Below are 72,089 nucleotides of genomic sequence, written 5' to 3'. Positions count from 1 at the left end.
AACATTATATACTATAAATCTTTATATTCTAAATAATATTCTATAAATTTTAAATGTATATAATTTTTTGACAATGAGAATAATTATTTAAAAAAAATATAAAAAATGTAAATTTAATATATCTATACTGCTGTTAATTAAAATATGTGCGACACTGAAATACATATATATATAATTTCAAAAGTAATTTACTTTAGGCAACTAACATTATATACTATAAATCTTTATATTCTAAATAATATTCTATAAATTTTAAATGTATATAATTTTTTGACAATAAGAATAATTATTTTAAAAAAATATAAAAAATGTAAATTTAATATATCTATACTGCTGTTAATTAAAATATGTGCAACACTGAAATACATATATATATATAATTTCATTTTAAAAAATTGTGCAAATTGAAATTTGCACATTGTTTCCTCACCATATAATATTTCATTAATTAGAATGGTTTTTTAATTAATAATTTTAATTTTTTGTATTTATTTTGTTGTTCATATACAAGAACAATATATATTTAAAGAAGACATCTAAGTTATATTTAATTTCTTTATTTATCTTTTGTCCACAGTGTTTTGCAGATCTAAAATAAATATTCCTTTTCTTCGACATGATGATATTTCTAAAACTATTATTAAGTAGCGGTTTAATTTTTATTGCTGTGACGACTTTCATTCGTAATGAATCTTTGTGCTATCGACCATCAAATAATATAAAACCAATGCATTACGATATCAAGCTTACATTATGTATTGAAAGAAATTGTTATAGTCCGAATGACTATAACTATATTATATTAAATATAGTTTTAATAATAAATTAGTAAGTCGGCTATTATGCAATCATTTGAAAAACGTTCTCATGCTCTCGCAAAGCGCTTATCGCGAAAAGACGCAAACGCGATGAAATATAAGTGTTACACCGAAAACCGCGGATCGCAAGCGAAGAATCAACTTACTTCGCTTGCATCTAGATAAAAGCGTGTGAATAAAAATTAGCCAATGAAAGAGCTTTTCTACATCTTCCCCCAAAAAATGTAGAAGGGCAGGAGACCACCGCGAACGGAGAGCGAGGCGATGAAGTCAGTCGCTAACGAAAATCCGAAAAGTCAAGTCGCTAATTAGAACCTAACTAAGAGTCGAAGACAAGCCGCAGAATATAAACTATCACCTGTAATCTAACTATCGAGTGCGAGCATACTTAACTAACTACCCAGGTGGGATTAGACATAATTAAACCAACTCGAGAAATAAGTGAAATAAAAGATTTATTCAGATAAACAAGTGAATTAGTTAAAGTGGAGACGCCCGCCGATCCTAGGATCCTCATCCTTCAGTCGACTGAGACCCCAAAATTTTCCGTGCCTTCCCGGAGGCACAACAATTTGGTGGCAGCGGTGGGATCTCAGCCGCAGGGCTGACGTCGTCTCGAAAATCCTTACAGTGGCGAAGACCTGTAAAAACACATAAAATTATAACAAGTGTTAGACGGGCACGTCAGTAACTCTGACGGAAACAAGCAGAAGCCACGACTAGGAGAGAAGAGAGAACGGACAACATAAACAGTGCAACGAGTGATAAGCAGCGGAGAATCGAAAAGGATCGCCGACGTCCAAGGACAACGCCGACCTACGACAACCTTACGGGCAGCGCATCATCATGAGCGACGACCCGCCGTATCTATCACCAACACGGAGCAGCCGTTATCAGCCCACGAGTGATCGAGTTGCAGCAGCAGAAGCCGACCCGTATAGAGCGTAACAATGCGAGCCGTAATGCTGTAAGTCCGAATTTATTTGCTTGCGTGAATGTCGAAAGATGACGAAACACCCCGACAGGCAATTAAAAACCAATCGTGGTTACATAGTACACCTGTACGGTTAACGACGCGAGTATTGCCTTTAACTGCGCAAAATCTCGAAAGCGTTCGTAGAAATTTAGACAGCGACTTGTCAAACGAAAATAATACCGAGTTACCTCCAAACGTAATAAACGAACGAGAATTTCCGTTTACTAGTTTTGACGCGAGTATATTCGCAAATAATCCGAGCGACTCCGTTCAAGTAACTCAAAACGAACCGCGTCGATTGCGACCGTATATCAGCCGAACTCCGAGTAGAGTATCTTCGCGGAGAGAATTTTTATTAACGTCATACGACAGCGAAATATTCGATCCCGAAGAAATTTATAGCGAAATAAATATGGCAGAAAATACAAACGCGAACGCAATTATTCCGCCAACCGCGATGGATGCCGAAATAAGCATACTCCGACAAACCCTTGCACAAATGGGACAGAATTTAGACGTCACGTCACAACAACCCTCCGTCGTAGCGCACGGAAAAACTTCACAAATGCTTAGTATAATACAAGCTATACATGCAGAGCTACATACACTAAACACACGTATGAATAGGATAGAAGCCGCACAGGCATACACACACAGACGAACAACGGGAGTCCGATTACGAGCCTCGTATGACTTACGGACGGACTGAGCGCGACGTACGAAATCAACGGAGTACTGCACGACAATATATGTCCCTAAAAGAAGCGCGAATGATGATACCCAAATTCGACGGTACATCGCGACACCGCCTTCAGGAATTTCTGAACGGCATGCACATATACAATGCAAAACATACACCTCGAAGACGAAGAGTCTCTGATATAAGGCATGCTATTTACTAAATTAAAGGGTAAAGCCATGCAAGTTTTCGAAACGCGAGACATACAAACGTTTGAAGAATTAAGGGGATGCCGGAGGTCTACTTTTACCGGCCGAACGATTATATTTTTCCAACACCAAGAAGTTTTTATTGCGTTAATAGAATAACAAATGCTTTTCCACGATTAAAGTTAATACAATAATAAAGTACGCAGCTGTCTCAATTTGTGATAAAAAGACAAAAAATTTTTAAATACGAGTTTTTTTCTGGCTTCTCGCGTCACGTCATAACAATATTTGCTTGTATAAAAGTTTCACAATTTATACGTACAAAATAAGACCGCTTCGTCCAAAAGATTGCATAAAGGAATATTAGTAAGCTTGCAGAAATAAGTTTAGAAGTCTAATAAAAAAGATCTTGGTGTTGGAATATTTCATTCACATGTGTATGTGCGAAATGACATTTGGGAATAATACAAAGCAGAAAATTAGTTGCGCGATGTCGCGATAGATGGAGCTGCAATCGTGCAGTTAGACAAGGACAGACAGTCATATTATCTTCGTCTCTCTCATGCTGTCTTGTCTTCTGACCACGGTGTGTATACGACCGTGCTTCTGACTCTCTCTCTCTCTCTCTCTCTCTCTCTCTCTCTCTTTTTCTCTCTCTCTCTTTCAAATTGTTCGTTCATAATTGTATGCGAGTGATTTGAGAGAGAGAAAATATGCTTTCTAAAAATTAAAGTATGTAGATATAATATGCCAATATTATATATATGTGTATATATATATATATATATATATATATATATATATATATATACCTATAAACGAATTACACATATAAACTTTTTAAAATACACATAAACTATAATTATGAAAAAAAAGAAATCTTTATATGTCGTACGAAGTACACAAAGTGACAATGCTATAATTGATCGATGATAATATATTATCATAAACTCTTGTAAATATAAGTTTTGTAACTAAATAATAGTAACTGCTCAGATCTCAAAGTAATAATTAACATTATTTTTTATTATTTATCAGTTTAAACATCTCCTATCTCATCAGGTACGTTTTCCTTATTATTTTTTGTTTTTCTGTGATATCGTTGCTTCGCAAAACGAAGCCATTCCGCCACAATATTTTCTGTTTTTGTTTCCGTGAATGTTGGGTAGCGTGAAACAACTTCTCCCTAAAGAAAAATAATAAAACAATTTTGATAAATATTTTGTAATATCTATTTAAAATTTATATTTAAAAATTAAAATTTTTTTTAATAGTTTATATTTTGAAACTTACTTATTATTGTTTTCATTAACTGCAAATTACAAATTTTAAAATTATCTTTTTTCCCTTTCCAGGAACAATCTTTGGCACATTTATTTGTGAAAATATTCTTTAAAATTCGATGAATATTGTCTTTAGGATTATTCCCACCAATTTTCAATAAAAATCTTTTCTGCAAAATAATATTTTTTGTTTGTTAATATTTTTGCTTATCATAAAGTTTTTATATTAAAAAAATCAATATATATTTATATATGACTGTTCGAAAGTTTGGAAACATTCACGATTATTTTACATCTTATAAAAAATTAAAAAAATTTCTAAAAAGTTTTTCTACGCATCAAAATCTACTTGTAAAAAAGTTTCAAAAAAATCAGTGAGAAGAACCGCTCATCTTTACCTTTACCAAAATCACAGGTGTTGCCGAATTATATAATAATATTAACGATAATAAAAACACACATTGCAAAAAAATATAAAAACTTACGAGTAGCGTTTCTGCTTCTTTATTTGTTTTCAATATATCTTCTATATTTCTTATATCTTCAATTTGGTTGAGAGGAAAAAACTCCACAATATAATTATTGCTTTCCATAGATTGTTGTACTGGATAGCCCCGCCTCATTACATCTTCCATTTTTTTCAATCGTTCAGTGTTATCTCTTAACGTTACATTGCTTGTTGCCACCAAACGTTCTATCTTTTTAAGCTTTCTGTAATGTTATAGATAATATTGTACGTATATATAAGACAAAGATATTATAAAATTAAATTAAAATTGTTTTGAAAAATAACGTACCTTGCATTATATTAAAGTTTTCTTGCATTTGAAGAGGAGTTAATTGAGAAGCATCTAAAATATTTTTATATATACCCAGCAAACACAATATATAAATGTTATATACTCAAGCATGTTACATGTAACGTATATGTTAGTTGTAATTTCCCACTCATAGATGTAACATTTTTTAATATTACATATATTACATTGTAGTTATATTGTCATTATATCCCAAGATAGCACTGACTTATCAATACATCAATGTGCTATTTGGTATATAATTACAATATAACTACAATGTAATATATGTTATATTAAAATGTTACATCTATGAGTGGGAAATTACAATTAACATGGATGTTACATGTAACGTACACGTTATATTACCTGTTATATTCCGTTTTATTATAGCAATGTAACAATTATATATCGGTGTTTGCTGGGTATATTGCTACTGCCAAAATTAATTTTTGATTTAAAGAAAACATGTACACTCATAATCAGTAACAGAAATGCCTTAACACGTGAAATTATTCGTGTTAACGCCTATTCGGACCACATTTGGACGATGTGCTTTCGAATATGGTTCTTATGTACCTTAATTAACACAAATAATTTCATATGTTAAGGCATTTATGTTGCTGAGTATACATACCTTGTATTAATACAGGTACATCTTGCAACGATACAGATAACTTGCGCACGTGCAGATGAAGTACCGCCGCTTGTTGAATTTGTTTCTGAAAAAGCAACATTAATTTATATCATCATTATTATATATAGTTACAATCAAAATTATTAAACATCCTTAATTTTTTGTACTATTAAATAAGAAAAATTTGAGAGTATTTAATAATTTTGGTCATATGACTGTATATGTATATGGGTAAAATATTAATTACATACCAGATTGTGAAGTTGCAGCTTCGTCTCTGTTTCCGCTAAATCCTGCGTCTTGAAAGTTTTGTACATAATTGTAAAATTCAAAGTTTTCAGGACATGATGGCATGGATTCAGAAATATTTGGTTGGATTCGGTTTTCTGTATAAAAAGTGCATAAATTATACTCTAAGGTTATAATGATTTACTGAATTAAATATAATCAATAAAAGAGAACTAATTAAAAATTATAATTGGATTCTTAACATTATATACATATAATAGTTATAAAAAATAAAGAACACATACACATTGGCACTGTGTAACACAATATCCACTAGTGTGAGAGAGAACATATCAGTGTGTTTCACTCTCACCAGTGGACACTGTGTTACACAGTGTTTTGCTGGAAAGCACCAATAGTCCAATATTATACTGAAGACCGTTTTAAGCATAGTCTTAATATTGTAAACTAATCACAAATTGATATTGGCATCTTAAGACATTAAAATGGTCTTAAAATAAGATCGAACTATAAATATCAGTTATATATGTACGTACTCTTTCTTCCACATGTATTTTTTTCGAGTTCATCATCAGAATTGAAAGGCCTGTAAAGAATACGAGGTCTTTTTCCTCTACCAAGTCGTTCCTCATCCGTCGTACTATAATTTGAATCCGCTGCACTTTTTTCGTGCCGATTCAAGTGACGCTGTAATAAACACAAAGAATAAATTTTTAGAATTGTAACAAAGCATTATAAAAAAGATAATTTTTTCCACGGTTTTTAATTATATTGTAAATGCCCTATTTACTTAATCGCTCTCACGAAAAATAATTAAAAAAGTAGTTTTAAAAACAACAATAAAATAAAAATAGTTAAATAGACTTTAATAATGTTTTAAAATAAATTATGAAAATGAGTATTTTAATCAATCTAACTTATACTTCGAAAAAAAATTTTTAAGCAAATATATTGTATTAACAAAATATAGATAGTACAACTTACTACAATATTTTATTAAGTCCACCTTAAAATTGTTCCACAATATATAGTTTGACTTGTGCGCTTCGTAATTAATGTTGCAGTATTTGATGATCGTGGTAGCCACTAACAATAAAAAGTGTCACCATTTTTTGTAAGCCAATTTGTTGGCACTTCTGAGAATGTGGAATCAGATAAAAATTGAATCACCGCGTAACTACTGTCCGTTTCTGAACAAGACATTTTTTCTTTTTTGCACGACAAATCTAAAAAATATAAATAAATTAAATTGTTTTAACTTTTAATGTAAAAGTATGTCAATTTTTATATATAGTGTGTAATAAATATTGGTTAAATAAAATTGTTTTTCCATCATATTTATCAGATTATTATAATAATAATGGAATATATGTATAAAAAAGTATGTATTAAAATTAAATTTAAATAGTTTAAATTCATATAGTTGCAATAAAAAAATATTTAAATTAGAAAAATAAATAAAAAACATAAAAAACGTAACTTAAAAAAAAGTAATAACAGAAAATTACATTTTTCTCACCTTTTAAAAATTGTTGTCCTTATAAATTCCAATAAATACAATATTTATCATTAAAACAATATAATGTCATTAATTAAGAGCATAAATATAATGTTAGTAATCGGAAATATAAAATTATTATGTATATGTCATCTAATTGTTACTTGTAAGTAGCGGTATTATTATATACGAATCAATGCCATTGACAGTACTCTTGATTTTCAAACACTTTTTTTTAATTTGTGTTATTGGAACTTGAATACATTCTGAAGTGGTATTGTTTGATATTAAAAAATGCAAAGTCTTTCCGAAGAGCATGGAATTGTAAACAGAGATTCCGGATTTAAAAAACGTCGTGCACTAATAACTAACATGTTGTCATTTTCAAATATATCTAAAATAAAAGCTGCAGATCTATCTTAAAGCAAAACACAATTGTCAATTTTGTTAATAGAAATTTTAAAGCTTTTAAATTGCAGATAAGAAATATCATTAATCGTTGATCGTGGTTTGTGAATTACAATCGGATTTTGTTCTATACGGCATGATTTAATTGGAATTTGTAATTCTTCGGAAACGCGACTAGACAATTCCTGTAAGGGTTTTCCGGACTTATGTAATGTTTTTTTAATTTTTTGCATGTGATTTTCAAATTTAAAACAGCTGAAATTTTCCAAACAACCAAATGTTTTTACATCATTAGCGAGATGAATGAGATTGTGAACATTGTACGACAGATATTCACCACCATAAATATCTCCATAGTTAGACACAAACCATAATAGCAAAGAATTTGCATAATCATTAAATGTTATGCATAATTGTGGATCAGTTAATATTTTAATTGCAATACTCAGAGAAAGAAAATGATCATAAAACATAGGTGCTATTACAGATTTTAAAACGACCATGCCACTATAAAGTAAAAATTGGCGAAATTCTGTAGCTTTCCATCTGTCGACATCATGTAAACTTCTAGGTTTTCTTGCAAATTCCGATGGTATGCAAGGCTTGATTTCAATTAAGCGTTGCGAAATTGTGTTGACATTTTCTGGTAATAATCTTACATTTTTGCTATCTCTAACCTAAAATTGTATCAATCGTTTCATTACACCTAAACATACAAGATGCATGTAATCCAACGGAATTTGCGAAACCATACCAATAGAAAGTTTCTCTAGTATAGAATTACCAGTTATGATGTTCAATTTGAGTTCTATTTTTGAATGAATCATCTGAACGTAAAGCGGAATCAATTTCTGGAAAAGTTACTCTATTACGTACCAATTCACCTTCTTGTATACATTTTGTACATGCAAAATATCCGGTATGACCTTTTGTACATATTATGAATGATCTGGCTGGAGTATCACAGACTATTGCGTTAATACTAACAGTATATTTTTTACTTGAAACAACTAAACCTTGAGAAAGACTGAGAAATTCATCAATAAAGTCAGCTAAAAATTCATTTGCATCATGAGATTTACACATACCATGATATACACCAATTATGAATGGTAATGTGTAAACATCAATGTTTTCAAGCGATGCTATAATAGGCCAAAATTGACTGCCGGAACTTTTTGACAGAGGTAAACCGTCTATGTTTATATTTATTTTTAAATTATTACCTTTTATAAATTCAGTATATATTCTTATAGATCGCTCCAAACCAGAGAAAATGCCAAAATGTACATATTGACCTTTGACCAAAGATTTTATATTTGCGGATGCATTTCGTGGTGTTCCCATCAAAAGCCGAACATCACTAGGTAATTCCAAATGACCGTATTTTCTTAAAATTTTAAGTAATTCGTTTACAGTATTGTGTGCAATGTTGTGTTTAATAACTAACGTTTGTAAATCTTTTTCAAAATTGTTTTCATGAGTATTATCGATATCCATCAATTCAACGGCATTTTCTTGTAATTGAAAAATATGCTGGTTTTTGTCGTTTTCTGTTTCAGATGTATCAAATTCTGTTTCAGAATCTGAACCAGAATCTGATATAAAATTTGTAACTTCTTGCATTTGTACTTGAGTTGCATCTCTTTCGCTTTTATCAGAAAATGCATTTAATGTTTCCAAAGTAATTGTCGTTTTTTCTATAGTAGATGGATTTGACACTGTTGATTGCAGTGGAAAAAAATCGGTACAAGCAGCATTTAATTCATTTTTAATCAATTGATTATATCGTCTTTTAGATAAATATCATAATTCTTTAGGTATGATGAACAAGTTTTTCTTATATAAATGCTGAAAGAATATATATATATGTATATATATATTTATATGTATATACATACATATTATACATACACACATTTATACATATATATAAAATATTTTTATGCACATATCCATTATACATATATAATCTTTCCACGATTATCTCCCGAACCTCAAAAATTGAAGATAAAAAATAAAAGATAAAAAAAAGATATATTAGATTTTAATTTTCAGTTAAATAACAGTTTTGATAAATTATAAAAAGAAACAAATTTACAAAAATCTATTTTTTATTAATTTTATATGATGTAATAAATTCTATATAATTAGATAGATAAAATAAAGATAAAATATAATAAACTTTAAATCCATTATGAATATAAAATTAATAAGAATTCTGAATTTATATAAATCTTTATTTATTATATTTAAGTAAATAGATTTTTTTCTGTACAATCTCATCTATATAAAAGAAGAATAATAAATCAACTTATTATCAACACATATCAATAATAGACAATTGTAAAATATTTTTTTTAAAGTATTAAAAAATAATTTATTAAAAGCTGTTCTAATTGAAATAAAAATGATTTGAAATCTATATATACCATATATTGATCTTATGCAATAAAGTAGCTTAATTCTAAAGATTTGTTCTATAGTTTTACTAGTTAGAAATAAAAAATATTAAAGTACATTTTACGTCTCTATGACAGAATGCTGCAATAATGTAATTATTACAGCATTCTGTCATAGAGACGTAAAATGTACTTGCAAAATGATTGATAATATTTGATGCTATATTTGATGTAAATGATATTTTAATTTGTCTAGTACAATATACAAAATGAATATATTTGACCAAAAAGCTCAATTTTTCACTTAGCTATGATAATGTATAAAAATATACATTATCTTATTATTAGAAACTTACCTAATATAATTGCTGCCTAATATAATTATATTACTGCGTCTCTATTGGAACCAAACTGTATTGGTGTTATCTGCTGCAAATCTTTATCTTTCACAAACAGATACTATGTTAATAGTAATGCGCATATATATAATCCTAAAAAAATCATAAAAATGAAAAGGTCAGGCCATGTTCAAAAGAAGGTACTCAAAAATTTAAACCTTTAAAAATTTAAACGATCTAATAATAAATTATCACGAAAAGTAACTGATATGTTATTCAAGGTGCCAGTTCAAAGTGAACATAAGTAAAGTGTATATTATCTAAATTTAGTAATAATATATTACCATGAAAAGTAACTGATATTTTATTCAAGGTGCAAGTTCACATTGAACATACATACATATAAGTAAAACTGATTACAATTTGATTCTAGAAAATAAGTGCGATATGTTATTCTTAGTGCACAAAATATAATAGTCGTTTATAGAGATTTGATTTGAAATTCATACTAGCCCGTACAATGAAAAATAATTGCTCGTAATTCCAGAGTACCAATTTGTTAATGACTCAGAAAAATAACATGGCGGCCTGCTCTCAAAAAACTTTCGATGGATAGAATAAATAATTGAAATAAGAATTGTGAAAATTGTATAAATTAAAAATCTCCAATCTTTCTTTAGTAAAATTTCCCGTTAATGACCATCATTAACCTAGGCAAGGTGGCATATGTGATTGGGATTTAACATTATCAGTAATTTATTGAATAGACAAAGAAAAGTTTTGTTGTATGTATCGGTTCAGTGTTTGAAATAACCATGTACTATCCATATACTGTAAAGCACAAATTCTTTATTTCTATCATAAATAATATCTATTTATTAAAATTTTAGCAGACGTCTTTTAAATAGAAAATAGTGTCTTGCGATCATGAAGAATAGGTTTTGAATAGCAAGGTTTCATTTGACTTACAATTTTCTTCAGAAACACAGAAGAAAAAGGTATTTGTATATAGTTTTGTATATTCACTTCGTTGTGTGTAGAGCTTTTAAAAATATGTTGAATCCTTATTCTAATCTAATCTTCTTCTAATGTAATGCTTTTCGTACTTCAAATGTTGTAGTAATTATTCTGTAAGAGCTCCGACATTATTTCTAAATGGACATCGAAAAACATCATAGTTTTTTGAGAGCAGGCCGCCATGTTTTTTTTCTGAGTCATTAACAAATTGGTACTCTGGAATTACGAGCAATTATTTTTCATTGTACGGGCTAGTATGAATTTCAAATCAAATCTCTATAAACGACTATTATATTTTGTGCACTAAGAATAACATATCGCACTTATTTTCTAGAATCAAATTGTAATCAGTTTTACTTATATGTATGTATGTTCAATGTGAACTTGCACCTTGAATAAAATATCAGTTACTTTTCATGGTAATATATTATTACTAAATTTAGATAATATACACTTTACATATGTTCACTTTGAACTGGCACCTTGAATAACATATCAGTTACTTTTCGTGATAATTTATTATTAGATCGTTTAAATTTTTAAAAGTTTGTTGGGCGAGTGATATATATTTGAAATAAAATACTCTTCATGCGTTGAGAACTGTTTATTACTCGGAGAAGAATCAATAATGAGAGCGCGTCTCTCGACCGGCGGTCGTCTTATATACCGCCGTCAAAATAACCGACGCTTCGAATCGCGCCAATCACGCGAGGACACGAATTCGACAAAAATCTCAGACGACGAACGGATAAACATGTACGGAAGACATACAATACAAAAGAATGTAAATACCGGGACAATGCCTTATAATAATACATGCCCGCAATAACAAGACGGACGACGGATATTAAATAAGTCGAGCCCAACGAATAAATGCCAACAGTTCGGCCATTCTGACATTTAGGCCGTCCCGGCCTAACACAATCAAATATCGCCTATCGGTCAAACGCATACTCGCAAACACAATTATAATTTTACATATGGTCGCATCTGATCGGGCGCAACTACACCGCTATATGGCCGTTGTATCACCTGGAAACCGTCGATATTGCTTACAATATATCGGTCATAATCGAGCGCTTTCCTTATCACATACAATCCTTTAAATTTTGGTATCAAATTTTTTTTTTTTTTTTTTTTTTTTTTTTTTTATTCCGACCGTATTCTCTGACTTTGTCCCGCCTCCGCGGGAACCAATAAACTTTCCCATTTTTGTCCTTTCGATAGGCCAATCCGTCGCGCAATTCATAATATTTTATTTCGTTCTTTTCGGGTTCGTCACGAATTTTCACAAACACCATATGTATAAAACGCTGAAACACACGCGGCGCGTTCGTCAGTCCGAACGGCATACGTAGCCATTCAAACTGCCCCAGCGGCGTCACAAATGACGCATATTTTATCGACGCGGGATGCATCCTGACGTGATGGAATCCATCCTTTAAACCCGAAATCGAGAAATATTTTTTGCTTCTCAAGCGATCAATATTATCGTCGATCAATTCCGTGGGGAAATTATCTCGCACCGTGATTTTGTTTAGTTCGCGATAATCGATACACAAACGAATACTTCCGTCTTTTTTCCTAACGAGCACGATGGGACTCGCATACGGGAAATCGCTGTGTCGTATGGTTCCATCACTCAAGCGCCTGTCTAAAATACCGCACAAAGCCTCCTTGTCAGCGAATGACAACCTCCGCGGGCGCGACGCTATCGGTTGTTCGTGCTTCAACGCGATGGTCATCTCAAAATCGGGCGCGCCGCTCTCCGCCCGCAAGCAACCGAGGTAACATGCCTCGTGCGCCTCGCTGATCTCTCTAACGCTCTTTTCGCCAATACCTTCGTCGATTCGGAGTTCGCCACACATATTGACCGAAACGTCACCACTCTCAATCATCATAATTTCTCCAAAAGTACTCGGCTCCTCGATCGCTACTATTTTTACTGTTTCTCCGAGCGTAACTCGTATCGACGGACACATCAAAAAATCTCTTCCGAGAAGAACATTATACATCATTGCGTCGTCCGGTACTGTATAAAACTTTATTTTGATTTGGACGCCACAGACTTTTACAATACTATAAAAAATACTATTTACGCGGAGTAAAGAACCGTTAATACCGTGAAATTGATTTGCGCTTTGATCGACCAGTAAACATAATTTTTCTGGGACGTTACTACTTCTTATTAGGCTGATCGGTGATCCCGAATCAACCACCGCGTCGTCGGTATAATTAAAATCTGCGCCCTCATCTGCCGCTAAAATATTCACACTTACCATGTACGGTCCAGGAAACGCGGCGGGCCGAACCGCGTCCGCCAACACGATCTCCGTCGATCCCGCCGTCGGACCCGCCACCGCTGGCCGTCCACGCCCAGGGCACTCCGCCGCCAAGTGTCCCGACGCCCCGCAAACATAACACGCACGACCCGTCGGCGGCCGCCCGCAACGTGCCGCGATATGGCCTACCTCACCGCAGCGGAAACACCGCGTCCGCTCTAACCCTGGTCGCCCGGCTCCACCATCCGCATCTGGCCTCACCCTGCCTCCCCGGCTCTCCGCCCGTCCCGGGCCCAACGCCGCTCCTAGTCCCTCGCCGACAGCGGGTCTCGCTCCTCCGGGCGGCCCCATCATCCCGTCTCTGCGCTCGAACACGATGCTCTCGAAGGCCTCCAGCAATTCCGCTCCCGACCGGAACCTCATCAGACGCGCCTGGTTCCGCAATTGCACGTTCGTAATGCCCTCAATCACATGATCAAGAAGCTCGTCCTCAGCCACCGGGACACGATTAGCAAGAATCACCTTTTCGTGATAATAATTGCTAAATGGCTCGTCGCCCCTCCACATGCGAGCCTCAAATTTTCTCCGGAGCGTGATCCTCGCCGGACGCAAGTCGAACATTCGCGCCATTTCTTCTAGCAGCTCCTCCATTCCCAATGCAAGGTATTCGGTTTTGGAGTAGAACCAGGTCAATGCCCGTCCCTTCAAACGAGAGCCGATCAGGATCCTGGTAGCGCCTTTGTCAAGACGATAGGTGTCCCTGAGAAGTCCGAGCTGACTCCTCTACCTCCAAAACGTATTCTCACTTCCGTCGAATTCCGGCAACAACTCCTTGACACCCCTAAAACTTTCACCACCGGACGATCCCGCTGATGCCACCGAAGAGCCGCGAAACAGCTCTCTCTCCCTTTGAAAAAATGATCTCTCTCTCTCCCACAGATCCTTCTCTCTCCGCAAAAGATTTAACTCGGCGCGTTCTAAATTTCCGAGGAAAGCGGACGAGGCGCCCTCGTGCCCTTGCACCGCCGCATCCCGTCTCGCCGCAGTCCTCTCCAACGCGGTCTCCTCCGCAGCAAACTCCTCTAGAAGGTCGTCCTCCGCCAGGGTCTCTCCCATCTTACTCTCCATCTCCGGACGCGAGGCACCCGCTGAACGCCGCCCCTCTGGCTGCTTGTTCAATTCGGCCCACACGCCCGGATCGCCGATCTTCTCGAGCCTCCGGATCAACTCCGCTCTCGCTCCTCCCGACGGCAGCCCTCTCGCCCGCAAAGCCGATTTCAATTCCACCACCGTGAAATTATTACCTGGCGTACTCATTATGCACTCTTCTCCCCTTTTCTTCAAGTAATTGACACATGAACTTCGAATCCCACTTCTGATAAACTGTTGGGCGAGTGATATATATTTGAAATAAAATACTCTTGATGCGTTGAGAACTGTTTATTACTCGGAGAAGAATCAATAATGAGAGCGCGTCTCTCGACCGGCGGTCGTCTTATATACCGCCGTCAAAATAACCGACGCTTCGAATCGCGCCAATCACGCGAGGACACGAATTCGACAAAAATCTCAGACGACGAACGGATAAACATGTACGGAAGACATACAATACAAAAGAATGTAAATACCGAGACAATGCCTTATAATAATACATGCCCGCAATAACAAGACGGACGACGGATACTAAATAAGTCGAGCCCAACGAATAAATGCCAACAGGTTTAAATTTTTGAGTACCTTCTTTTGAACATGGCCTGACCTTTTCATTTTTATGATTTTTTTAGGATAAATTTTTCTATATATCTTTTTATATTTCTAATAAATATCTTCCCTTCATAGATATTTCATCTAATATTATTCAAAATTGTTTTACTTTGCTGCTGACTCTTTCCTTGTTCTTGATCACCTTCCATTCTTCTTGTTATTTAAAGGTATTATTTATTTATAAGGTAAACAATAATTTTATTTGAAATATTTAAATTTTAATTATTTTTTTATATATGTATTTCAAATGTCTTATATATGTTTTATATATTGTGACGTGGTCTTTTGGAGCCCGTCACAAGGGCGGACGCGCCGGCCGGGAAGCGTCGGAGAGCGTTTTGAATTTTGCGTATCGTGCGGGTGAGCAGCGACCTTTTTGATGGCTCGCCCTTACTCGGTAGCGGGAGTCGAGATGGTGGGCCAGGAGAATTTACATTGTTTTAGAGAGAAAAGAACCCAGGCGAATTGAGGAGGGACGACTCCGGAAAGAGAGGAGCGGAGACTGAGCAACCGGCCCGGTAAGTAGTAAAGAGAAATCAAGTATACGCGGTACCGAGTGTATAAGAACGAGATACTGTTAAGTGAAATCCTTACAGCCCCGGGGTAGACGAACATAAGCAGTCCGGAACAGGGACGGAAAAGGCCTGCATCCCTCCACGAGGATGATCATCCCTGAGGGGCCCGCCGACACACGTCGAAGGGAACGCGGACATCATCCGGGACTGATCACTCCGGGACGATCTCCCCCAGCGGAGTAAGGCTGTCAAGAACACCCGCATGCAGCCGTACGAGGTGTGGACGAGGCCGCCAAGAACGGACCTGTGACGTCGTCACTCCCGAGGGCTGATATTTGAACTTGGCGGCAGGAAGTCCGCGACCAGCCGCGACAGACGGAGATCGATACAAGGATCGATTTCGGGCCTGGAGCGGGGCGCAACGCTGCCGCGAAACTTGGCAACCGAGCCGGGTCGGCACGCAGTGTCTCCCCCTCCCCCAGCGTACCTCCCGAGGTCCTGCCGGCCCGAAGCGAGTTCACTGTTCGGCGAGCCGGTGTCCTGAGCGTACGAGGAAACAACGACCCGCATCACGCGACGACTACGCAGCAGTATTGTAAAGCCACCTCCTCGATCTTCCGGTAAGCGCGAATTCGGCCGAGACCCGTGTGTTATTAGAATCTTTTCGCGATACCGAGCATTGGTGCTCGTAGTAATTCATTGAAGAGAATACCGAGAATTTGTTGGAAGACGCACGGGACACGCGTCGATTTCCGCGTAATTACGTATTTAAGCATCTCTTTGCCTTCTTCGCCTCTCCGAGGGGCACCGAAAACGAGTCAACAGTCATTTTGTTATCGTATCGTTATTGTAAAATTGTATCGAGGCATTTATTACCGAGTTTTGAGAATAACTTTCGCTGGATTAATGTATGGCGTTCACGATTCCGCACGGACCATGAAAGGATGAAAGTAACAATAATTAGATACTTAGAGAGAACCCAGCGACCTCCTCCAAGCTCGATGATTATATTATATAAACGTCTTGTTCTATACATTACTAACTGGAAATATATCATTGTTCTTTTATCTTATATTTGATTGTAGTTACTGTGTTGATATTTTCTCTCTCTCTCCGAGACTGCAATTCCGACTCTCCTTGCGGAAAGAACCCCGACACTACCCCCTGTTGATACCGAGCTTCCGAGGCTAAGCCGTCGTGCCCGCTAATTAGTTGTCGCGATGTTAATGAGTGGTGCGGCTTGACCGTACCTGGCGCCCAATATACGATACCGAGTAGCGATCAAGAGAACGGAGAGCGGCACAATGAAGTTGCGCAGCAGTCTCTCTTTCACTCTCTCTCTTGACGAGAGAGGACGGAGAGACGGTCGCAAATTTGACGCCCAACGTGGGGCCTCTCGAATGAGAGAACAATTATTTAATGAAATAAGGAGAATATATATCGTTTCGAGTAGCGGAGAGAGACTAGAGTGAGAAAAATAATAATTTCTTTTTCTTTGTCTTACGGGCGTTGACCTTAGTCTCGCCCGAGCCGGAGGTCTTCGCAGGAGACTCTCCGAGAATTCTATTATTCCGTACCGTCGATGACTTTTATTTATTGCACATACTTTCGTTATTTTGTCCCCAATTGATTGTGATTATTGTTCCCGCATTATCGAGGGAGATTTCCCCATTGTGTTTGTCTCGGTATCTTGAGGATCCCCGTCACAACGGAGGGGACCCGAATTTGAGGTGCCATCGCGTTTGATATACGCGTACAGAAAAGTACCGCGCACACGGCGGCGAGCGACCGCCGGCGCCTTTTATTGAAGCGCGCAGCGGCGAGCGACCGCCGGCGCATTTTTTTGTCGCGCGCGGCGGCGTAAACAAAGCCGCGTATTCTCGTATTACAAAGATCGCGCGCTCATACGTCTTATACACGTTTTTTTCGATATATCGGGTGATTTCTACGCACATAATTGATACCGAGTAATTGTCTAGTACGAAGTCCGCAAATATTCTTGTCCCTGTTTAGCGAATAGTATTATTGAGGAACGAAGATTTCTTTTTTTCTTCGCGGAAATATTTACAACTCGTCGAGCCAAACCGTAAAGCGCGAATAAACACGTATTGTTCACGAAAGATTATCGTGTCCTCAAATATTACCGTCAAGGTATTAAGAGATAAGGATGAATATTAGTGAATGGATGTTTACGCGAATTCTCGAAATTCCTTAGCGAGACTTGACTTAATAATAGCCTTCCGTGTATACAAAGGAATTTTTTTTTTTCCTTCTGTCACCTTTCGCGAACTTGTTATTTTTTTTGTTTTGGTCGAGTTCTAAATAAGAGTTGAGAATTTTTTTTTCCGAGATAGGCTAATATTCGCACCGATTATCCGAGTCGGTTAGTTACTTACATACCGCATAGGAATTAATAGGGTATCGTTCGCGGCATACTTTCGGCTTGATTTAAGACCTTTCGTGTATCAGGGGGGTTAGGAAACCATAGGACTCAGGCCCGAGGAGGAGGGGTTATCGTGACCGAGCGGCGTAATCGAGAGTTGACAGTGCCTAATTAACCATTAGGCAACGCTCGTAAAGATACCGAGAGAAAGTTGACCGACGAAACCGTCAAGGAGGAGCGTACGTTTAGTTAACCCGATCGCGATCCGCTGACGTTCTACTTTCCCCTTCGAGATTTCGCTTTTTTCACGCCGTCACTAACGCTACGTCAAAATGTCGACAAAAGAACAGTTTAGGTGGATTCGTAAGCTATCGCAGGAGGAGGCGAGGAGTGCCCTCGCGGAGAGGAAACTGTCCGCAAAAGGGATTCTCCCCACCCTTAGAGCTCGATTATTGAGATATGAGGCGGCGCTATTGATAGGGCGAGAACACATCCCGACCCCCGAGATATCGGACGTGTCGGACGAAGAGTCGGATACCGAGGAAGAGGCCGTTGGGGGCGAACCGTTAGCGGGACCCTCGAAACCGCTGATAAGAATACACCCCCCGGAGCAATCGGAAATGCACTCCGAGATGCGGAGGAATCTCGAGCCGTATCGTCCTCGCGTGAGACCGAATTTCGCCATTGACGCGTATAACGTTATGCAAAAATGGAATTTGAATTTTTCCGGTGTGCGCGACGGGGAGACGGAGGCCTTCCTAATACGGATAAAGCAGGGTCGACAATTGATCCCTTTGGACGACGACGAAATTTTCAAATGCCTGCCGTTCTTTTTATCGGGCAATGCGGCACATTGGTTCCGTTTGAATCAACATCTGTGGCGTACCTGGGGGCAATTCGAGGCCGCTTGGCGTGCGCGATTCGGATGCCTGAATTTTTAATTTACCTTACGGGACAAGATAATGCGACGCAAGCAGGGGGAGGACGAACCGGTGGTAGAATATATCACGTGTATGCAGGCCTTGTTTAAGAGATTAGACCCCCCTGACAGTTGAACGAACAACTAAATTACGCGCATAGAAATATGATACCGAGGTTGCGCGTAGCCGTGCGGCGTAACAAGATTTACGATTTCCGATCTTTAGAGACCCTCGCATCACAGATCGAGGAGTGTTACGATTTAGATAGACAGCCAATATCGCCGCGGTCCATTTTTCCAGAGCTCGCATATAGGGGTGCGTCGCGATCACCGAGACACCCGAAAACGATCGCCGCGGCCGGTGTCCCCGCGCCCAAACCCAAAAAGAGGGGGAAAGCTACCGAGTCGAAGAAGTCTACCGTGACCGCCATAAATAACGCGAGTACAGACCCGCCGCCCTCCCCGTCCACCGTGAATAATAGCCGATTAGCCGACATGAAATGTTGGAATTGCGGACCACCGAAGAAGGGCCACCGATTACGAGAATGCACTCAGGCGCGAAACCTGCATTTGGTGCGGAAAAAAGCAGCACACGACGCGAACGTGTCCAAATTGCGCGGGAAACGAGGAAGAGAGTCGGTAGATCGGCTCGGAAAGTCTGTATTTTTGCGAGTCTGTTTACAGACACCGGGGGTATACAATCGTACGTAACACTAGACAATACCGAGTTTCCCTTGTTGCAATATTTCGAAATTTACATTAAGAGACGGCCGTTAAGGGCTATTGTCGACTCGGGCTCGAGTAGAACGCTGATAGGAAAAGAAGGGATTAAGCTCGTGCGATCTCTAAGGCGGAAAAATACGGACGGCAAATGGCTAAGTTGCGAGGATAGAGGAGGTTAGCGAGGTACCATTAAAATTAGGTGATGTAGAACATATCCTTTTTGTGGGATTATTACCCAATTTAGCGGTTTCGTGCATCCTAAGGATAGATTTTTTGTGCAGATTTGGAATAGAATTGGACTTAGCCAAATCCGAGTGGTTCTTCTCGCAAAATCCCTCATTTACCCATACGGCACAGGACCTTGCAGCAATATTGCAGCAATATTGCAATCTTGCATATTGCAATGTAATATTGCAGAAATATTGCAATCTGAAATATTGCAATGCAATATTTAAGCAACATTGCTGAAATATGAATATAGAACATTGCTGTAATAATGTGGTAATAATGTTGCAGCAATATATATTGAAAATATACTGTTATAATTTTATAAATAGTAAAAATAATATAATATATTAATTTAATTGGTGTACGCATTTGCATATTTTTTTATTATAATTTAGCAATCTTAAAATTGTTATCATTATTATGTAAAACACGAATGAGTTTATAATATTAATTATTATAATTATAATATAAAAATTATTAATAATATTATTAATTATTAATAATTATATTTATATTTAAATATTTTGTTGCTTTTGCGAGCTGAGACTGAAACGTTTATCCTATAGACATATATATAGACATATCATATATATGTATATATATGTGTGTGTGGGTGTGTGTGTGCTATGGTTCAGCTGTTTTGAGATTTTTCACCGGGCGCCGGGTGTAGTTCGGAAAGTGCGAAGTGCGAGGTTCGTTCACGGGTGATATAGGTGATTATTAGCGACAAGTGCAATAAACATAATCAATCAATTAATTTTATTTTAAGTGCACAACAAAGCAAGGAACACGTATGTAAAATGGCATTATATTTCCAGCAGAATATGGTTGTTTAATAATTACAATTTAATTTAACTTAACCTAACCTAAATTGAAACTTATTGTTTTAGTGAGAAATAAGATCCATCGAGCTGAGTTTTTACTTAAAATTCTTTCGACCGCGTAATCGAAAAATTATCGCCAATCTTTTTGGAATCCGTATAGTATCTAGTTAATAAAATATTTGGCTGCTTGTTATTCACTTACATTTCCTTCTATATATATTTCTATATACATATTCTTTTATACATTTTATTTCTTATATTTATTCTATAATTGTATATATTTTTATATATTTTTACAAATATACTTATTATAATTATATATATTTTAATTTCATTAGTTTATATTCAGATACGTTTACATGTACATATATAAATACGTATATTTGTTTTATTTTCTTGTAATTATTTTCTAAATGTTTTCTTCTTAAATTTTTTGCAATACAATTTGTATAGTTTACTTATTGTAGAAGAAATATGAACACACGTAAAAGAAAACTTGTTTCAAAACGCCACAGTAGACGGATTGTTGCAAATCAAACAGCTATAGATATTGCAGGATCTTCTAGAGAAATTTTGGAATGGCATACTATACTATCAATACTTCTTCTAAACAGACTTCAAATGTAAAATTGTGTAAAGTCACTGATGAAGAAGTTTCTTAATGTAATACAAACAGTGTTAATGATATGATTAATAATGTGCATGTCAAAATTACATCTTCAGATGTTAATAATGATAATAATAATAATAATAATGATAACTTTGTTATAAATGATGAAATACATAAACCTAATAATGATGTAGTGTAATATAATTTATTTAAATGATAAAGAATACAGGATCGGAATTACGAAGTTCTCGCTCGTTCCTTTGCAAAAGCACGCGTCGAAATGTATCGCTTCATCGCTCGAGGACGACTGACTTGTCCTGACAAAATCGTTGGAATTCGGAGCCGAATCACACAAAGCAAACATGACTACGCGTAAAATACATAAATATAAATATTATCGCTGTAACGCTACCTCTAAGCATTCGGAACTGTCGAGCTGTGTCTTATATTCGCGTATCGTTATATTCAACGTTATTTATTCCACACTCGGCCATTCCTGACTGAGTGGTCGTCCCGACCGCTCACTCTCTTCCTCCTCGTCTTCACTCTCTGACGTATTAGAAAGATCGTCGTTGTCAATCCATGGTTTCATATAATCTGCGGCTGATGACGTTTGGAGGGGTCCCTCGTGCTCCCCAATTTTGCGCACGACGTAGCGATGGTTGCGCAGAGCCTTAATGACCTCGTATGGTCCCAGATATTTGTGCGCAAATTTCAATCCAGGGCCTTGCTGCGTGCGTCTGATTGCCACAAGATCCCCCTCGCAATAGAGAGATGCCTCCTTTCTCTTTTTGTCATAGCTCGATTTATTTTCTCTCTGTACTTTCTCAATATTTCTTTTGGCCAGCTCTCGTAGCTCTTCTCGGTCATCATTAAATGAATCGATAAATTCGTTCTCAAGGAGCTGCTTAACATCGGGATTGTCACGAATGCGTGGATGTACGCCTAGCAACACGCGGAAAGGCTCCATTCCAACGCTCCTGTGTAATGTCGCATTTAAGCACAGCTGTGCGGCATCCAAATATTTATACCATTCGTGTGGTTTAGGAGCCGATAATTTTGTCAGCAACGGTATGAGAGTGCGATTCACTCGCTCGATCTGGCCGTTGACCCTCGGTACTCCCGTGGTGATCAGCCGATGCTCGATGCTCTCCAACCGGCAATATTTCTCGAATTCTCCCGACGTGAATGCAGAGCCTCTGTCCGACACGATTCTTCTCAGATTGCCAAATATAAACGACTGCCTTCTCAGACGTTCAATCGCATCCGTCGCGCCCGTTGACCTAGTCGCATACAGCCAAACGAATTTCGAGAATCCATCCACCACAACGAAGATATGTACGTAACTTTTCTTGGTTGACGGTAGTGGGCCTAGATAATCGACGTGGAATGTGTCCAGCGGCACACTCAATTGGGTTCAGGAAGCCCTCAGATTTTCCATGCTTCCGCTCCGCCAGGATGCAGGCAACGCAGTTCCGCACAATTCTCTCGACCTCAGTGCGTAGGCTTGGAATCCAGTAATCTCTTTTTAGCAGAGCTTCTGTCTTGATCACCCCGAAATGGCCTTGTTCATGAGCCCGTCTAACTATTTGCTGCCGCATGACCTTTGGAACCACCACGCGAACATCGCCATCAGTGTCCCGGTATAGGATTCCACCTCAGATTACGTAGCTGCTCGACTCTCCCCGCTCAATCGTATCGAAAATTTTTTTCAGATTGTTGTCTTCTCCTTGTGCCTTCCTTAGTCGTGCTAATAATCCCTTGTCGCATTCGCTCACCACCAGACAGTTCGGCAATGGGCTTCTACTTAAAGCATCGACATGAGTCATGCTTTTGCCCGGTCTATGCTCAATGATGTACCGGAATTCTTCTAACAACAGTGCCCACCTAGCTACTCGTACGCAAAGATCTCTCTTCGACATTGTCAACGCAAACGCTCGACAGTCCGTTACAATTTTAAATTCTATGCCCAATAAATACACGCGAAATCTCTTAAGCGCTTTGATTATTGCGAGAATTTCCAGCTCGTAGCTTGTGTATTTTTCTTCGGCTGACGTCGTTTTTCCGCTCGCGTAATACACAGGATGTAACAAACGGTCCTCGCTATTTCTTTGTAAAAGAATTGCTCCGTATCCGTGCATAGACGCGTCCGTGTGCAACTCGGTTTCTGCACCCACTCGATACAGGCTTAATACTGGCCGCTCGCACAATATACTTTTTAATCGCTCGAATGCGCTTCTTTCAACTGCGCTAAATTGGAATTTTACATTAGCCTTCAATAAGTTCAATAGCGGTCGTGCGATTATACTATATCCCTTAATAAACTTGCGAAAATAACCGCTTAGACCTAAAAATTTCTGTATTTGTCGTGCGTTTCGAGGCTCAGGAAAGTGCGCTACTGCGCCGGTCTTTCGTTCGGATGGTCGTATTGTTCCATGCTCAATCACGTATCCGAGAAACTCTACTTTTCGTTGCAGAAACTGACATTTTCTCCAACTTATCGTTAATCCGGCTTGACCGGCCGTTTTCAAAACCGTTTCAAGATTTTTCAATCCGTCATCCTCGTCTTTAGAAAGTACAATTAAATCGTCCATATAAATCAATAAAATTCTTTGTCTAACTAAATCTCTAAAAATCGTGTTAACGAATCTCTGAAAAACTGATGGGGAATTACACAGACCGAAAAGAACCCGGAGGAACTCGTACTGACCATCCGGAACAATAAAAGACGTGTATTTTATGCTCGCTTGTTTCATACGTACATGAAAAAAACCGTTCTTTAAATCGAGGGTACTAAAAACCTTCGCGTCCTGAAGTCCGTCCAACTGATCTTCGATCAGAGGAAGTGGGTATCGATCTTTGACTATCTTTGTATTGAGCATTCGGTAATCTACACAAAGCCTATGTAAACCATCTTTCTTTTTTACTAAAACAATGGGGCTTGCAAAATCGGAAGTAGAAGGTCGGACTATACCCTGCTTTTCCCACTCATCAATTTGAGTCTTTCCTTTATATCTTTCTTCCCTTCTTCCATTCTTCTTATTATTATGTTATTTCTTCTTTCTTCTCTCTCTTTCCATTCTAATTTCTTTTCTATGTCTTTCATTTTTCCCATTATTGTTTTTTCTCATTTATCCTCTTACTCCCTCCTTTACTCCCCTCTCTTTCTCTTTCTTTCTTCCTTTCTCTTTCCTCTATTCTCGCTTCCAAATCTATTACTCTTTTTTCAAAACTGTCTATTTTTTTTTTCATTTCTCTTTTTTTCTCTCCATTCCCCCTCCTTTTTCCAAATTTCTATCTTTAATTTCCTCATTTCCTCACCTACCTTCTCTGTTATCTTTTCTCCTATCTCCTCCATCATCCTCCTTAACTCCTTCTTTTCTATCTCCCCTACTTCTCTATTCAGCCTTTCTGTCTTTTTACTCTTCCTTAGCCCTCTCTCCTCTTCATCTTTATCCTCCTCTCCTCCTTCCTTCCTTTTCCTTTTCAAAAACTCATCTATACAACCCCTACTACCAACTCCTCCTTTCTTTCGCTAACTCATCTACTTTCCTCGGCCTCCCTGCCTTTTTTTTATTTCCTCCTCCTCTCCCTTCTTTCCCCCTTCCTCTATCATCCTATCTCTAATAGTCTCTTCACTAAAATTATTTTCCTCCTTATTCATTTTTATCTTGTCACTTTCCTTACTTTGTTTCTTCTATTCTATGCTCTAACTCGCTAGTGAATTCCCTATCCTTCTACTCTATCTACACTTACTCCCCACACCTACTTTCTTTCTTCCACGTGTCACTCTCCGTCTACCTCTCTCACCTTTTCCTACTTTCTATTTTCTTAATTCTTTATCCTTTTCCTTCTCCTATCCTTTCTATCGGATCTCCCCTTTTTCTACACCTTCTCACCCACTACTTCTAAATCTCCTCGCCCCTTTTCTCACTCTTTCCTCCCAAAATACCTGCCACGCTTTCACACACCTGTCACTCACACTCTTACCGGAACCGGAAGCCATTCAAAGGTTTGTTATTATCTACAAAATTTACAAAAAATACATTATAAGCTTTCACATTTTGTAAAAATGATTAATAATTATATATTACAAAAAAGAATTTACCAATTGATTGTAATAAGTTTTTTCCAAACTTCTCATTTCGAATTCTATCGTTATTAATAGCTTCACTCCTTTTTTTCGGCTTTGTTTTATTTATAAAAGTACTGGTGTCTGGAAAAAAAATTAGAAACAAAACGATAGAATGTTTTTTAAAATGAATTATTCGTTACTGTTTTCTTTAATCCCTAAAAAATTACCTTATACATTTATTTTAGAGATTTTAAAAAGTAAAATAGCGCCAGATACTACCATGTCTCTTAATTTATAAGATAACTAATTTTAACAAAATTTCTATAATATAGCAAATAAATAATCTACCATACGAACCATTTGTTAAACGTGGAGAAGTCGGCAAATTACTGTTATCGTCTGATGATGATAGATTGTCCTTATCAAATAAAGAGCCGAACGTTTTTTTAATTATTTTCCTTTTATTTCTGTCATATCTGTCATTCTGCTTAGATCTGTCAGAATTTACATCGGACGAATATTCCGCCATTTTACATTTTTCTTCTGCTGTTGAATAATCATCTAAAACAAAATAAGTACAACAATGCAATAAATAGATTTTTCGTCAATTGATACATCAAAACACAATAAGTAATATATTTACTGAAAGTTCCATTTTGTATAAGCCAGATAGGATATGAAGGCCAAGAAGTATTAATTGCATCGTGATGTTTTATTGCAGCCTTCAATTTTTCAGATGTAAGCGTCGACGGCCAATAACATTTGTCATTTATTATCCAGTTTGATGGAACTACTTCAACAGAATCTTCATCGGTGAAAATCACAATAGTCCATGTCTTTGCCATTTTTCCTGCAAATTATTAACAATTTGTGTATGCAACTTCAAATCAATTATTTCAAATATTATAATTATTCGGAATTAAGCCGTTAACAAAGAACAGAAGGAAACTCGATTTTTTATCTTATCGTAAAATTTATTCGTTAGATATATATTCTCAGAACAATATAATAATATTTTTTGGAATATATATATATATATATATATATATATATATGTTTGCATAGAGTATTTTAGCGAGACCGGATGAAATGTTTTAATATCTTTGTATACATAGGTTTACATTGGTCCATAGATGTATACATAATGCAAATAATTTGTTTACATATGTTATTAATAAAGTTATTGCGAAAATTAAATACTGTATCTGTAGAGTATTTTATTGGTACCGTTTTTTTTTTGGTATCGTATATTAACGGTACCTTATATTCATATATACAGAGTGTCCGAAAAATCGCCTACTCTACTTCGGGAGGTGATTCAGGACGAAAAAAAAAGAAAAAAATGTTATATAAACATAGGTTTGAAAATAAGTCGTTCCCGATTTATAAACACTTTTATGTTAAAAAAATCATTTGTAGTACGCTTGGCATCCCTCTTTCTTAATTTTTTCTTAAATTAAGAAATTCTTAAATTAACGAAAAGCGCGCGCTTGTGTTGTCTAGTATATTAAAACATGGAATAGTATATTTTTATGAAATAACGCGAGCAAGCTTTATGGCGCCACATTTTTGTTATTGGCGTAACTGTTAGTATAAAACGTATTTACATTATATTATTATTAATTTCATTGTAAAATGATTAATGTTCACGATACGTGTAGCTTATTTTATTTTACTTATAATTACAATTTATCAAATTATGGATACAATAATACGAGTAAGTTGTATGACGCCTAATTTTTGGTATTAACGGGACCACACAAGACATTTTCATTTTGCATATGTATAAGCTGATTGGCTACTCAGCTTTTCGTTGCAACATAAGTCTTTTGTGCGAAGAAATCATAGTGTGGCAATTGAGGGCTAAAAGCGAATTGTAAAAAAAATACATTAATATTTTAATGAATATATGACATCAAACTAACATCATTTTGAATTTTCTGTTCTTCTTGGGTATTTCAAGAATCTTATTATTTCTACGTAATTTAAAAAATTATATTATAACAAACTTTAAGTAATGTTATTTTTCTGGAAAATTTGCGTTAATATGATGTAAATGCGCATTATATGAAACGGTCCTGTCAACAAAATTTTGGCGCCATAAATCTTGCTGACGTAATTTCGCAAAATTGATCAATACTATTCCATCTTTTAACAAATTCAAATATTAATATTTAATTAGATAACAAAATGGATGTCTTATGTTGGTGCTAAATATACGCATATTTTTTAATATGGTGTAAATAAACGCATTATATCAAAGGTCCCGCCAATAACAAAAATTTGGTCCCATAAAGTTTGTTCGCACTGTTTTGTAAAAATTCTCACTAATACAGCATTTTAGCATACTATTCGAATATTAGAAATAATTATTAAACAAATCGATTTTCTTATGTTGATACTAAATACGAGTTAAAAATACGTTGAGTTTACAATATCAACTTATGAGAAATTCGCTATATTGTTGGTATCAATTGTGTTATTTCCACGAAAATTTAGAAAAATAAATTAAAAATTGAAGCGAACTTTAAGTTGTATTATTGTTTCTCTTGAAATTAGACGTTAATATGTTGTAAATGTGCATTATATCAACGGTCCCGCCAATAACAAAAATGTGGCGCCATAAAAGTTCGCGTTACTTCGTGAAAATTAATACTATTCCATGTTTTAGCATATTAACTAAATATTAATAACAAAACGTTGGTAAACGTATTGATGAGATTATTTATTTTGAAATACTTTACAAATAATGTATATATATTTAAAATCGACTTATCTGAAGAATTTTTATCTTCGAGCGAAGTTGCGTGGGGGGAATCACAAAAAAAATAGAAACTTGTTTCAGTGAACAAACAAATATATATATATGTATTAACCCAACAGTACACAACGTTTTTTTTTTTCGCTCTCTTTGCGGTTCAACTAACACTTTGCCAAGACTGTCTTTTCTACCCGAAACGTTCGCCAGGACCGTTGCCACGAGTCTGATACGCACGTACGGTCGCTGCTTCCGCGTTACCGAAAGACGCGCGCGCTGCGCTATCGGTCCTCGAAACCGCGAGCGCTCTTTCTTTCTGATCAGGCGCTTCGCGCCAAGTTCGAATCGGGATTATTTCTTTTCTAACATTATCGATACAACATCAACTTAACAGAAATTTGCTACGTGGTTGAAGTATTATCAAAAAATTTTATACTTCAAAAATCGTTTATTTCCACGAAAATTTGAAAATTTATAACGAAACAAACTATAAATATCATTTTTCTAAGAATTAGGCGTTAATATGATTAAATACGCATCAAACCAACGATCTCGTCAATAACAAAAATTTGTAGACATAATAAGCTTGCTCGCGCTATATCGTGAAAATTGACACTATTCCACTTTTTAGCATATTATTCAAATCTTAATATGTAATTATTTAACAAAATCGATGTCTTAATTTGATGCTTAATAAACGTATGCTTAATATGATGTATGCGCATTATATATTTGTTATTAGCGGGACCGTTGGTGTTTATAACAATTGACCCGTTCGACTACAAACGAATCGAAAATCACTACAAACAACTACAAACGATTCTGAAGAAAACTGCGCAAGCGGATTTGCGATATCTTAATGTTGGGTGCGAGTCATTTAAAAAAATTTTTTTTATTAATTAAATTAACTACAAACGAAATTAATGTTACTACAAACAACTACAAACCAAATGCTATCGATTTCTGTATTAAAAAATTAATTTTGAAAAAGTCGGGTGCTAAGTTCACATAGGTAATTTTTTGGCTTAAAATTTTACGAATCAGGAAAAGCAGTCGCTCGGAAAGCAAAAGACTCAAGTTCGTTTCCCGATTCAGCGACATCGGATCAATATTTTTCTCGGCTACAATACTTTAGGGGGGTTAAATGGGAATATAGGAATAAAAATCTCGATTTGAGATTTATTCCTAAATAAAGCCTTAGCAACGGACCAAGCAATCTTCGTGCTTCGTGCACAATTAAGAAGTTATAGCGAAAAATTAATTTTCGCTATCTGACGCACAAACATCCGAATTCGGCTCGTATAACCTATTTATTTTAAATTATACATAATGTAATGTTTATGCTATGTTTTTGATAAAATACGTTGCAACAAAAAAATTGCTACAATATACGGACCGTATATTAAAGGGACACGAAATTATACATGGTTCCGATAAAATATAATGCATTCACATCGGCTTTTTCTCAACTGTCTTGATACACTACGGAACATGAAAAGTATTATTAAGACCGTCCTGCTAAGAGCCGAAGGTCCCGCTAAAATACGTTTCAATAAAAAAATGGTCCAGCTAAACTACATAACATAAACATGTATATTTGTATTGAAGAGTAATTATTTATTTTTTATTCTTTTCTCTAAAATATAAAATATATAATTATAAATGTAATAAACAGTTATTAACATATAGAACACATATCATATTGTTACTTAAAGAACACATATCACATTGCTACATGTTTTCTAGTTTCTGTACTAATTTTATGTCAAAAATAAATTTTTTTTACAAGCTGATTGTGTAAATTAAGAGATATACATATATATGTATACAAATATATAATATAAAAAATATTTGACAACGCGTATCAAATAAAAAATACATATTGATTTAATTACCTGTAACAAAAATTTCTCTATTATCTTGCAAATAACCATTCTTAAATTATTAATTATAGAAACTTCATGGAGGTTTTTAATAATTAATAACTAAAAACTTTTTTCGTGATTGTTTATATTGTAGAAAGTTTTTGTTCAGGACTTAATCTACATATATTTTATATTCGATACCAAAGATACTCTGTATACATATATATGTAAATACTATATGTGAATATTTATTGTAAAAATAAAATTAGAAGAGAACAGTACTTTTAAGAAGTACATTTATGATGAAAATAAGCTGCATATAACTATTACATATGTACTATTCTATTCTAATGTCATTTCGTTACATTTCGCAAGTAATAGAAAACAGACTTTCATATAAATTCATTGTTATATGTATGTAGCAAATTGTTTTATGTTTGATACTATCGTCAAATATTCTACGTGTATATTTTAAAAATAAAATTAGAAGAGAACAGTACTTTTAAAAAGTACATTTGATGAAAATAAGTTGCATATAACTATTACATATGTACTATTCTGTTCTAATTTCATTTTGTTACATTTCACAAAATAAAATTAGAAGAGAACAGTACTTGTAAAAAGGTACATTTGTGATGAATATAAGTTGCATATAAGTATTACATATGTATTACATATTCTATTGTAATTTTATTTCTTTAGATTATAATCTAATTCTAATTATTCTAACAATAAGTTATAAAAACATACTTTCTTATAAACTTATTGTTATATGTATCAAATAAAAAGAAACATTTTGTCAATAATATCAATTGTGATATTGCATTTGTACTACTTATGTTAACTTTATATCTACATCAACAAGTAAAAAAATAAACTTTCTTCTAAACTGATTATTTTTACATATATAAATGTACATATGTATATGTATATATATATACTGCACATACGTATATTAGCTTTTATTGCACTTCATATAGTACTATATTTCTATCAGTCTTGTATTAAATTAAAAAATACTCTTTTAAAATTACCCAGATAGCAAGTTGCCGGCAGGTTGTTGTCAATTTGCTCGAATTATTTTGCTTAAGTTGTTTTCCATATTGAGAAAAGCGGCTTCCGATTTTGCCTATTAGATTGTCGATTGTTATTGCTACCGATAATTGTGAACAACTTGAGAGCAACTTAAGAGCAACAGTTGCTGTCTTCAGAACCGTTTGTATAAAAGTTATTGGAAATTACAGAGCAACATGACAAAAACAATTTGCGGTAACTAGTGTAGGCAACTATTGTCCGTATAATGCCTTTATGTTAATCTAAACGAAATTACTATTATCTCGATGATAGCAACATAATGACAACTGAATGAAAACTTGTGTCAAGCAACGATTTTCTTTCTTATGCCAAGGGACGCTTTGCTATCTGGGTATTTTTATTTATATATATGTATGTATACGTATATATATGTATACTATTTTTATTGCACTATATGTTGTACTTTTTCTAACAGCCTTCATATTTTTGCAATAGTCTAGTAGTCTTTTCAATAAGTTTTCTAATTGTTTTTTCCATTATATTATAAACGATATGTAGCATCAAACTAAATCAATATTATCTAAACAAACTAAACGTAATAAATGATATGCGTATCATTAAATAATAAACTTTATATAAACTATAACAAGTTTGACAACTATGTATATAATTATGTTTAAATTTTTATTCGCTTCATTTTAATACGTTTTTGATTGTGTATCCATGTTTTAATCACAGGCACGCTTCGATGTCCCAATGTATCAGAATGCTTTTTAATCAATTTTCCAATTTCATTGAATGTAGGTAATTTGTTGTCATTGGAATTTATATAATGACCAAAAGCATCTATAACGATACGTTTTTCATTTTGTGTCCATCGACTGCGACTAGATACTGGAAATATTAAAATATTTATTACATATATATACACATTATACATAATTTTCTAGATTTACATATAATATTTAATTGACATTTTATAAAATATATCAAGATTTATATTTACAGAGTATATGACGAAAAGTTTTGAATTAAAAATATACATGTAAATTAGGTCATCCAAAGCAAAAAGTTTTTTATTTTGTTTTGCAAACTATGCAAATTTCAGAGTTATTAATTAAAACATTCTTTATACATATATGGTTAAAACTTAAAATTTTTCGTGGCTTGCTAAATAATGGTAGATGACTTTTGTTCAGAATGATCAAATCTACATGTATACTTTTTACTCAAAACTTTTCGATATACACCTTAATATAAATAGAAATATATATACAGAATGGATTTTTTGACAGTTTAATCAATCCACTGGAATATTTCAGAACTCCTAAGTTTAAGACAAAAATGTTTCAAGTAAGAGTTATTTGATGTTGAAATCATCTGACGGTGATCTTTATTTGACTACATGAATCGAAGTCCTGAGGGTTATATTTCAAGGTACACTTTATTTTTTGAAATAAAATCACTATAATTTTATATAAATCGATTTCTTCTATTTTGCATAAAAAGTTATGAGTGGGATGACCATAAAGTGATTGATTAGTTTACAAGATATTTTGTATTTTATTGTGACATAATTTTTCATCAACTATGAAATATCTTGTAAAATATTTATTTTCCGATACTCTTTCCTCAATACTTTTATGCACAAAATAATAAGAGAAATTAATTGGTGCAAAGAAAACACTGTTGTTTTCAAGAAAAAATATATAGCTTCTAGTTACAAATAACATATTTTTAAAAAAACGACTATGTATTTTCTTTACACCAATTGACTTCTATAAATAAAATATAAAATCATAACCTTTGTACATATATGTATATTATTATTGCAAAATAATATTTTACTTACTCTTTTTGTTTTGTTGAAAATTTTGTAAACGACGTTTCTGATCAACCACTTTTTTCTTAATATTTATCATGTTTTGATCATTTTGCATATTATCATCTAAATGATTAGTATCTGACAATATATCATTCGATGATGGTTCATCAACATCTTCATCTACATTTACATTAACAGAAATTTACATTATATTTAAGTTAACAGAATTTATAAATTCTATCACCGGTATTCATTGTACAATGTTATATGTAAAACTGTTTTAATTTTATCTTTAGATACTGTAAACGCTGTTTTATTATATACTACATATCATCTGAAAATAAACTTAAGACAGCCTTAAATATAAAATCAAATTACGAATGTTCTCTTATATCAAAGAAACCAATATGATCTTAAGTTTTAAATTAGATTCATTCCTTAATCACTACTTGACTAAAATGTGATTTAAAAAATTAAATTTTATTTGTGAAGGAATAAAGTACCTTGTTGAAAATCTCGAATGACTTTTCTAGATGCAATTTCTTTATTAATTGTATCATCGTGAGTTTCTGTAGTCTTCGCTGTATTTTCAACATCTGAAAGTTCAGAGTCAGAATCATCATTACTATCACTTTCATTTATATCGGCTCCTTGTGCGGCTTCCAGATATTGAGATATTTCTAAGATTTCTTTTTCAATAACAGGTTGTCTATAGTGAGATAAATGAATTTTATCGGCATGGCCCATAAAATTTGCAAGCGTTGAAACTTCATTTTCAGATAGATTATAATGAACACAAATTGTTGCTATATGCTTCCGTAATTCAGTCGCACAAATAGTTTCTGGATTTTCTGCGCCACTATCTACTGCATATTGCCGTAATAAATCACACGCTAAAAGATATCGGTGTTTATCTTTTTGAAGCGAAGGAAGACCAAATAGGTATGAATTCTTCGAAGAAACTTTTGCAGCCTTTCTATGCTTTAAAATCATTTTGATGCAGTCTCTTAATTCTTCTGTTAGTAAGACTGGTACCGTTCGTCCAAGTTTACCTCTGAGGGTAAATCGCACATATCTTTTAGCAATTTCTTTGGCACGTGCTGAAAGCGCTTTATACATGTCGTTTGTCTGATAATTAATACCTTGATACGCCTTATAATCCTCGATTAACGTCCTTTGTATCTCTCCGGCTCTACGACGATTAAACACTTGTACTGAAGTCAATGTAGATTTCGTAAGCGAAAGCCATGCATCATAGCAGAACTTTTCTTTCAAAAAATTATAAGCTGTTTCACGTTCTTGTTTTAGAAAATTATGAAGCTTAATAATATCTGCTTTACAGGGTAACGTAATCTTTTTACGTCTTAGATTTCTAGTCATTGTTTCTGATATTGTTTTTGATATACGTGTTGCAAAATCTTCGGTAAATACTTTCAAAAAGTCTTCAGCACGTAACTTCCTTTCCTTGTCTTCTTTTCTAATACATCGATTGATTAAAAGTTTACCCACTTCTTTTAGTAAACCTCCAAGTCCAGAAGCCAGTGAAGGAGTTTTGAAAAATTTTCCACATAAAGATAAACCGGCTAACGTATTAATTGCTTCAATGCAAGTATTGCTGTATCGGGGGAAGTAAATGGAAGCAAAATCCGTAATATCAGAATTTTTACATTTTATTACTTGAAGCAGACGACCCATTCTTCTTAATTTTTGTCTAATCAATGTATCATTGTGTTCAGATGTTTTATATTTTTCGCACTGTTGATTACCAAATGCTATTATTAGTTCGTCGTAACGGATATTTCTTACTATATCATCTTCTCGTAAAAGTGGGAAAACTCGTAATCTTAGAGCATTGCTTGCCTCATTATGTATACGTCCTATTATTTATCTTCCTAAAATTGATATTGATCTATTATCTTTAACTTTAATCATTTCTTTAATGCATCTTTGATAGTGATGTCTGCTTGTAACTTTTAGAATGAAAGCTTTACATTTTGGACATACGACGTATTCAGAAGGTATCCTGTTGTATTCTTTCTTTGAACGTCTTTCTACTAATAATTCACCATCATTTCGTGCACAATCGGTATTAAAATAGAAATCTCCACGTCTACGTATCGTTTCTAAGATCTTTTCTTCGTTCTGCATTCCCTTTTGGCATGTGTTTAAATTTTTGAACTTCTAATTCATTCGCATGTACTCTCTCAAGATGACGAGCTATTTTGCTCTGAAACGTATTGCAATACATACAGAAATGCTTCTTGTTTCCTGCACCAACTGATGTAACAAACATTTCAGTGTCATCCCGAGCACATTTCCCAGATACGTTTAGTGACATTGATATGTCTAATCCACTAGAAGTATTTGCCGAACTGTTAGTTTCTTTAGCAAAAGAATTTCTTGTCTGATTCATCACAGGTTGAACGAAACTTTCATTAGACGAAGTGTTTGATGGTACGTAAGATGGATCCTCATCGCTAACATTTTCAATGTTGTCTTCCATAGTATTATTATCAAGACACGCTAAAAGAAGAGAAAAATATGCATGTTAAATAACAAAAAAAATTATAGATTTTTTAATACGTAAGAAATTATACAGAATGCTTCGTTAAAAAAGATTCACACAAATATTTCAGAAACTTTGTTATTTTAAAAAGTAATTTAAGTAAAAGTTATTTGTTGTTGAAAGAGTCATCTGATGGTAATATTTATTTGATTTTGCATCAAAATCCAAATGTTATTTCAAGATGAACTTAATTTTTTAAATCACTGTAAATAATTTTATATCGATTCCTTCTAATATTTGGAATAAAAGTTGAAGGATAATGTGATCAAAAAGTGAATAATTTGAGATATGTTGTACTTTAATATGACAATTTCACATAAACTATAAGTTCTCGTAAACTATTAACTTTTTGGTCATCTTACTCTCATAAATTTTTATACCTAATATTGCAAAAACTTAATTTATATAAAAAAATAATAGTGAAGTCCGTTTAAAAAAATTAAGTTGACCTTGAACTAAACTTCTGGATTTTGATCTAAAGTCAAATAAAGATCATCAAACGAGTTCCTTAACATCAAATAACTTTCACTCAAAATATTTTTTAAGATAAAGCAAATAAGTTTCTGATATATTTCTGTATATCTTTTAAAATGGGTTACTCAGTATGATTCATATAGTTAACGAGATGCTAGACGCCAGTATAATTGCTTTTCTAATTTACTCTTTATTTATTATTGGTTAAACATACCATTAGAGGAGGTGAATAGTTTTCAATGTGAAAATATAAATGCAAATGAATGGAAGGCTATCTAATATTATAAAACTCAACAAGAGTTTTCATGTAACTTTGGGCAGTTTTCCATTCATTAGCGTTTGTATTTTTAGTGTTAAAAAACCAGAGTAACTTTAAAAGCAGTTATTTCTGAGTTAGCATCCCTTTAAAGTTTCAAGATATTTACTATAACCGTCCTCGTTTGATGACGTCAGAAACGAGAAATCGCATTCAAAAGTATTGCAGTATATATATCTAATAAATAAAAAATATATATAGAAATAAAAGGATATATCCATAAACATTTGCAATCGATTTAGCAATTTGTGAAATGTTCTTATGAGTATCTTTTTTGCTGTGTTAGTCAATAAAAAATTGTAAAATTAATGTAACATCAAAATCATGCAAAAAGATCAAACATAACTTTCACCTGTTGTTATTTATTGATTCTTATAGCAAAAATTACATCTTACAGTAATGAAAGTTTTTGGAGCATTTTATAAATTCATTGAGTTGATCACATATCGTATTACGGATATACTTTTTTATGTCAATGTATACAGTAAGAAGTTCCAGCATGTAATTTCTTGCTTCTGACGTCATCAAAAAATAAAGAAGCCTTAATTACCAATTAAATATATGTATACATAAGCATTCCCAGCTAGCCAAGAGTGATAAAATCACGTTTCGTTAAAGCTTTTCGGCAAAGTTTGCTTTAATTTTAACAACAATTTTCTGGCAAACATTTGCCTTGCTTCGTCTTGTCTAAATATTTCGAACAAATTAACGGCAAAACTTTTCGTTATATGATGCTGCAATTAACAGAGAAAAGTTTGTTCGTAAATTTTACTTATAGAAGAGAGCAAATGATGGTATCATGGTGAAATACAAACTTTACGTCAATAATAGCAAATCTTGTGATACACGATATAAAGCAAATTTGTGACAAAAACAGAGCAAATCTTGCCATGCACGGTATAACAAACAATTTACGAAAAAAATAGAGCAAAGTTAACTCTGATACGATAAAACGCAATATTCATGCAAATAACAGAGCAAACCTTGCTGTGCATGGCGTGATAGCAAATTTGTGGCAAAAATAGAGCAAAGATTTGTTCTGGCATGATGAGACGCAAAATTTACGCAAATAACAGAGCAAACCTTGCCGTGCATGGCGTAGTCATGTGTCACATACGTTTGCGCGCTTTTAATGCGCGCTACTACGTTTGCGCGAATTTTTGTCCTGTAACCTCCAGCACTGTTCCCGCGTTCTTCCAAATTCAACCACCGTGAGTGCTACCATACGTGCCGCAAGGTTATCACAGAGGTTATAATTCTAGAAGCTTCCCACATTTTTGAGACGAGCTTCCAAGTTCTAAGTGCCGCAAGGTATCGCAGAGGATTAGAAGATTTTTCAGGCAAGTATGAAATCAGTTAAATATTCTGTTTCGCGTAAATTTTTCCACCGGTTGTCTGCGAGACAACGAAGGCGAATTACTTTGGAAATTAAAAATACTTTACATTCAAATGTTTCACAAGATCCTGTTACGCACAAACAGTTGGATAATGCTGCTTCCTTTAACGTTGCTGATTCTTTTCGGACAGACAATAAAGTTTCTTTTACGGACAATATAGTATTAGATATATTCGTACTATTGTATATATTGTATATTTCAGGTGTTGCTGTTATTATTAGTTGAGAACTCCCAAGACGAAATTAATGGTGTTCAACTTGGCTCAGCGTCCAGTAACATCGTCAAGAAATAAAAATCGTTTCCGTTATTCAATAATTAGATATATCACCGTTAAGGCCTGAAAAACTCAATCAATCAGATGTCGCAGATGAACTGACAGAACATCTTTTTTTTCGCTATTAGACAATAATGCGTTACTTTACGCGTATTTAGGCGGCGGGAAAATTGATACTATTTATTGCAGAATTATAATGGCTTTAATATAATTAACATATATAGTTAATTTAAAATCTTGATACTATAATACAGTCATTTGTCATGTTTAAATTTGTAATCTCTTTTCAAATATAATAATTATAGACAAATATATATCTACAGACAGTATATTTATATTTATATAGATAATATATTTATATTTGTCTATAATTATTATATTTGAAAAGAGATTAAAAATCTAAACATGTTACGAATAATTCTAAGGCTCAAGATTTTAAATTAACTATGTTGATTATATTAAGGTGCGTACAGACTTGCAACAGAACATCGTAACGTAACGCCGTTGCGTGACATCGACGCAATGTATGGACAGTACCTCGCACCAAACATTTAAGCGTTACGGGGTATTGTCCATGCATTTCGTCGGTGTTACGCGACGGTTTTACGTTAAGATGTTCTCTTGTAAGTCTGTACGCACTTTTAAGGTCATTATATAATTCTGCAATAGATGGTGTCAATCTTCCCGCCGTCTAAATACGCGTGAAGCAAAGCACAATTGTCTAAGGCCGATATTACATTCATACTACAAAATGATGGTGGTCGGACGTAACGATTGAATATTAGATAGAAACTTTAGAAATTCTCTATTCGTTAACCAATTGCTACGTTCGACAAACTCGTCGTACGATATATGTAATATCATTATAATAGCGAAAGAAAAGGTAGCTTCGGTCAGTTCCTTTCGTGACGCCGATTGATCGAGTTTTTCAGGATTGAGCAGTGATATATATACTAATTAAATAGCGGTCTATATATACATATAAAACGCTTATGTCTTTATATATATGATTATAAATTATAGATATCCGATTTTTTAAAAATAAAAATTTGAAGATAAATATATGGAAATAAATATAAAACATTTTTGATAATAGAAACTTTAAAAAAATTGCTTAAGTATTATCCCTCTATTTAGAGAGATTAATATATAGTATTAATTAAATTTGATATAATCAAATATATAAGCAAATTTGTAGCAAGAACAGAGCAAAGGTTTTAACAGTGCGGATTGTAATTAATAATAAAATAATGAGCTCATTAGAAGGACTTTAATAGCATTAATTAAATTTTATATAAATAAATAAATAAAAAAATAATTAAAATTCTATATATTTTTATTAATATTAATAATAATAATAAAATATAAGAAAATTTAATTATTTTTATCTATTTATATAAAATTTAATATACTATTAATTAAAATCTTTTTAATGAGCTCATTAATTCATTAAATTATTATATTAATTACAATCCGCACTGTTACGACAACCTTTGCTTTGTTCTTGCTATAATTTGCTATTAAAGTCATGCACAGCAAGGTTTGCTTTGTTATTTGCGTGAATTTTGCGTCTCATTGTGTCAGAGCAAACTTTGCCCTGTTCTTGCCACAAATTTGCTATCACATCGTGCACGGCAAGGTTTGCTTTGTTATTTGCGTGAATTTTGCGTCTTATAGTGCCAGATCAAACCTTGCCCTAATCTTGCCACAAATTTGCTATCATGACGCGCACGGCAAAGCTTGCTCTGTTATTTACGTGAATTTTGCGTCACGCTGTTGTGACAAACCTTGCCAGCAAAAGCTCAGCTTAATGCGGACACACCTTGTTGCAATTTTGCTACAAAGGCCTGCTCGAGTTTGCCGCAATCTTTGTGCAAAGTTTGTATCATTTTGCTAGCTGGGTTTTAATTATATTAAAAGAAGATAATTTATAAATGAAATATACTTATATTAAAACAACAAAATTTGTTGAAAATATTGAATAAATATAACAAGATCGTATCTTCTTTAAAATTAAACAGGTGCAGACAGATTCTAAGCAAAGTCTGTTATAAATTTTTGATGTCAAAATGGTAACTTTAACATAAGATCAGGTTCTATCTGACGATTTTGCAAAACTGTTGCCAAAAATCTGACATAGCCAGCTGACATTTTAAGTGCAAATCAAGCAAATAGTTATAAAAAATATATTTTTTTTCTAACCTTCATTGAGATTTCCATCGTCATCCTGAATGCCTATATCTGATATGTTTAATGATGTAGATGACATGTTATATTCTTTAGTAACATACTTTGTTGTCTCATCTACAGATTGAATAAAATTTTCTTCTGTGTTTGATACATAAGGTGGATTCTTATCATAAATATTTTTTGAAATGTCTTGTATAATATTATTATTATTGAGGTATGCTAAAAAGAGTAAAGAATAAGGATTAAATATCACAAAAATTATACATTTGATTTTAATATATTAAAAAATTGATATTAATATATAAAAAAATTATATTATTTACATCAATAATTAATAACACAAGTTGACAATTAAAATTTTTTTTGGACTATCTCAAATAAGCAGGATATCTTAAAAGATTTTTGCACGATGAAATCAAATTCAAATTTGTCTATTAGACGTAACACTTTTGACTAAAATTTCGTCGAAGGTTTCAATGATTTTGAGATAATTTATAACATTATAAATAATAACAAATAATTTTTAGCGCTCTGCTATGTTAAATAACAAATTTAAAAGATAGTAATCGGCGACACAGAGCAACCGCGGATGTCAGTGCGCGAAGACCGCGAAAATTTTGATTTTTCGCTGTCTTATACCTGTGCACAAGGCACGAAATTTCTTAGCAATATATCGAAGAATTATTTAGGAACAATCTCTTGGTTTTTGAGATCTTAATTCCTACGTTCTTTTTACCCCCCTAGAGAGATGTAGACAAAAAAAATATATCGGTCCGAAAAAGTCGCTGAATCGGGACATTATAAATAATACTTTTGCGTGTGGCATTGATAAAATTAAAAAAACTTCTCTTTTAACGAAATTAATAAATTCGGTTTCAGCGCGCAAATATCCTTCAGGTTTACTATATCCAGTACGAGATAGTACGAATAAAATAAAATTTGTTGGCTTGTGTAACCAAATACATAAAAATTTAAGTTATATTGAAAAAGATTTAATAAATCAGTTATTTTTTATATTTAAATTTAAATAACAGAATAAATTATACAAGATCGCATCTTGTATATTTTCTGCTTTTACATTATGTGTTATTGCAATTTAATATAAATAAGAAGTCAAGAACGATGGAAAATTACTTTGATAGATTGATGATCAGATGTATCATGTATTTTTCGTCCTCTGTTGAAATTGGTTTTCTTTGAGATATAGCTTACTTAAACAACATAGAATTAAAGAGAAATTTAGAATTTGCAAAATATCTAAAATAATTATTTTATATAGTACACATCTGCATCGTGCATGGAATGTATAACAAAATATATTATATATGTTATATATGTTAAAACTTAAATCAAGTATAAAATTCTTAGGTGTACAATAAAAGAAATATAAAGAGATAATTATATTTACCAAATATTTAGAGATGTATTTTACATACAAGTAATAATAGCTATTATAATTATATTTTAAATATAGAGTGAGTGAGCAGTTTTTTAAAACATAATGTGTATATTTGTACAAGAAAATTATAATTATTTTGAAACAATAACATACCTGTAGTGGAAACAGGTGCACTTATTTCAGAATGTTTAGAAATTTTATCTTCTACAATGGTGGGTTCAAATAAGTCGCAATCTTTATATACTTCCAATACATTGCCATGCCAGTTACATGAACATTTATCTAAAATTATATATATCATATACAATTCATATTAAAAGATAAAAGTAAAGATATAAATATACTGTTAATCTATAAGTAAAGAAATAAACATATTGTTATATAACAAAAGGATCCACTACAGCTAAGTATAACTTTTTACAAAAGAAAAACTATATAAAAAATTACGTAGAGAAACTAAAACAGAGTTTATTTTTACAAAGATCTAAATATCTAAATCAATCAAGTCCAATGCAAAATGGTATGGATGTTCTGACATTAACATTCACCAATAATCTTTAGATGTATTTTTTGAAATAGTACAGTCAATTAAGCGGTAGGAAACAGACCCATAGATATCTATTTCATTTTAAGAGCAGGCTGAATAACTCAGTGCAGTTTAAAAATAATTTTGTTGTTTATTACATACCTTCATCGAGATTTCTTACTTCATCCTGGATATCTATGTCTGATATATTTACTGACGTTGATATGTCAGATATATTTAATGACGTTACTATGTCTGATGTATTCAATATTGATAATAGACTAGAAATATTTGCTGAGCTATTAGTTTGTTTAGCAACAGAACTTGTTGTCTGATCTATCACAGGTTCAACAAAATTTTCACTACATGATTTATTTGATGATACATAAGATGGATCCTCATTGTAAACATTTTTTTCAATTTTCTCTCCTATAGTATTACTATTAAAAATTCCTAAAAAAGGAAAAAATGCACATAAAATATGACAAACATTATAGATTTTGACAAACATTATAGAATCTTATAGATTTTGTGCTAATAAGTCAAAAAAGTACGACATTTATTCGTGTAATTAAGTAATTAATTAAATACATTATTTCAATTAAATTAAGAATTAAAAATTTTATTTAAATACAGATAATTAGTAATCTAATTTGCATGCAGTTATAGAAATTAAATTTCTTTTGTAACCTTCATTGAGATTTCCATTGTTATCTTGGACATTTTTGTCTGGTACATTTATTGACATTGATATATGTAATCGATTAGAAGTATTTGTTGAATTATTAGTTTGTTTAGGAACAGAATTTGTTGCCTGATCTATCACAGGTTCAACAAAATTGTTATTTGATGAATTATTTGATGATTCATAAGATGGATCCTCATCGCAAACATTTTCACTACTGTCTTCCATAGTATTACTATCAAGACATGCTAAGAAAGAAAAAAATAGTTATGAATATAAATATGAAGATAGATATCTCACAAAACTATAAATTTTGTTCTAATAAGTAAGAAAATATGACCACATTATTCGTATCATAAATTATTACAATAATTAAATATATTAGCATTTCAATTAAATTAAGAAATATTAAACATATATACATATATATAATATAAACTAACTATGACATAACTATGACTAACTATGGCATAAGAAATATTAAGAAACGTCGTGAAAATTAATAAAAGTTTATTGGATGTTTGGTCGATTATTTGATATTCCTTATTTTATTGACTAGCAATTGCGAATATTTATAAAATATTAAGTTATTTAAATATGGCTGCTTTTGCGAGAGAATGATCATGATCAACTGCAGCGCAGGATTAAAATAAATCCAGATTAAATTGATCAATTGCAGCGCAGGATTATTTTAATCTGTATTTTAAATCTATCGCAAAAGCAGCCACGATGATTAACAATAATAATTTGTAGTAATATAAAATAAACTATACAAATTATTTATTCAAATAAATTCCACCTTACCTTCTTGATTCTGGATTTGAAGCAAGTTTTGTTTTTTGTGCACATTGGGCAAAGTAACACGTTGTAATATAATTTTAGGTACACACAGGTTAGTTAAAGAATGCTTAATATCATTAAGTACAGTAATATTTTCTGTAATAAACAATAGAATATTAAAATATTAATAAAAGATTTTCAAATAATAATAAATTAATGATTGAGAGAGAGAGAAAGAGAGAGAGAGAGAGAGAGAGAGAGAGAGAGAGAGAGAGAGATACGACAAATCAAATAGTTTATTTGGCTATTTCTAATCTCTTTTATGATATATATAGGATACATATACTTACTATGTTGTGCTATGATCCGACAAGTATACTTGACATTTTTATATTTTGCCACACATTCATTTTTATTTTTTTTAACGTTTTCTGATTTACAAATATGATAGATCCCATCATTGAATAATACGAGAGCAAACATTGTGTATGTTTCTTAATACATAGTACGATACATGTGGCAATATCTATATATTCCTTTTCCTCCTTTTTTATAAGCACCTATTTTTTATATTGTAATAAATGGTATTGAAAGTATTGCACATTGTTATAAAACATTTACTAATGTGATAAAGAAGTGTATATGAAAAAAAGAATAAAAAAGAATGTAGATATTTCCGCGTGTACTATATTTATGTATTAAGAAACACACGCAATGCTTTTTCTATTTGTTTTATAACAATACTCAAAATAATTGTAAATTAATTACCACTTCAGATACAAAAATTTATTGAAATCGTTATCTAATTATTAGATTACCTTCATATAATTTTAAACAAACACTAAATGACCGTTACCACCGACGATGAGATCTCTTGTCTCTCGTCGGTGCCGTTACTAATTTGTTATTAAGGTCCGGTTTTCATAGACCGATCTCAGAACCTATGTGAACTTGGCATCCAATTTTAAGACTCGTATTCATAATCCGTTCTTATATTTAAGATCGTCTTAAGACATCGTTCAACCAATCAAGAGATGCTATGCGGCCATTTGATTGGTTGAACGAGGTCTTAAGACGATCTTAAATATAAGAACGGACTATGAATACGGGCCTAAGAAAATGTATTTTTTAGAAATGCATTCGATTAAGGATGTGTAGGAGATACAATCGGAGACAAAAGCACCAACACTATTCATCTTATAGAAAATCTGTACATGTTATAAGAAATTGCTATAGTTTAATTGCCTAAGTTTAGTTTTTAGCTGTTTCCAGCGTTGACATAACGAAATGCTCAGAAATCGGAGAAAAAGCCAGAATGTCAACAAATTATTATTATTTTGTTCTAAATAATTTAGTAAATCCTATTAAAATTTTGCAACATTATCCCTTAAAAATCCAATTATACATGTAAAAAATTTTGAAATACATGGTATCATTTTTTCCATATTTTTGACGTAATTTAATAGATCCTAATAATGATTTTTTATAAGATATGTAAAATTAGCAAAAATTTAAATTACAATAACTTTTAAATGAGTTAGTAAATTAAATTCAAATTTTAACAGTAGCTTTAGTATTAAAGTGGAAACGATTTACATATTTATTTATATTTTGATGAATTTTGTTCCATTTTTAAATGTCTCCTATACATCCTTATAAGCATTGTTTGCACTTGTTTGTACCGTCTTTGATTTCGTTTGTACCCGAAAATATTGCAAGTTATAAGAGTTAAAAAAATCGTCAGCATCTCATTTTGAGATATTGTAATTTTTTTAATGCAGGTTGATTCAGCATTATTTGTGCCCGTTTGTATTGCGTTTCGTTTTTCTCACCCCATGGGGGTGAAAGTACCAAATTTTCTTCCATAACCATAGCATAAAATTAGCGTAGACCCTGCGGACAATAGGCAAAATATTAGAAATAAATATTAAATATTAGGAATAAGAATTATTTTTAATATTAGGAATAAGAATTATTTTAGAATAATAAAATCGAAAAGACGGATATAAAAATACAAATTCGGGTATAAAGGACTTTTATTAGCTTATATAGCTCTTTTACTAGTCCTTTATATTTGAATTTGTATTTTTATATCATTCTTTTCGATTTTTTACTCCACAATATTTCTTATTCTTAATATTTAATATTTATTCTTAATATTTTGTTTATTGTGCGCAGGGCTTAATCTAATTTTATGCTATGGTCCTGGTAAAATACGTTGCATTAAAAAATTACTAAAATACGCGGACCGTATATTAAAGGGACACGAAATTATACATGGTTCCGATAAAATACAATGCATTCGTATCGGTTTTATCTGGACTGTCCTGATAAACTACTGAACATGAAAAATATTATCAAGACCGTCCAGCTAAGAGCCGAAGGTCCCGCTAGAATACGTTTCAATCAAAAAATGGCCCAGCTAAACTACGTAACACAAACATATATATATATATATATATATATATATATACAAGGTGGGCCATTTTAAAAAATACGATCAATTTTCTCGTAAACTAAGCAAAATATTGAAAAATGGTTCAGACATATGTTGTATGGTTTCGAAGGGGCTATAAGATGGTGCCATTGATTTGACCTTGGATATTTATTTGAAGATCACGCAAAGGTCACCTCAATTTTTTTAAATGGCACCCCCTATTTTTTATATACACCAGGGAAAAAAAACAGAGAGAAGCAGAAAGTACTACGGGAAGTAGAGCAGTCAAAAGAAAGCCCTTTGAATTTTATGAAAATATGCAGTTTTTGGAACGGTTCATTAAAAGAAGAAGGTATGTACAAATCCCTAATGCTTGTATTTTTGAAATTGTATTATTAATATATTGTACCTATGTCATGATTTATATATTTATATATTTTAAAAATGAAAAAAATTTATATATTTATATTTTATAAGAGAAGACTTCTCTTACAAAGTATAAATATATAAGAAGATTTATACTTTATAAGAGGAAATTAAAACATGTTTGTGTGAATAACTACGTCGTACAAAATAAACATCTAGATAGTAATGCACGCGAGCTATTTAGTTCAAGAATATTGCAACTTCGAGTTTAAATATATGAATATCCTAAAAAAATCATAAAAATGAAAAGGTCAGGCCATGTTCAAAAGAAAGTACTCAAAAATTTAAACCTTTAAAAATTTAAACGATCTAATAATAAATTATCACGAAAAGTAACTGATATGTTATTTAAGGTGCCAGTTCAAAGTGAACATACGTAAAGTGTATATTATCTAAATTTAGTAATAATATATTACCATGAAAAGTAACTGTGATATTTTATTCAAGGTGCAAGTTCACATTGAACATACATACATATAAGTAAAACTGATTACAATTTGATTCTAGAAAATAAGTGCGATATGTTATTCTTAGTGCACAAAATATAATAGTCGTTTATAGAGATTTGATTTGAAATTCATACTAGCCCGTACAATGAAAAATAATTGCTCGTAATTCCAGAGTACCAATTTGTTAATGACTCAGAAAAATAACATGGCGGCCTGCTCTCAAAAAACTATGATGTTTCTCGATGTCCATTTAGAAATAATGTCGAAGCTCTTACAGAATAATTACTACAACATTTGAAGTACAAAAAGTATTACATGAGAAGAAGATTAGATTAGAATAAGGATTCAACGTATTTTTAAAAGCTCTACACACAACGAAGTGAATATACAAAACTATATACAAATATCTTTTTCTTCTGTGTTTCTGAAGAAAATTGTAAGTCAAATGAAACCTTGCTATTCAAAACCTATTCTTCATGATCGCAAGACACTATTTTCTATTTAAAAGACGTCTGCTAAAATTTTAATAAATAGATATTATTTATGATAGAAATAAAGAATTTGTGCTTTACAGTATATGGATAGTACATGGTTATTTCAAACACTGAACCGATGCATACAACAAAACTTTTCTCTGTCTGTTCAATAAATTACTGATAATGTTAAATCGCAATCACATATGCCACCTTGCCTAGGTTAATGATGGTCATTAACGGGAAATTTTACTAAAAAAGGATTGGAGATTTTTAATTTATACAATTTTCACAACTCTTATTTCAATTATTTATTCTATCCATCGAAAGTTTTTTGAGAGCAGGCCGCCATGTTATTTTTCTGAGTCATTAACAAATTGGTACTCTGGAATTACGAGCAATTATTTTTCATTGTACGGGCTAGTATGAATTTCAAATCAAATCTCTATAAACGACTATTATATTTTGTGCACTAAGAATAACATATCGCACTTATTTTCTAAAATCAAATTGTAATCAGTTTTACTTATATGTATGTATGTTCAATGTGAACTTGCACCTTGAATAAAATATCACAGTTACTTTTCATGGTAATATATTATTACTAAATTTAGATAATATACACTTTACGTATGTTCACACTTTGAACTTGTACCTTGAATAAAATATCACAGTTACTTTTCATGGTAATATATTATTACTAAATTTAAATAATATACACTTTACGTATGTTCACTTTGAACTGGCACCTTGAATAACATATCAGTTACTTTTCGTGATAATTTATTATTAGATCGTTTAAATTTTTAAAGGTTTAAATTTTTGAGTATTTTCTTTTGAACATGGCCTGACCTTTTCATTTTTATGATTTTTTTAGGATATCAGTTACTTTTTAAAGTACAAATATATAGAGCAGCTTTCTAGTAATTCAAGTATCACAAATATATGTATTTTCGATTTTTATCACATAACTTTGTATAAGTAACAATTTATGCAATACAGTTCAAAATAATTGAAATATATATGGTATATATGTACATATATAAAATATATAATTATATTATAGTATACATATATATTTTTTATTTAATCATATATGTAAATGTTTGTATAATTGTAATAACTTTTAACGATACATTGCACATTTATTTCAATTGCAACAGAATGAATTTATATTCTTGTATAAATATTGAAAATAAAGAATGGGCCCCTCCATCGCCCATTCTCGTGAGAACGCAACCATATATTTTTTTTCGTCTCTCCGATTTTAACACGACATACATATTTCTGTCTGATAATTTTTTTCTTGATGATACTTTTTGAAATGTCATGAAGCCTAGGTCAAATAAGAAACTTATTGCACTCGTTTTAATGCAGCGCTTACAGCAGCTTTTATAAAGCGCCAGAGCAGCCGATATTTTATTTTGGCGCTTACGGCAACTTTTATACAGCACTAGAACAGTTGATGTTTTAATGTAGCGTTTACGGCAGCCTTTATACAGCGCCATTATTTAATCTGTTCTAAGAACAATATGTATGCCCCTTGTGCTCCTTTGGGCCATTTTTTCTTGAACACTTCCATATCATTAGAGTAATACCATTCCGATTTTGTGTCAGCTCTCAACATACACGTGTAGTGACCACGATTCATTTCTTCACCTTCGTGAAATATAGCGCTTATTACCTTGTACTTTTTTTTATTAATCGTGATATTACTCATCAGCATGGCGGTAATCCGATTGTTGATAATTTTTTTAGAAGCACCGTTTACAAAAGTATATAAATTGAGCTGTATTACTACGACGGATAAAGTTGATTCGATTACGGTTTTCTTTTTCAACACGGTACTCTTACATTCGTTACAATTGCCGTTTATCGTTTCCCATTTAAAAAATTCTACATTAATCAAACTTTGTAGAGTGACACCTTTTTTTCTTTTTAATGTCGAATGTATAGGTAATATTAACAAACTACTGCTTTCCAGCTTAGTTATATTGTAATTACATTTGACATTCGAGCAACATGTTACGTGCTTTAATTCGAGTTCTAATACATCATTGATGTCGGAATACGTCGACATTAGAGCCGTAAAAAATTCCGAAACATCTTGTTGTGTTCGTTCTTCGAAGCGTTTTCCGACAGATCTTCTAACCGCTTGAATGTTGCAATATTTACGTTCACCATACGCGCAGATGGCATCAGTCAATGCATTCGATGCTTTATTTTTCAGTATTTGTTGCCTAATACGTACGCAATGAAACGCACATTGTAATATTACATTAGCGTAACACGAAACAGCATCGTTATTGCAAAGGCCATATATTTTCCACGTAACTATACTTTCTGGTTCCTCACAATCATAATTCTGCACATCATCAATGATATTAGGGATAGCCCATCGACGATCGTACATTTTCACAACCTTTTTCTCGGATGGATTGATTTGTGGCAGTTCAGATTTGAATATAGATTTCAGTCGATTATATTCTACAATGGCTCTCGAGTTTGCTTTAACTGATGCTGGATTGAAATTTATCAAATGTAGGCCTTCCAATTTACTTACTCGTGACAAACCTACATAGGCTTGACCATCACTGAATACAGTCGTTCCTAAATCCATCATTGCATTGTTACATGTAATTCCTTGACTTTTGTGTATAGTTATTCCATAACTGAGAGACAATGGAAATTGTTTCCGATGTATCACTAATTTGTGGAATACTTCAAATTTAATATCTACTTTCGTTATTGCGATTTCTTTGTTATCCGAAATAACTATTTTGATGGAATCAATACGATTGCCGTCAGCAGAGCGATTAACTGCAACTACATTGCCTATCGTTTCATTGACAAGTCCCAAAGTTACGTCAATGTTTCGTCGAATCATCACTTTAGCGCCAATTTTAATCGCTATTACTCTTTTAATGCCAGCTGTTTCAGACACTTTATCATCTTTGTCTTCTAAAATTTTATGCACCTTTTTTTTCATTGCTGGAGCACAGTCGACATCATCTTCTGCTATCAGTAGAATTTCATCGCTGTCGATTTTATCGAGCATTGCTGTGTTCAAAACCTTGCACAAATAACACGTGGGCAATAAACAAATTGTATCAATCGGTAATTGATTCATATAAGTGCAAAGTTCATTCAATCTTTCGTCGCAACTACTTTCTTTAAAATTGATTTTTCTAGACTGAAGAACATTGATGTCAGAATCCGTTACTAAACCTATTCGTATTCTAGAAAGTATATCACGATATGTATTGTCGCATTTTTGTCGCATATTAATCAAAAGTTTGTCGTACTCGAACAATCTCCACAAATCACATCCACCCATGGTACCTAAATACTTCTGAATCTCTGATCGAGACATTTTAACAAACAAAAATTGTCCTTTTACAGGAGGAAGCTGCAACAAGTCCCCAAACAGGAGAATGTGTTTTCTGCCAAAGAAACCATCATCTGTATCTGTCGTATCAAAGATCGTATCTAGGTTTTTATGATTTTTTGGAGATAGGGTGAGAGAGGACGAATGAGGGTAAGAAAAGACGAGATAGGCGAAAGAGGGTAAAAGAGGACGAAATTGGATGAAAGAGGGCGAAAGAGGACGAAAGAGGACAAAAGAGGGTGAAAGAGGACAAAAGAGGGTGAAAGAGGGTGAGAGAAAATGAAAGAGAGTGAGAGAGGACAAAGGAGAGTGAAAGAGGACGAAAGAGGGTGAAAGAGGTCGAAAGAGGGTGAGAGAGAATGAAAGAGAGTGAGAGAGGACAAAGGAGAGTGAAAGAGGACGAAAGAGGGTGAAAGAGGACGAAAGAGGGTGAGAGAGGGCGAAAGAGAGTGAGAAAGAATGAAAGAGGGTTAGAGAGGACGAAAGAGAGTGAAAGAGGACAAAAGAGGGTGAGAGGGAATGAAAGAGGGTGAAAGAAGACGAAACAGGGTGAAAGAGGATGAGAGGGAATGAAAGAGGGTGAGAGAGAATGAAAGAGGGTGAAAGAGGACGAAAGAGGGTGAAAGAGGCGAAAGGTGGTGAAAGAGGACAAAAGAGGGTGAAAGAGGACGAAAGAGGGTGAAAGAAGGTGAAAAAGGACAACAGAGGGTGAGAGAGAACGAAAAAAACTGAAAAAATAGGACGAAAAAGGGTGAGTTAGGGCGAAAGAGGGGTGGGAGTGAGGGTGGAGGGTGGGGGGCGGAGGGACGGGATGTGGGAGGGAAAGGAGTGGATGGAAGTTGAGGAAGGCGTGAGTGAAAGGTGAGAAGAGATTTATATATATATTATATATATATATAATCCTGATGAGACGTCAGCGGACGCGGACAGAGAAGAAGAAGAAGAAGAAGAAGAAGAAGACGACGTTACTTCATTTTTCATGAAAAACGTCACTTTTTGACCGCTTGTATCTCCAGAACGACTTGACCGATTTTATTCCTTCTTGGCTCAAATTACTCGTGGCGATGCCGCCTTTCAGGTTATATTACGTGCAATTTAAAATTTTTTATATTTTAGTAGTTCTACACCCCCAAAAGATGGACTTTGATGGTGCAGGATAAGAGACTTGTAGTGTCTTTTTTAAGGTCTTTTAGGGTTTGAACACATGGCCGGAGACACTACCGCGTCTCCTGATATATAATAATCTATATGACAGCGCTCTTGCTCTATATACATATATATATATATATATATATATATATATATATATATATAAGTACCTGTGACAGATTGCTGCAACATAATAAAAATAATAATAATTTTTTTTTATATTTTCTTATATCTCCTAACAAAAACATAAAGTACCAATAATATACAATAACTGTTATTAATTATTATAATTTCCTACTCAATAATGTTACTATAATATAATACAACATGCCTTGTGCGTAATAGTTATATTGTTCAGTGAAAATTTAAATTATTACTATAAGATCTATCGCACATTGCCACAGGCAATAGGCAATAAGAACAGGAAATAACGTAGAAAGAAAAGACAAGAAATATCTCTTCTCTCTTTCTTTCCTACGTTATTTAATTCTGTTCTTATTATTTGTTGTCTGTAGCATTGTGCAATATATAGATCTTATAATTATAACTTCCCACAACAAAATATATTATGTATAACTACTGTTTTATAGTTTCCATGATATGTTGAGACACTACCGTGTGTTTTGTCTCGTGTTGTTTAATATTCGTCCTATGTTCTCTTATCCTATTTAATATTTAATTTTCCAATATATATATACTCAGACAGCATAAAATTGTCTAAAAGGTGACTAAAAAATGATATATTTTTTATAAAGATGTCTTTCATTGAGAGCTTATAGTCAAAGAAAAGATGTCTAATAGACGACATATGTCCGACTAAAAGTCATCTTACAGCCTTAACTTATAAGATATCTAAAAGACATCTAATTTTAGACATCTTATAATCGTCTTTTAAAAGATATCTAATTGTAGACATCTTATAGTCGTCTTTTAAAACTATATCTTGAATATGTTTTTGTTAACTTTATTTTATAAAAAATTATTTTAATTAAAAATTAGAAGATTAATTTTGTTTATATAAGACAACAATTTATATATATAAAAAGAAACATGTTTATTATATTTTTTTTATTACATAACATTATATTCTCTATTATATAATAAATTTTTAATTTTTTAAAATTATCTTTTATACTAATATGCATACATTTGTATTATTGCCAAACAAAACAGCGTAATAAAATAAAATATAAAGTATAGCATATAGTAGCAGAGTAATATAATAAAAGATTAAATATTAAAATTATATGGATGCAGTTATGAAATATGGAATCAATATTTTTTATGTCGAAATTTCTATTGCAAATTGTGCCTGATACATTCAGGCACAATTTTTAATAAAAATCTTGAAATCGAAAAAATTTACGATTGGTTCCGTAAAGCATAACTCCATATAAGATACTATTAAGAATAATACAATATTAAAAATTAGAATATTAAGATGAAAACGATAAAAATTAGATGGAAACGATTAAAATTAAAGATGGAAACGATTAAAAATTAATATTAGGATATTAAATATAAATTGTGAAATAATCATGTTTCGTGTCCTAGTTTTAAGTGATAACGAAATCTGTCTCCAGCTCTTCTTAACCATGCCGAAAATTTACTACTTAGGTCACTATATGTCGAAGAATTATGTACATTTAAAATAGTTCCTAGTACATTTAAAAAAGTTTAAAATTATAAAATGTATTTAAATTTATGTATTTAAATATAAATTTAAAGTGTAAGACAGGCAATAAGAGCCAAATCGCGGATGACAGTGCGTTATCCTAACGAAACTAAATTTTTTTGTTAGAATTAAATACTTGTGCACAAGGCACCAAATTTTACTTGGTCACGGCCAAGATTTAAAATTGGAATAATCTTTACAAGAAATTTAATTCCATATATCCCCTGTTCCCCTCTAAGTTCCCGATTCAGCGACTTTCGGATCTATATTTTTCTCTCGCATTTATTTCCTTAGGGGGGAACAAGGGATGTATGGAATTAAATCTCTTGTAGAGATTATTCCAATTTTAAATCTTAGCCGTGACCAAGTAAAATTTGGTGCCTTGTGCACAGGTATTTAATTCTAACGAAAAAATTTAGTTTCATTGAGATAACGCACTGTCATCCGCGATTTGGCTCTTATTGCCTGTCTTATACTTTAAATTTATATTTATATTACAGAGCCTTGTTAAACTCTTAATTTATGTATTTAAATTTAAAAAATTTAATATATTTTATATATATATATTTAATTAAAATAATATAAAAATATATTTAATTAAAATAATATAAATATTACCAATAATAATATCAGAAAATATTGTGTTCTTTATCCCTTCAGTTTGACGTTGACCATCCCATGTTAATTCTTTGGCAAGTTTATTTGTGAAAGTTATTACTAAACTGTTGCTTAAATGTTTTTCTGCATTTTGCCCACCAATAGTTCGAATTTTTTTTTGTTGTAAGAATATAAAATACATTATTCTTAATTTATTTTATTATTATTATTAATTATTATTATTATTATTAAATATTATTTATTATTAATTTATTTTATAAAATAATTTATAACTTACAAATTGTTTTCAGAGTTCATCATTATTTTGTAATTCGTTACAAAAACACTTAAAATTGTCTATATCATCCAATGGAAAATCTGGCAATAAATCAAATGACATATTTGGCGCTGTCAGGTTTTGGTCATTGTTTAATATGGCTAAAATATTATCTAATTTCCGATCCAAAGTACATATTTTCAACATTAAGCAATCTATTGTAGAAGTTTTTTTTATTAAAAAATTAGAATTATTAATTATTAGATTAGAAAGATAAATTCACAAAATTTGTTACTATATATACATATATACCTTTGCTTGAAGTTATATTTTCTTTAACAGTTTCAATTTTTTGCCGGTTTTTAACTTTTTGCAGTTCTAATTCAGAATCATTTCTCACTATTTCAAGAAAAGAAAAGTAATTGTTTTATATAAATAATAAAAATATCAGATCATTTAGAAAACATGGAAATGACATACAAACGAGATTTCTTTTCATTTTACGTTTAGGAGAGTTTTTTTCACTTTTTTTCTTTATTTTTAAATGGTACTCAGGATTATAATTAACTAAAAAAATATGTTAAAGACATAACAAAAATCTAAAATTAAAATTAAGATATTATTTTTTACTTTTAATAGTTTACATACTATGTTTTATTATAGGAAACACTTTTTTTCTTTCTACTCTTGATGATTTTGGAGATATTTCCGTTTGTTTGTCTGTAATATATAAAAAAATATCAATTTTAATTAATATATTTTCAAATATTAAATTTTAGTTTTAAATATAAATTATATTCATATTATTAATAGCAATTAATTATATTAACCTCGCAAAATTTCTTTATTTTCTGAGAAATAATCACCGTAATCCAATGATTGCGAATCTAAATTAGTATTTGATAAGGATAAAGAATTGTTGTTTTCATTTACATCTGAAAAATATATATATAATACATAAAAAACTTTTATCATAAAGATAGTATTATAAAAAGTGTGTATATAAAAAATTTTTTAAATACGATTTTTTCTTTTAATTATTGTTGTATTTAAAATTATTATATTATTTTAAATTGATTTTTTTATTTTTATTTAAATCTGACCAGTAGTGTTGTGATTATTTCATTATATTTTCTTTACTAATTTTACAACTGACAAAAGAAGTTTTAAATATTTTTTGCAATTTTTGTATTGAAAGTGCAAATAATAAAATTAGTTAAAAAAAATTTTTTTTAATAAAATATAATAATGCTTTTTACATTGTTTAAAAATATAGAATAATAAAGAATGTAAAAAATGTAATCTTATAGTCATTAAAAACTTTTCATTTTTAATAAAAGATATAGAATACTTTTATGAGATCTTTTTCTGTAAGTATAATACATATAATTTAAAGGCCAATTAATTTACAATATTTAAAAAATTATAATAATTTTTATATTAAATATGAATATGTTTTAAAAATTTACCAGATTTCGATTCTGTATTTTTATCAAAACTTTTCCCATGGGTTTTATAACTCGTATAAGGATGTGAAATGCTTCTTTTAGATATTTTTTCTGTAAATATGAACATTAAATTATAGATATGAATAAAATTAAAAATTTGAAACAATTTACACACACAAAAGATAAAATAAAATTTACATTAAATTCCATAAAAAAATTAATATTATAAAAAGAATGTACCAGTTTCTAATCCTATAATTTCATAAACATTTTCTTTACTTGAAGGAGATGAATTGCTTTTTCTAAATTCTTTTGCTGCAAATAAGTTAGTTATAGTTCAGAAATGTTATAATTTATAATTTTAATATAATTGTATAAAAAGTTACCAAGTTTTGATTTTACATCCTCATTAGAAGTTTCTTCATTAATTTTATAATCAGAATAAGACAATCATTAGATACATAAGTTTAAAGTTGTCAATAAAAAAAATATATATATATATTGTATATATAATATAATTATGCATTAAAAAAAATAAAAATCATTATGTTTTGATTGTAATTCTTCATCAGAAGTATAAATTTTTTCTTTTCTTTGTCTTTTTGAAGAAATTCTTTTAAAATCATTATCTTTTTTATTGTGAAGAATATTAATTTGTGCATCATCAGATGATAAAAATTGTGCTTCTTTCTCCATGTGTCTAGCAGTTTCATATGAGTCGAAAAAAACAGCAAGTATAAAATAAAAAAAAATATATAAATAAAAATTAAAATTATATATATATAAAAGATTATATACAATTATTTTATCTATTTATTTATACCGTATGGTCCTAAAACATATTTAATTGAAATCTTTTCCCATGAAGTATCTGGATTAAATAGTTTCTTCACTGCTTTTGTAACATTAATATTATGCGGTGGTCATAAACATATTTGATTATCAGTGTTAATCCATGACTGTGGAACTACTTGGCACCAATCTGTACCAACGGCAACATTAAACATCTGAAAAATTGCAACAAAATTTATAAAATTAAAATACATGTTAACACAAAAAATCATGCTATCATGTAATGTATATACCTTGTAATATATCTGAATGTGGAAGTGGAAAAACACAAAATTTTGCCCCTTTCCATGGCAGCAGTACAACTTTTCTTATAATTTCATTAGCTGAAAAATATTTCAATTTAGTTAAATTATTGTCACTGACCAGAAAAACATTCATATGTTGCGAATTACAAGGATATAAGTCATAACTAGAATAATTTTTATATTCTTGACCAAGTATAACAGGGTTTCCATTTTTCAATCCTATATGATGTATCATCACAATTTTATTATTTTTTAAAAAACAAAATCGATCAGCTTGCGTACAAGATAATTTAAAATCACTGAACTTTAATATATCGTAAGATTCAAAACATTCAAAAGGGAGTTTTTTCTTATTTTGTGAAATCAATATTGGATAATTCAAAGCATTATTTATACTTGTTTTCAATTTATTTGCTGTGTTTTTTTCGATTATTCTTCGATGTATTTGCTGTAAAGGTTTTTCATATTTTCTTAATACATTTTTTAAAATGTGCAAATGATTTTCGAACGGAAAAGCACTAAAAGTATCTAAAGGTCCAAATAATTTTACATCATCACTCAAATGTATCAAATTGTGTACCGTATAAATCATATTTTCTTTACCATATAGAATTTCATAATAATAAACAAAATAAGATAAGAGCTCCTTTGAATATTGAAGATTATTTAGATAATCCGATGAGTGACATAATATTCTGATCGCACAATGAAATACTATAAAGTGCTTCATATAATTAAATGGAAGATATTTATGTAATAAAACAGGTCCAAGATATAATAGAAATACTTTAAATTCGGTAGCTTTCCATCTATCAATTTTTTCAAAATTAGTGGGTACTCTAACAAATTCAGAGCAGACATATTTTTTTAAAGAAATCATATCTGAAGTTAGATTTTTTATTTGTTCACCAGATAATTTAGCTTCAATGTGAGTGGAACCTCTCAACCATAAAATTAGTAATTTTTTCATTTGTCCAAGACAAACCAAATGCATATAGTCTAGTGGAAAACTAGTGACCATTGGTAACGACATTTGTTCAAATAAAGATGTACCAGTATGATGTTCTGGATTTTGTCTGTTTTTGAATGTTTCGTCTGTTCGCAAAGGACAATTATGATGAAGAAAGAGCATTCGGTGGTGTTCATAATTTCCTTCTACGCTACATTTACTACAACCAAAGTAGCCATTGTGACCTTTCGTACAAGTGACAAATGATCGCGCAGGAGTATCGCATATAATTGCTCTAATTTCTACTTTATATATATTATTTTTAAATGTAAATTCTATTGTATTCAATTTTTTAAATTCAGTTATAAAATGTTGTAAAAAATGATTATTTGAACTGGGTTTATTATAACCGTGATAAGCGCCAACAATAAAAGGAACGGTAGATCTATGATTTTTAAAAACAATTTGTACTAAAATAGGTCATAATTGACTTTTTGAACTTTTTGAAATAGGAAGTCCATCTATATTAACATTAATAATAATAGGATTATTAAATTTTGAGGTATTCAACTGACTTAACTTATCAATAATTCCATTTTGTAACCCATAATGATAATAATGCCCATCTGATCTTTTATAAATTGTTGTCGATCGTGGAGTGTTCATTAATGTCCTCCCATCATTGGGGAGATTATTATGACCTTCATCTTTTAATATGTAAAGTAGAGCTGTTAGACTTGTCTGCTGAATTTTATATTTATCTGCCCATAAAATTAATTTTTCTCTAAAAGAAATGTCTTTAGTAATAAATGATGTGCAATGCATATGATGATGTTCTCCTTAAGAAAAAATAGAAACATCTGTTATAGTTGACTGATTTGTAGTATTAATAGAAACATCTGTTATAGTTGACTGATTTGCAGAAATAGAAAAATTATAAATGTCTTTATGAGTTGATAAATTAAGATGGTCAGTGACAGTTCTAGAAAAACTATTAGAGACTTCTTTATCAAATGATGAATTTAGGTTTACTTGATTTAATTTCTTAATATTTTCCTTTAGAAGATATTCACGATTTTGCATTTGTTTTAACCGACGAATTTGCTGTCTACGTGATAATTTGCAGAAACTTTTGAGTTTTGGCATTTCTATAAGATGTGGTATTTTATGTAAAACATACAATTTATTTGTATAATATATATATGTATATACCTTGGCGACGAAAAAGCAATTCTTTTTCACCGTGTAAAGATTAAAGATTACATCTTGATAAAAAATTAGCGAAGGTCTTTTAAGCCTTTGGTTCTGTAAAAAAAAGAATATTATTGTTTTAAAAGAGAGAATATATATTATATCTTATATCTCTCTTTTATATAATATATGTATAAAAACTATTTATGAAAGTTAATTGTTTAGAATAACAAGGAAATATATATATATATATAAATCGCTTAATCTTTTAATTTTTAAAAAATATATTTACCACAAATCTTGAGGGTTTAGCAATGATATATACACTTAATCTGCACTTTATCTGTTTAGAATCAAAGTTCTAAGTTGCGTTTCACTTTTAGGTGTACGACTTATATTAATTAATGCGATATGTCAGTTCAAGGGCCCTTTGCAAATTTAAAAATTATAATGTGTATATGCAGGATACGTATTCCAAAAAGATCAAGATCTCAAAAATTATATATCTTAATAATTATATTCATTTTGAATAGCATGTTAACAGTTCTAGATATTTAGGAGCCCCTTAAAGCTGGGGACGTGATTACAATTAATGAATATAAATCTTAAAAAAAAATAATACAAGCGATTATTTTTTATTACTAAAATAAGATATTTTAATTAGTCAAAAAGACATCCTTTTAACGTCTTTTAGTTTTGCCGAAAAGATACCTAAAAAGATGATCGAAAAGGTATCTTTTCGTCAACTAAAATAATTATGACTTTTATAAAACATCTTTTAGACATCTTTCAAAAGACAACTTTTCAGGCTTGTGCCTAGGTTGGGGAGGGGGGACGATGAGATGCACAGGATGAAAAATTTGGCTCCGGCACATTCTATGGTGTACAGCGTTCTGTCTATGTCATATCTTCTGTCGTGCAAATTCTGTGTATTATTACAGTGTGTTCCTCTATCATATAATATCTGCTAATTTATATGTCACCTAGATTTCGTTCGACAAACAAAACTCCAAAAATATAATAATATAAATATTGTAGTACACTCGGTGTAATTGATTTAATCGATCAAGAACTATGAATGTCCACCCAGGAGGCACACTAAAAGAAATACTTGTTGATAGAAATATTATGGATTGGGACCCAATTGAGGAAAAACTATTATCACCTGGAAAATGCATGAAAATCAATTGTGCTTTCGGCCAGATGACTAAAATGGTCTTGCTGCCGCAGCTACATCACGAATCTACATTAATAAATAAGCATTTTAAGAAAAAAGTGTTATATAAAAAATATATATAAAATAAATTTAGACGGAATTATTTTTTAATTTTCAATTGTTACTTCAAGGTAGCGATAGTTCGAAAGTTATGATAGAATACGCGAGAAGAAAATACACTGGCGAAAGAATAGATTTTGATATATTGGATATTCAAGCGGAAAATCTACCCGAGCAATATATAGGTCCATTTGATCACGTTTTCTCATATCCCACCATAAATTTACGTAATAATGTTCTGTAAGTATAAATTAAATATTATACAGTTAATTATTTCCACGATACAGCACTTTTTTAAATATATATTTTCGACGTTTATGCGGAATATTTGAAATATAATCATATTTAGGAAACAAAAATTATTTAGACTATCGTGTTATTATCAAAATAGAATTAGCTTAAAATAAATTTCGTAGTCTAAAAATTTTCCAATAAATACGTAACTTTTAGAAAATAACTTCTTTTTTGTTTATTTAATAGGCAAGAAATTAAAAATGTATCTAAACTACTAAAACGTGGAGGGTGCTTCCATTTGACAATGGTCCTCACACATGACGCATTTGGATTGTATAATAAAATGCTGAATCATCCAATTTATGGAAAATATTTTATGGTATGTATCGGTTAATATATTTTAAATATGTACTTATTTCTAACCACCCGTTACATATTTTTAATTATTATTTTTATATTTTCATGTCACATGCAGAAATACGTTTCAGATTTTCATTATTATCACGTTAATGCCGATGGTTACTTAAGACAATTGATTGAATTCCAAGGATTTAAAATAAAGTACTGTCAAACAGAAGAAATAATATATAAATCTGATTATATTTTACGTAAGTAGTTTTATTTTTTCACGGTACATATAACAATTATAAATGATAAGATCTTAATTAACAAATTAAATTTTTTTAAATTTAAGCTATTTAACAGTGATGTGTGATGAAAAGGTCACTAACATAATTACTCTTTTATGTGCAAATCTTTCATGAGAATTTATTTATTTCAGCGAATATCGTGTTTGAGCTTCCTTTCATACATGAACTGACACCTGAACAACAGCAACACCTTTAGGACATATTAAAAGAGAAATGGAACAAAATGGAAAAAATGTTTGATCGATCTTTATATGCCAATGACCCAAAATATGACCCAGAATGTAACGATTTATTCAATATTGTACACATATTAACATATAAATCGTAATACTTGTTAGATTTTTATAGTGATAGAGTTAATTAACTATTCTATCTATCTATAATATAAAACATATTCTTTATGTATTTATAATGTAATATATATTTATATGAGCAATATTTTTATGTGTATAAAGAATGTAATTGTGTGTGTACGTATACAGTATATCATATCTCTGTATAATATATTTATTTTTGTATATGTGTAATAAATTTATTAATAATATTAATTTTTCTAATAATAAAACATATATATAATTCATATTTAAAACAAATATATTTTTATTGATCACCAAAAGTCAATCTTAAATTATATTATCTACATATTTAATTGTATGAATTTTTATAAAATTTATCTAATAGAATAAAATAAATTGTACAATTTTTTAAACTGATATAATTTTTTTTTTGTATGTTATTGTAGGCAATTTTTATCTTAAAAAATACTAGCAGAAAATACTTTAAAATCTTAAAAGGATCTGAATAGCTCAGATGGAAGAGCAGTCGCCCGGCAAGCGAAAGGTCTCGGGTTCGATTCCCGATTCAACGACTTTCGGATCTATATTTTTCTCTTGCATTTATTTATTTCCGTAGGGGGGTTAAAAGATTATTGAAATTAAATCTCAAATATATGAGATTATTTCATATTTTAAAATCTTGGCAGTGACCAAGTAAAATTTGGTGCCTTGTGCACAGATATTTAATTCTAACGAAAAAATTTAGTTTCGTTGGGATAACGCACTGTCTTCCGCGATCGGCTCTTATCGCCTGTCTTATACTTTAAACTTTAAAATCTGTTCAATTTTATATCTATATAATATAAGCATTAAAAGATTTTAAAAATATTTTTCAACTTTATTATATAAAGTCAGTTTTTAATTTAAATCATACATTGAGTTTAACGTATAACATCACTTCATTTCATTTATCATAAGTCAGTCTGTAACAATAAAAAAATATTTTTTTATTAAATACATTTATTTCACGCGCCGCTGCTAAATATCAGCGTAAGCTCGCGCAATTTCACTGTCACATCAAGATCCACATAATGTCTCGCTAGATTAGTCGATCTTTTACTTTCTCTTTGTTTATAACTTAAATATATTAAGGACTATTAATACTACTACACACACACACAACTATTACTATTACAGCTGGCATTCTTGTGTTTTATAACTTTCACTTTTTTTGTTATTCTTTATCAAATTCGTAATAATTTTTTCGAAACAATGCATTAATTTTTATAATTTTTTTCCTTTTTTACGTACTAAACCCTGAAAATATACTTATTCAGAAACTAAGAAAATGTTATGCAGTTTATGCTAAATTTATAAATGACTTTTTTTAATGGTATATTATTAAAGAGATGCCGGAAGTATATTTTTACCGATCAAACCAATTATATTTTGCCACTATCAAGAAGTTTTTATTGCGTTAATAGAATAACAAATACTTTTTCACGATTAAAGTTAATACAATAATAAAGGAGGGAGCGGTCTGAATTTGTGATAAAAAGACAAAAAATTTTTAAATACGAGTTTTTTTTGGCTTCTCGCGTCACGTCATAACAATATTTGCTTGTATAAAAGTTTCACAATTTATACGTACAAAATAAGACCGCTTCCTCCAAAAGATTGCATAAAAGAATATTAGTGACCTTGCAGAAATAAGTTTAGAAGTTTAATAAAAAGGTCTCGATTGTGGAATATTTTATTCACATGTGTATGTGCAAAATGACATTTAGGAATAATACAGAGCAGAAAATTAGTTGCGCGATGTCGCGATAGAGAGAGCTTCAATCGTGCAGTTAGACAAGGGCAGTGAGGGGGGAAGGGCAAGTTTTAAATCTTAAATGGGAACCCCTATTTTTTATTGCATATTCGGAATCTTTGGCTAAAAACACATACAATTTGTCTGAAACATTTTTCTCGATTCATGATAGATGGCGCTGTAATCGACAAAATTCAATTTCTTTGATTTCTCTTACTGAGAACCCATGCTTACGATTTTGCAATACATTAACAATAAAAATACGTAAGCATGGGTTCTCAGTAAGAGAAATCAAAGAAATTGAATTTCGTCAATTACAGCGCCATCTATCATGAATCGAGAAAAATGTTTCAGACAAATTGTATGTGTTTTTAGCCAAAGATTCCGAATATGCAATAAAAAATAGGGGTTCCCATTTAAGATTTAAAACTTGCCCCCCCTCACTGCCCAGGGGGCGGGGTGGGGGGTCTGATTTTAACGTCATTGTATGTCCCCCTCGAAATGATAAAATTTTAATTCTTAACATTTTTTTCGTAGTGTGCTTATTTTTTGAGATATTTGAATGTCTCAAGTTAAAAGCATCACCCTGTATATATATACATATATATATATATATACATATATATATTATATATATATATATATATATATACACATATATATAATATTGGCATATTATATCTACATACTTTTAGAAAGCATATTTTCTCTCTCTCAAATCACTCGCATACAATTATGAACGAGCAATTTGAAAAAGAGAGAGAGAGACAGAGTGTGTGTCAGAAAAGCACGGTCGTATACACACCGTGGTCAGAAGACAAGACAGCATGAGAGAGACGAAGATAATATGACTGTCTGTCCTTGTCTAACTGCACGATTGCAGCTCCATCTATCGCGACATCGCGCAACTAATTTTCTGCTCTGTATTATTCCCAAATGTCATTTCGCACATACACATGTGAATGAAATATTCCAACACCAAGATCTTTTTTATTAGACTTCTAAACTTATTTCTGCAAGCTTACTAATATTCCTTTATGCAATCTTTTGGACGAAGCGGTCTTATTTTGTACGTATAAATTGTGAAACTTTTATACAAGCAAATATTGTTATGACGTGACGCGAGAAGCCAGAAAAAAAACTCGTATTTAAAAATTTTTTGTCTTTTTATCACAAATTGAGACAGCTGCGTACTTTATTATTGTATTAACTTTAATCGTGGAAAAGCATTTGTTATTCTATTAACGCAATAAAAACTTCTTGGTGTTGGAAAAATATAATCGTTCGGCCGGTAAAAGTAGACCTCCGGCATCCCCTTAAATAACTCATTATTTGGAACATTGACATTTATATCATTATTACAGCATGAATTTGTAGGCAATATTAAACTATCAGTAGTAATATTATTATCAATTACAATTTCTGTGATGTTATCATTGATATGAGAATTAAAAAATACAGAATTATTATTAATAAGTTCTAGAGATCGATTTAGTTTATTTTTAAGATTTCTATGGAATTTAATTTTATCTTTAATCCTTAACTTATCCATAGTCAAAGCTAGAGGTTAGACTAACATTAAACACAATGAAAAAGAGTGAAAGTTATAAATATGTGTATTTTATTAATATGATTGTACTTACTTTAAAATAGTTTTGTCTGATACTTGAAAAAACTATGCAAACAATTATACAATATGGAGGAGTCAGCTCAGAGGAGATATCAACTTTTCTCTCAGCTCTTCAGAGGAGATATCTCCAAAAAGATACACCAGCTCACAAAACTTTAGGCGCGAAAAAATATCAGTATTACAATCACACAGCAACAGTACTTTTTGAAACAATTGCTCGTGCTCGCTGCCGGAAATGTGGTAACGTGCACAGGCCTGGGGAGCTATTCTCGAAATAATGCGTATGCGCAAGTACTGATTTGCGAGCGCTTGAATTCAAAAGTGTATTCTCGAACCAAAAATGCGTGCGCGAACGGTAGCGCATTCGCAAATTTTCACTCGCAATGCAACGAATGGGTAACAAGCCCTCGTATCTCTAATTGCGCATACGTTCCGTTAAAAAAGAGACACATATTTATCAAAATAATGGAGTTGATAAATCAAGCTATTGCATTAAATGAATTAGAAGCTGCCGAAATTGCTGCAGAACGGAATCCTCGTCAAATTTTTGATGATCGTGATCCGTTTGAATTAAGTGATAATAGGTTTATCAAGATATTTAGGCTATCCAAAAATTTAGTTAACGAATTTATTGATGATGTTCAACCTTTTATGCGGGAACTATCGAGGAAATCTTCTTTAAGCATACAAAGAAAGGTATAAAAAATTTATTTATAACTGCATATTACACATAATTTAACTTATTTTAATAATTTATTTATATTGTTTACCTAATAAATATTCTCTGCATTACGTTTTTTTGCAAGCGGTAGTTATCAAATGGATATAGGTAATAATGTGGACATTGCCGTTAGTCAGTCTTCGATATCAAGAAGTATTCACGAAGTAATTAATGCCGCTAATCAACCTAACGTAATGAATAAGTGGATACGATTTCTTCGCACTAGAGCAGAACTTAATTATCTCCGTAATGGGTAATTCACGCATGAATTACATGTTCTCATTTCTGTTTTCATTTCTTATGAATGTAATGTGTGAAATATCATATATAAATATGTTATATACATACAAGTGAGAGAGAGACATAAATATTTTTGTATTATACATATACAGATTTTACCGGAACCACAGATTCGCAGGTGTTTATGGGTGTATTGATTGCACACATGTTGCAATATTCCCTCCCAAAATTAATGATGAGGTTTATCCGGAGCATGCATATGTTAATTGTAAAGGATACCACTCAATAAATGTTCAATTAGTAGGTATACTTTTTACAGCAGTAACATATATATATATATATGTGTGTGTGTGTGTGTGTGTATAAAACTCCATTTTTCTTTTTAGATATGTGATTTTCGATTAAGAATCATAAATGTAAATGCACAATTTCCGGGAAGCTCACATGATGTATACATCTGGAATAATTCAAATGCTAGACAACTAGCGGAACAAATATATGTAAGATATGGGAGAAATACTTTCTGTTTGCTCGGTATGTACAATATATTTATTACAATACTTTTTATTTTGGAAGAGCAGTCGCCCGGCAAGCGGAAGGTCTCGGGTTCGAGTCCCGATTCAGCCGACTTTCGGACCAATATTTTTCTCGCCTATTTCTTTACAGGGGATGTTAAGAGAAGGAACAGGGGGAATTTTTGAGATCCCAACCATAGGATTCAAATTCCTTTTCCAAATGTTCTTTTTTTCATAACTGTCGCAATAACATTGCGTTTGGCTCTATTGGTCGAGAGGAATCAAGTGGAGATTGTGACTTTTTATTTTGTTCATACGTGTTTTCATATGTATGCTTCAAACTCTCATATAATAATTGCTTTAATTTGCAGGTGATTCAGGATACCCTTTACGACCATGGATGCTAACCTATTGCTAACGCACAGCCGATGACCCCAGAAGCTCGATTAACGACAAATGTCGTGCCGTTCGTTGATTGAAAGGTGTAATGGCCTTTTAAAAATGAGATTTTGTTGTTGCCTAAAGCATCGAGTATTACACTATTCTCCAGTTATAGCTTCTACTCGTAAAATAATCAACACCTGTGTTGTTCTCCATAATATGTGCATAGCACATAATGTACCAAATCCGTTACCGAAAGAAGGGGATGATCTATTAGATTTTGGAATGTATGTTGATGACTGCGATATTATTCCAGAAATAAGAAATGCACGTAGAGTCAATCCGGATTTAGCAGCGGGCCGATTAGTCCAAAATCAAATAATTAGAAACTATTTTACTTGAATTACGCATAATATATACTCTCTGTAATTATTAGATAAATATATAAAATAAAAGACAGAAAATTCATTTCTTAACAATCGTTTATTTATTATTAATCAACTTTAATATATATATATATATATATATATATAAAATTTAAAATTCGTTTGTATTACGTGTATGTATATGTTAAGTATGATCTAAGTAACTCTCTCTCTTACATTACAACATAAATTTTTTTGTTTTGGTATTTATTTAATCTAAGTATTTCTAGTTTTTGGTAAATTTTCGTAATACATTTCTAGTATGCAAATATCACAATAAGAATGTGTACTTTGACAAATAAAAATACCGACTAGTGCCATAATTGCTAGTGACAATTTTGTAAATTAAAATTAATTACGTAAATAGAAATGAAATTTATATGTCACATACATTATATATAAAATTACGAATTACCATCACACACATTATATATAAAATTACGAATGATCATAAAATAAAATGCAAAAAAAACATTTTCTTAGAGGTAATATAATACTCTTAAACAAAAACCGTAGTTGAAATGTAAAACTGAAGATTATAATAACATACAAGTATGATCACATCGTGTTGCAATTATTTTTTGCACATTTCTTCGCAGCTCTTGCCATGTGCTTTTGAGCTTTGGCCGTTCTTTTCTTACATAGTATGAGGTCGTCGCAGAATTTCTTTTTCATAGTATATGTCTTTTCGGCAACATTGGCTAAAATACGCGTAAAATCTCTTACTTCATTTACTTTTTGCCTTAAGGATCTCCGTTTCGACTTTGTCAACGTAGATGGATCGTAATTTTCAGTATTTTTGTTGTTGTTATTAATATTTGATGTTTCGATGGTTGCCTCAGTTGCCTGTATAGCAGAAGTAGCTATTGAAGCTTGAATGATATTATAGTCATCAAGAAATTCTATATTTTCTGCTTCTACTGCCAAGTCATCCTACAGATATAAGTAGCAATTAATAATTCTAATTATTTATTAAACTAAGCAAATAGCATTGTAAAAAGATTTTAATTACAAACCTCTTCGCCCAAAGTCATGTCCATACATGATTCCGAAATATCTGCATGACTCTTAGTTAATGATGCTGGAATTAAATCCAATACTTTTCGTTCATCTGGTGTAAGAACTGCACTGCACTGTACCCCACCTCCCGTTTTACGTTGTTCCATGTTTATCCCTGCTTGCTTCGTTTTACTGCGAGAACGATAATCTTGCCAACACTAGAAATAAATTGTTTTGTTATTAATTTTTGGAGATCGATCATGTATCTTTTGCCATAGGGCGGATACGTGAAAAGTTATCTTTTTCTATTTAACACCAATAGAAGGAGATAACCACGTGAAACTTTTCACTTTTCACGTTTTCGCCCTACGGGAAAAGTAACATGATCGCTGCTTTGGAATTAAATATTTGATAAATTAGTAGATTAGTAAATATCCCCAAGTAAAAATAATTATGAAAAAAATATAATTATAAAAATTAGTACATAATTATTGTACCTTACGCCATGATTTCCAATATTTCTCGGCACCGTTGCAAGCATTCAAAATGTCGGTCATTTCTTGCCATAACTTTGCTGCATGATCGTACGTAAAAGTTTTAGAAAACTTTCCCAATACTAATTCTGGATGAACTTTCATAAATTCGATGAGCAAACATCTTTGTTCTTCTGTTATATTACCAGTTCTTTTCTTTTTATCCATGGTGCTGTAAAAAATAAAAAAATGGTGCTGTTAAAAAATGGTTAAAAAAATAAAAATTTGCATACTGAATATGTACCTCATTATTTACAACCTCTGTACTCAATAACATATTCCCTAAACCATGTATGTACATCAATATAGCTTAAATAAAAAATATTAATTACCTTGATTTGAAAACGCGAGATATGTCCAGATTTAATAAAGATTATTCTCGATGCTTGATCCATACACTGAATCGGAATTTGCGCCGACTTCTTTATCAATTCGCCAGTCTGCAAAAAGGCCACTTTTTGTATTAGTTTTCCAATAAAATTGCACGTCAAATCACTAAGTCTTAATATAAGTTATATTTACCTCGTTTATAGAATATAATTGCCTATCGAATTACTACTTTGATGTCTAAAATACGTCTTTTGTATCGACACGTGCAGAGTAGTGGGCAGAGCAGAGGTTATATTTACAAATACCAATGTCAGTTAGGTTAATATTTGCACTGTTGCCAGATGTAATTTGTGTTCGTATGCGCACGATTCTCACCTAGTTTCGAGCAGTCAAATTTTTCATTCAAAAATAGCAATTGTCGAACGTATTCGCATCTTCGACCGCTCGAATCGTGCGTATGCGCAAGTTTACGAGTGATTCGAGAATAGGGCCCCTCATCGCGTACATGTGCTGCGCAGAGCGGTTCAAACAATCGCGTGTCGCGATATGCGAGGAAGACTCTCTTGTCTGCCGAAACGCGCACACGTGACTAGGACATGTTGAACACGTGATCGACAGACACGTATCAATTCGTATATATCTCTGGTACTAATAGGGCCCAACGCAACAAAAAAATTATTAGAAATAGAAATAATTTTATTAAACAAGAAAGAAAGTAAAAGATTTTTTCTTTCCTTTCTTACTAATTTATAATATGTATTTTTACTCTTTATATTTTTTTATTTTGTGCGTAAGGCCTAACACAATACAAATTTTGGATTTTAGAAAAAGCCGACAAAATGGCGAGTCGTGGTATACCGAGGCCACGTGGAGGGCGACTATGCACCTCGCTCTTCGAACTCTCTTACGCGATAGAGAGGAAGGGCCGCCGAAGTAATAGCGATGAAAAAGATTAGCAAAAAATACAGACTCGCACTGATTTCGGGCTGATAGCTTACTAGGCGTTGCACTATCGGCTAATGTAGGTATCATCATTGATAACAATGGAAACAAAGAAAACAAGATATACAAAAATTACAAACGCCTCTAACGTCTGACCACGATTTCGCTTGCTGTATACGCGATATCAAGTATTATCGACACCTCGGTAACAAATAAGACCTAACAATAAAAAACAAAAGAAGCACGTGTACAATTTCGGCTGAACGTCACCTCGACACCAAGAGTAATAAAAATAACTCTAAAAAAAAAACACGCTTGCTCGGGTTCTCATTCAAAGTTTTTTATTGCTGGAAAAAATGAAATAAAATTATTTTTGATATACGGGGAAAAATAGAGAAAAGAACATGTTAAATCAATTTGAGATACAAAATGTTATTCTATGCTAATTTTAAATTATTTAAAATTGATAACGTTATTATAAAAATAAGAAATATATGTCGGCTTTCAATATTATTAATAATACTAATCCTAAAAAAATCATAAAAATGAAAAGGTCAGGCCATGTTCAAAAGAAAGTACTCAAAAATTTAAACGATCTAATAATAAATTATCACGAAAAGTAACTGATATGTTATTCAAGGTGCCAGTTCAAAGTGAACATACGTAAAGTGTATATTATCTAAATTTAGTAATAATATATTACCATGAAAAGTAACTGTGATATTTTATTCAAGGTGCAAGTTCACATTGAATATACATACATATAAGTAAAACTGATTACAATTTGATTCTAGAAAATAAGTGCGATATGTTATTCTTAGTGCACAAAATATAATAGTCGTTTATAGAGATTTGATTTGAAATTCATACTAGCCCGTACAATGAAAAATAATTGCTCGTAATTCCAGAGTACCAATTTGTTAATGACTCAGAAAAATAACATGGCGGCCTGCTCTCAAAAAACTATGATGTTTCTCGATGTCCATTTAGAAATAATGTCAAAGCTCTTACAGAATAATTACTACAACATTTGAAATACGAAAAGTATTACATTAGAAGAAGATTAGATTAGAATAAGGATTCAACGTATTTTTAAAAGCTCTACACACACAACGAAGTGAATATACAAAACTATATACAAATACCTTTTTCTTCTGTGTTTCTGAAGAAAATTGTAAGTCAAATGAAACCTTGCACTTTGAGAACCATGTCACTTACTTTTCAGAGTCAAATTGATAAATTTTTTTTGTATATTTTAATGATATTTATTTCTCACTTGTATCTTGAATAATTAATATGTAATTTTTTATTGTATATTACGACAAATAATCAGTAAACTTTTTAAGCGTATAGCTTTATTGTAGTTGACCTGAGAACTGTACATTTATAAATTTTACTTAATATACACCCGTTTCGAGCAACAAGGCAAAGTTTTCTGATCAATAACTTACTCCCTGAAAATACGGTATAACACAAATCGGAAGTTGATACGAAAATTCGAAATTTTACTAAAGAAAGATTGGAGGTTTTTAATTTATACAATTTTCACAACTCTTATTTCAATTATTTATTCTACCCATCGAAAGTTTTTTGAGAGCAGGCCGCCATGTTATTTTTCTGAGTCATTAACAAATTGGTACTCTGGAATTACGAGCAATTATTTTTCATTGTACGGGCTAGTATGAATTTCAAATCAAATCTCTATAAACGACTATTATATTTTGTGCACTAAGAATAACATATCGCACTTATTTTCTAGAATCAAATTGTAATCAGTTTTACTTATATGTATGTATATTCAATGTGAACTTGCACCTTGAATAAAATATCACAGTTACTTTTCAT

General features: G+C 31.8%; 2 protein-coding genes, 1 long non-coding RNA gene and 3 pseudogenes across 3 annotated transcripts; 1 reads left to right on the top strand and 5 right to left on the bottom strand.

The window, feature by feature from the left end:
* Positions 1–3,679: 3,679 nt before the first annotated feature.
* Positions 3,680–6,851, bottom strand: LOC146721853 (uncharacterized; annotated as a pseudogene).
* Positions 6,852–7,299: 448 nt separating this feature from the next.
* On the bottom strand, positions 7,300–9,180 carry LOC146721852 (uncharacterized; annotated as a pseudogene).
* A 22,033-nt stretch (positions 9,181–31,213) lies between these two features.
* Positions 31,214–44,596, bottom strand: LOC114940639 (uncharacterized). The gene is made up of 11 exons (XM_085486194.1): positions 44,543–44,596; positions 44,075–44,284; positions 43,749–43,880; positions 42,950–43,192; positions 42,422–42,712; positions 41,887–42,015; positions 40,347–40,553; positions 35,232–35,640; positions 35,082–35,140; positions 33,145–34,994; positions 31,214–32,186 (listed from the first exon to the last, which is right to left on the bottom strand). The coding sequence occupies exons 2-10, from the start codon at positions 44,205–44,207 to the stop codon at positions 33,598–33,600; spliced, it is 3,000 nt and encodes a 999-aa protein (XP_085342320.1). The 5' UTR covers positions 44,208–44,284; positions 44,543–44,596; the 3' UTR covers positions 31,214–32,186; positions 33,145–33,597.
* Positions 37,432–39,204, top strand: LOC146721851 (uncharacterized). Its single transcript, XR_014925485.1, has 2 exons — positions 37,432–37,813; positions 38,073–39,204. It is a non-coding gene; the product is annotated as an uncharacterized LOC146721851 (long non-coding RNA).
* An 8,986-nt stretch (positions 44,597–53,582) lies between the features above and the next one.
* LOC146721850 (uncharacterized) lies at positions 53,583–56,760 on the bottom strand (annotated as a pseudogene).
* Positions 56,761–67,828: 11,068 nt separating this feature from the next.
* LOC146721849 (uncharacterized) lies at positions 67,829–69,857 on the bottom strand. Its single transcript, XM_085486196.1, has 5 exons — positions 69,495–69,857; positions 69,305–69,412; positions 68,937–69,144; positions 68,457–68,657; positions 67,829–68,373 (listed from the first exon to the last, which is right to left on the bottom strand). Exons 3-5 carry the CDS (start codon positions 69,138–69,140, stop codon positions 67,999–68,001), a joined length of 780 nt encoding a protein of 259 aa, XP_085342322.1. The 5' UTR covers positions 69,141–69,144; positions 69,305–69,412; positions 69,495–69,857; the 3' UTR covers positions 67,829–67,998.
* Positions 69,858–72,089: the final 2,232 nt, after the last annotated feature.

This window comes from Nylanderia fulva, unplaced genomic scaffold (assembly GCF_048542155.1).
Source record: "Nylanderia fulva isolate GAGA-0341 unplaced genomic scaffold, ASM4854215v1 Scaffold403, whole genome shotgun sequence".
NCBI classification, from domain to species: domain Eukaryota; kingdom Metazoa; phylum Arthropoda; class Insecta; order Hymenoptera; family Formicidae; genus Nylanderia; species Nylanderia fulva.
This window is presented reverse-complemented; position numbering and strand designations above follow the sequence as displayed.

What these genes read in the sequence shown, in the direction of transcription:
- LOC146721849 (XM_085486196.1), bottom strand. Translation starts at nt 69,140, where the DNA reads ATGGATAAAAAGAAAAGAACTGGTAATATAACAGAAGAACAAAGATGT. An exon ending in ATTGGAAATCATGGCGTAAG is followed by an intron (nt 68,658 to 68,936) that starts GTACAATAATTA and finishes ATTTATTTCTAG; the next exon opens with TGTTGGCAAGATTATCGTTC. An exon ending in ACATGACTTTGGGCGAAGAG is followed by an intron (nt 68,374 to 68,456) that starts GTTTGTAATTAA and finishes TTATATCTGTAG; the next exon opens with GATGACTTGGCAGTAGAAGC.
- LOC114940639 (XM_085486194.1), bottom strand. Translation starts at nt 44,207, where the DNA reads ATGTTTGCTCTCGTATTATTCAATGATGGGATCTATCATATTTGTAAA. An exon ending in TCAAATCCAGAATCAAGAAG is followed by an intron (nt 43,193 to 43,748) that starts GTAAGGTGGAAT and finishes TTTCTTTCTTAG; the next exon opens with CATGTCTTGATAGTAATACT. An exon ending in TGCACCTGTTTCCACTACAG is followed by an intron (nt 40,554 to 41,886) that starts GTATGTTATTGT and finishes TACTCTTTTTAG; the next exon opens with CATACCTCAATAATAATAAT.